We start from the raw sequence: 72,089 nt of genomic DNA on the forward strand, positions 1-72,089 counted from the left end.
TGCATAGGCGGTTGGTGGCCGAACTGTTTACGGAGGCTAAAGGGGGCTGGATTAGGGGTGGGTCCATGGGTAGAGCTTAAATCCATAATTGTCTGATAACACGCAGAAAAAATAAATAAATAAAAATAAAAGTCACAATTAATACCCTTTATTAAATTTAGATATTAGATATGTATCATATGTCAAAGAATAAAGTGGTTGCTCAAAGCATATTCTAAGCACAATTGCTCAACTGCAAAACACTATGCACAACTTTGTGCAAAAACACACTCAGAACCTTACTGTACCATAAATATTACACTGGGCAGAACCTAATACACCAATATACCACCCATACGGAAAATGCAGACCGTCAACAATATGAAACAAGGGATCATATCATCACAATTCTCAAGTAGAGCCACAAAACACTCTAATTAATGTGGGATAAAATGCCATAAATAAGTAAATAAATATAAACATTTAATGTTGAGCACCTGATTCTTAAAGTGGACATATTCCATACACTGTAATGAAAATAAAATGATCTTTTCTACTGCTATCTGTCCTCAGTGCAGGTCAGGAAGTCATCCTCGTTAAATATCTTCCTAGCAACCCAGGACACCTCCAGCCAACCCCCCTCCCTCTCCCAGCGGTAACAAACCATAAACCAATTTCTACAACTGATTCACAAGGCTAGAGGGCTTTCACTGCAGCTCCTGCAGTGAGGATGGAGGTAAATCAACAATTTAAACCCCTCAGAGCACAGCAGGGGAGGCTTAGCCTCTCCAAGCCTCTTATACCGGGCGCCTATGCTTATTTGGTTATGTCAGAATTAATGTTATTTTGAAATATGGAAAACTTCCACTGTTTAAAAGGTTACTGAAAAATGGAGCTGTTTGTAAAAGAAAGTGTGAGATGTGACTGAATATGCATGAGGAAGAGGAAGTGAGCAAAGACGTAAATGAAAACAAAATTAATCTGCATATTTCCCTCTCTTGGTGAACCCTTTAAAGTGATCGAATGGTGCAATGGTATGATGACCTTTTTGGGAAGTTGTTTTCCTCAACTTTCATGGTCACGGTGTTATTCTTCACTCAAGCATAGTTATGGGAATACGGGATCAATAACATGTTTAGAAGTTCATGTTTCCCTCTATTGAATTTACTAAAATGGAAAATCATATTAGTCTATCTTAAACCAGTCCACAGGAGACCTTGACCAAGGTATTATCATAGCTCTCTATATTATTTACATGTGACCTACAATTAGAGTGCAGCAGGGATCAAGGACAGAGGCACTAATAGCAGTTTCCAGAAATAGGTGTCCATTTGGATCAAGCAACAAATCCCTGGAGTAAAGGGAGACAGCAGAAGAGCACATTATTTTAAGGTGAAGCTCTGTATTCCTTCTACTCTCACTACAAGATGACTGTGCCTGTATCAAGGCAATGCTATGACAAAACTGTAATAGAGGTAAAACCAAAGCTGGTCCAGAAGACACTTTATTGAGAAAATGATTTTATATCCTTTATTTCTTGGATTGATCGAGGTCTTGATGACAGTTTATGCATTTGTTAGTCGATGCCAGAAAAACGTCTGGGATGCAGGTGATGAAATATACCAGAACTACTTTAAGGAAAGTGACTTGATCTTGGGTGCAATAATTACAATCAGTTTCCCTACATGGAACAAATCCTTAAGCTTTACAAACCTTAATAAAACTGGATCCTGCAAACTGTAAGTACTATACTTTTTTTTTTTTTAATAGACTTCTAAATCAATGATAGAATCATCTGAAGCAAAGTATAATCTTTCACATTTATATATCAGAACACTCACAAACCTACCTAGATAATGCACACTTAACAAAGTAGATTCCGAGCAAGATGGCCACTGCTGCAGACGCATGATTACCTGTTAGCTCTCTGATTTCCTCTAATTTTCGAGGTGCCAAAGAGAAGTGGCCGTTCTGCCTCCACTGCTCCTCAGTGGCAATCTGCAACCGCAGTAGGAATTCAGTCATATTTTCAAAGAGGAATGGTTTCAATATCACCGGAGGGAAGCCCGTGAATGGAGCCTCCGGAGCGTCCCCAGGGTTAGATCTGGCACTCAGCCCTGACACAAGAGCTCTTCCTCCACAACCCTCATGTAGCAGTTCTCCACTGTCGACGTCCCTTACCCGGTTTCCTTAATGGGTACGGGAGAAGAAGGACTGGAGGCGATATTACCAGCAGAGATTACTCAGACAGTTGGAGTTCAAAGAGCACAGGAGGGGCCTTTGACCATTTTAACAACATCAAAAGGAAATGAGCCTAGAGATATTGTACAGGCTAAAAACTATGGGAGAGACTGAGGTACTATTACACAATTTCCTATTTCAATAAATAAACCTAAAGAAGTCACCCTGGATAACCTATGGACTCTCATTGTGAACTTAGGGCAAGCAATGTGTCCTCAAATTCAAAACTTAACCCAAGATCTGTCAGGGTTAGAGCAGAAATCAAAAGAAGTGGATTTGAAACTAGACTTTTTACAGCAACAAAATATTGAATACGGAAAAGAAATTCAAAAACTACAATCTTATCAAGAAAACATGATTAAACATTTAACATCTCTACAGAGGAAGACGGAATTCCTAGAAAACTCAGTAAGGAGTAATACTCTCCATTTCTTAAATTTTCCAAAACAATTTGCCGTTCCTCCGAGAGATATGTTAAGGAGATATGTGAAGGAAATACTTGGAGTGGCTGAAGAGGCCTTTCCTCCATTTTCACAGATTTATTACCCTCCAATTAAGCAACAACAAGATCGAGAAAACCAAGAATTGAATGTTTCAGCTATTTTAGAATCATGAAACAGTGATATGGTAACATCATCAGCCTTAATTGCAACGGTATCTTTAGCACTGGAGAAAAACTGGTTATTGACTTTATTCTTTAAAAATAAAGAAAAACTATTCTTGGGACAGAGAATCCAAATATTTCCTGATGTTTCCAAAATACACAGAGGAGACGCCAACAGTTTCTTCTTCTAAAACCGGGAGTCTTACGATTAGGGGCTACTTTCTTTTTAAGATTCCCATGTAAATTTGTAGTTAAATATCAGTCAACAAAATATGTTTTTTTGAACCAGCCCAGTTAACAACTTTCTTAACAGCTAGAATTAATGGGGGGGGGGGGGGGGGTTAACATCACTGCTCTTGACATATAATATAAGAACCAATAGGGTAATCATGTATGCAGAATTCTTAAGTAAATTTGTATTTGAGGGTTTATCTCCATTAGGTAACATCTAGCTTTTTCGCATAGTGGACTTGAGTAAAATATTTGACTCTGTGGGTGAAATTATGTTATGCCAGTTTTCTTTTCTGAACAAGTGTTATACTTGATTGTATTTGAAATTTTTTAAAATGAAAAAAAAAACAAGACAAAGTAGATTCCTTGACTCATCAGATGACTGATATTCAACACACCTATGTTAACTGTTCCAGTCATTAAATGCTGCCTTAAAGAATAGCATTTTAATATTTTATAAATAAGCATATAATCTAACATTTTCTGTAACTTCTTATTGTACACAATTCAACAGAGTGGGGTCTGACTCCTTCCTATGAAGTTGCCAACTTTGTAGCCTTGACCTTTGGTAGCAATCTCGAAAATGCAACTGGTTGAAACGCACATGTTGCTCCGGTTATGAAGACATTGCGAGTGAGGAAGACTATTTAGTATCACCCACTTTGTAAAATTTGGATTTGACTTAACTTCATAACCGGAGCAACATGTGACTGGAAGAAATGAATCAGTCATTGGAAATTCTCTCACTGTTGATATTTGGGAATCAGGATACTCTGACTTCAGAAGAGGCAAAAACCAGCGTTTCAAGCTAAGTGATTGATTTTTGAGCGTTGGGGCTGATTCTAGTTGAACAGTAAATATTGTAATTGTGCTTTACTTTTGAATTTCTCCAGTTCACACTATCAAGAGGTTTATGAAGGGAATCTATAAGTTCTTTATATCCATTAAATACTCTCTGTAGTGGTGTGCATTGACTTTGACAGTTTTATAATAATTAAAATACTCCGCTTTCCATTTTTTGTTCACAGTATCTTTTTCTCCCTGAGATAGGGAGTTTTTTGTTGTCTGTGAGTTTTTTCGGAAGGTAGGAGGAGCCCATGATGTTGGCCAATTCAGTGGAGTCCTAATTACAGGTTCCCTGGGCTATTGAGGCTACTTTATTTATATAAATTTTCTATCATAGTCCAGTGTCCTGCGCTCACCTACAAAATAATTAAAGCAAAAAAAAAAAAAAAGAAAATATATAAAAACTGGATGAAAAGTAAATAGCCATTGTACAGATTGTTATAGGAAACCATTGACATCGACTATCCTTGCTCCAAGGTATTGAAGACCTCATATGGTATAACCAGGAGATGACATAACTACTAATGATTCTGGCTTTCCATTTACACTATATTTCTCTCTTACTACATCCACTTGCAAGGGTAGTGTTCAAGACCCGTATATGTATCACTTTCTTTGTATCACATTTTTTTCTTTCTCTTCCTTTTCTTTCTCTTTCTAGGAAGGAGAAAAGACCTCAGACACTCAATCTATAGCTTTTTCAAGCTTGACGTAATCATAACTGCTTTGTCTTAATTGAGTTCACCATAATTTTTTATTTTCCTAATTAGTTTAGAACATAAGAATAGCCATACTGGGTTAGACGAATGGTCCATCTAGCCCAGTATCCTATTTTCCAAACATTGGCCAAGCCAGGCCACACGTACCTGACAGATACCCAAATCATGGCAACACTCCATTCTTGTTATATTCTTGTCAATCAACTTCATTTTGTATCAGTTGTTTAGACTGAAAATATAAAATGTATCTGAATAAAGTTGTTTGAAGGGAAATCTATCTCAGAAGCAGTTACCGGTTTATCAAGCTCACATGTGGCAGAAATTTCACCTGTGTTGGAGATATTAATACTTACAGCTGCTTGAACACTGGAGTAAATGTCTGTCCCTAGAGTATTTAAGTACCCACATAGTATATTTTAAAATACACATGTGTACTTGCAAACTCTGACCACACTCTTCCAAAACTCCACTTGTGCATTCATCTACCACAAAGAGACAAGCCCTAAATATCTCTATCTCATGTTTCATACCTGATCTCTCAAGTATTTGTAAACTATTGTCCTCTATATATTTTCCAATCAGAGCGCTCTGCTTTGCATAGCTTGATCCTCTTTCAAACATATTGGAACAATAGTGCTGACTTTATGCCCAATATTTAGTGCTATTAAGCCTGTCAGAACAAATGCTGACCAGTTGACTAGCATTTAACTGGCTATCCACCTGCATTCAGTGCTTAACTGTCTATCTGGCGGATAACTGGCTATGCGCTCTCTATATGCGCTGATTTTTAAACCGGATATGGCAGCCAAATTTGGTCACGCCAATCCCTGGCATATCTTTGGCTGGTTTAAAGATAAAAGGCCATGTCTAAATATCAACATTGCCTGTTATCTAGAAACCAGAAAAAAAACATATGCAATGTTGGTCACTGGAAACAGTCAGGTATGAATATCTGGGTTCAGAGTGGACCGAACGAGACATTCCAGCTTTCTCCTGAGAATTGAATATCAGGACCTTTGACTTTTAGATTTCACGAGATCCAGCCCTACTTCTAAACCACCATGACCATAAACAACGATGCCTGAAGTCATACTGAAGACAATGGAGCAGTCAGTGGTAAAACAAAGACTGGGCTTATTGTCTTTCATGGAAAAAACAAGCTTTAGTGCATGTTAGGATTGAGTGTATGGGTTAAGCAGTTGAGGATTAATATGTTTCAACAGATCTTTAGTGGATCTCAGTAGCACACAAACATATGATATTGCAAGGTTTAGCTAAGATTCAGTGGCAGAATTGCTGGATATATTTGGTACTAGAGAATGAGGGGTTCCTGCAAATCAGGATTACAGTGAAATAGTATAAAATTATATGAGTAACATAATAGATGATAGCAGATAAAAACCTAGATGGTCCATTCAGTCTTCTCAACAAGATAAACTCATAGCATAAGGTATTGCATTACAGTTGTATAGTTTTATATGTAGTTTATGCTTCTAAAGATGTGTTTGCTTGCTCACAGAAACAGCGCCTTCAGTTTCTTGCAGGATTTCTTCACTTTTCATTTTGCCATTGATGAGATCAACCAAAATACAGAAATCTTACCCAATATCACCTTGGGCTTCCATATCATTGATTCCTGCTCTGAAGCTTGGTTTTCACTGTGTGGTGTTATGAGCTTATTATCAGGACAAGAAATCCCAGTTCCTGGTTATACATGTCATCTGAAGAGCCACGTTGTAGGTTTCATTGGAAGACTCCCTTCATTGGCATCACATGCAATTGCCAGACTAATCGGGATCTATAGATACCCACAGGTATAGAAACAACCAATCTCAGTTTATAATGTCAAAACCTTTCTTCTCCAAGTTTCTCTTGTCTTCTGTCTATCTTTTGATGGCCTGGAGTATTGATGGTGGTTTCTTGATTTGATATCTTACTGGGATATAACAACTGTTGTTATATCCCAGTAATAATTCACCATTTGTTTCTCAAATTCTCATGAATATCTGAACAGGATTTTACAGGAAATTCCTTACAGAAAAGTATGCCTTGGATAAGTCACAATTCTTCAGAGGAAACTGGCATGAATAGCCTAAATTTGTTTGCAGGGAGTAGAGCAGACATTTCCAATATATAGTTGTATTATAGCTATAGTGATTTTTTTCTTTTTAATTTTAATTCAAACATATCTGAATAACAATGAGAAATATACATATTGATATCTTTGTTTATCATCTGTTGTTGTATCACTTGTAGATTCCAAAGGGAATAAAGACAGCCAAAGACAGGGTTAATAACTGTGTCAAGCTCTTGTGATATATCTTAGACTTGCCTTGCCCACTGTCTACATTATGGGCTCAATTCTGTATATGGCACCAAAACATCAGTACTGAAAAACATTAGCGCTAAACCTTATTCTATAACAGGTGCCAAATATGGGCTCCATTTATAGCATAATGCATGTCATCAGAATCCACACCCAAAAATGGGCATGATGATGTACATCAACCGAAACCAGGTGTAATTCCCAGTTTGAAAATTGGACGTGGTTCCCCCTAATTCAATGAAATTGTGTACATTTTAATAGAACACCCCTGACCTGCTCATGTCCCTCTTATCGTTACACCTCCCTTTTCATATCTGCACGGAAAAACTTAATTGCTATTATATATCTGGACATGTAAGTGTAGTTCTAAAAAGATCTGTCATATTTGGCAATTTACTTCTGTTCTACAGCTTTTCCATGCCACAAATTGCACAGAAATAGCGCATAACGTTAGGCACCAGATATAGAATTCCCTAGTATATGGACTGATACTCAAAGGCACTTATCAGATTTGCAGGTGCTGATAACCAGATCAGTGCCAGTAAGAGGGTATTCACAGGCAGTGATCAGATGGTTCTTCTAAAAGCTTCCTCTGACCAATTTGGTAGTATCTAGACAGTGCTGGGCAGTACATAGCAGAGTAGGAACATCACCTTAGTTTATCTAGTTATCTATCATACCCCTGTCATTAATCAGGTATGAGTGGCCTAGTGGTTAGGGTGGTGGACTTTGGTCCTGAGGAACTGAGTTCAATTCCCACCTCAGGCACAGGCAGCTCCCTGTGACTCTGGGCAAGTCAATTAACCCTCGTTGCCCCATGTAAGCCACATTGAGCCTGCCATGAGTGGGGAAAGTGCAGGGTACAAACATAATAAAATAAAAATTTCAAAACTGATAGGAAAGTCCAAATTTGACTTCATTTCTAACCACCCCAGTTCAATATCAGCCAAATAACATTATATTGGAAGAAAGCATTGTTTTTCTACAGCACTGAATTTATACACACTTATTGAAGGAAATTAATTTAATTAGCCACTCATTTTCAAAAGAGGAAAATGTCTCTAAAGCTGCACAATGCCACCGATGGACGTTTTTCACAGAAAATGTCCAAGTTGTGATTTTCAAGACTCAGATTTGAGAATGATTTCTCTGCAGTTTGTCTAAATCACAAGGAGGTGTGTTGGGATTGTGTTGGGAACGTTTTAGGTTGGATTTGGGTTTTCACAGCATTTTGACATTTTCCCTGTATAATAGAACAAGATCACAATGTCTAGGACAAAAATTGGAATATTTTTATTTTGACCTGGTTCAATCACAACTAAGTTGCAAAAAGATGTCTTAACTGTCCAGCTCAGCACTGGAGGGAATAAGACATATAGGGAGAAATGGGGATGGTATTTCAATATTGTCTTTCTCTGGATACAGTCAAAGCAGTCTACATGTTATATACAGGTACTTATTTTGTCCCTGTGGTAATGGAGAATTAGGATGCAAGGATGGAGTCACAATGAGCTGCAAAGGGAAATTAACGTAGTTCCCCAGGTTCTCAGACCACTGCACTATTAGTCTGCTTCTCCAGGCCCCTTAATCCCCCATTGGTCACTGAACCCAACCCCCAAAATATGACATTGAGGTAGGATTTGTACCTGAGTCACTGTATGTGAAGTCCACTACACTGACTACTAGGCTGCCCCTCTACTCTGCTTGGATTTCTGTGTGACCAGTTTACTAGAAATGATGCCGCATAGCCATCCCAACAACTTCTTTCATGCATTTTTCTTCTAGGACATTTTCTTTCTGAAAATAGTACCTAAAGAAATATGAACTGAATGCAAAAATATCTGAAAATGAGTGACTTTTGAGAGCAAACAATAGATGTTTTTCCAATTCAAAAATTGCTATGCACAAGATGTTACTGATCATTTGTAAGCCGCATTGAGCCTGTATTATGTGGGAAAGCGCGGGGTACAAATGTAGTAATAATAACAATAATGATAATCATACAACTAGCAGTTCTTACACACATAAATTCAGTATTCTATAACTTGTGCAAAGTTTAATTCAGGGGCATAGCTGAAGAATGAGAGTGTTATTTATTCTATGTGATATTTCATTAGATAACCTAATTGATTCACCACACAAATAAGTGACCTTTTCCTTCCTAGATAAGTTATGGATTGACAGAAACATCACTGAATGAACACGTTGAGTTCCCATACTTTTATCACAGTTTTCCAAATGATTATTCTCATTACTATGGTTTGACTCCTCTTCTGAGACTTTTTGGATGGAGTTGGGTTGGGATTCTCACCTCAAGTGATGAGAATGATAAAATGTACTGTGAGGAGCTGAAGAGGATGATTATCAGGAGCGGAGGATGTGTCGATTTCTTGGAATCATTTCCAAATCCTTCCATTTCCTCTTCTGAAGAAATCGGGAAAAGAAATCATCAGATTTTTAACAAGATCTACAAATCAAAGGCCAATGTTTTTATTATCCACACTACCGATATACTCACAATAGAAATGTTCTGTGCTATTTCCTATAATATTATTAATAGCAAACTGTTTATCTTCTCTGCGGAGACCTCTTCTCTTAAGACCATTACTATTTATACTGAACCTGCAAGATGTACTGCTTTAAATGGCTCCCTAAGGTTTATAATTCCAAAAGGAGATATTCCACGTTTTAAACATTTCCTCCAACGTCTCAACACCTCTGCATCTTCCTTCTTTATGGGAACAGCTTTATTTGGATGTAATATATCCAGTGACAATAATGACTGCATAAAATCAGAGCCACTGTCTAACACTGATGGTTCATCATTTGATTTAGATCAGTTCCAGTTCTCTCACAGTCTTTATAACATGATCTATGCCCTCGCTCATGCTTTACACAACTTATATACAGCAAAGTCCCAATTTGGAAATAGTCTTAAAATGGAATTTAAGCCATGGCAGGTAAAATATGCAGATTCATATTTTATGGCAAGTGTAATGTTTTTTTATCTAATCTCCAGGTCAGTGGCATAGGAAGGGGGGGCAGGAGGGGCGGGCCACCCTGGGTGCACGTGCTCGGGGGGTGCTGGCCCCGCTGGTTCCCTGCTCCCTCTGCCCCAGAACAGGTTACTTCCTGTTCCGGGACAGAGAGAGCAGGGAAAAAGCGGGGTCGACGCAGCTCTGAGCGACGTGCACTGGGGCAGATCGGTCCTACCGCAGGTAAAAATGCGCTCCGGGGGGGGGGTTCGCTCCAGAGGGGAGGTGCGCGCCGTGCTGCACCCGGGGGAGTGCGCAGCGGTGACCCGCCCTGGGTGTCATTAGCCCTCGCTACGGCACTGCTCAGGTTGCATTCGAGCCACCCCCCATGGTTTCTGGCATTTCTCCCACTGGTGGTCATAGCAGCCATTTTGGGATTGGAGTCAGCACAGACAGGGCATTCCTTCCTATGCCAATCTCAAAATGAATGCCAACATCTTCAGCAGCAATTTTGTGAGTCGGCTGCTGGAAGTCATGATAGCCATTTTGACAGAGGATGACGGTAAGCGCAGGAGTCAGTCAGATCACCCTTGCCACGACTGTCCACTAGACTTCTAGGACAATATGGTAGGCCTTGGGGTAGGTCTAAGGGTGGGCCTAGGAGGTGAGCTTCCTCAGTTCAGGGATGTGAAATAAGTTCAGGGGTACAAGATAAGGGTGCAGTGAAGTAGAAACTCTTTTGAGACTGTCTTTCTTCTATGTTTGTACAGCGCTGCGTATGCCTTGTAGCGCTATAGAAATGCTAAATAGTAGTAGTAGTAGTAGTTGGTGGGGACCGCAGAAGCTGGACAACAGGAGTGAGGGAGGGATGGGAAAAAAAGAAGGTGAGGAATACTAGTCACCATAAGTACATAAGTATTGCCATACTGGGAAAGACCAAAGGTCCATCGAGCCCAGCATCCTGTTTCCAACAGTGGCCAATCCAGGTCACAAATACCTGGCAAGATCCCAAAAATGTACAAAACATTTTATACTGCTTATCCCAGAAATAGTGGATTTTCCCCAGTCCATTTAATAACGGTCTAAGGACTGTTCCTTTAGGAAGTTGTCCAAACCTTTTTTAAACTCCACTAAGCTAACCGCCTTTACCACATTCTCTGGCAACGAATTCCAGAGTTTAATTACACGTTGAGTAAACAAACTTTTTCTCCGATTCGTTTTAAATTTACTAAGTTGTAGCTTCATGGCATGCTCCTTATGTAGTAGGGAGAGAAGAGAGGAATGCTTGAATATAAATGCTCAGTTTTTATTTGTGTTAACGTTCCCCTCTTGTTTTTTAGGGGACAAATATTATCTCTGTTTATCTTCAGATAGGTAAATATTATACAGTATAATAGTTCTGAAATCAGATCTGAAATATTAACATTCCTGTTGTCTTTTTTATGTTTTTAATCATCAATAATGTGCATTATTTCTTATTAGTATTATACACTATTTTAAATTAGTGTTCACTATTTTGAAATAGCTCTCATTTTTGCAAAAGAGTGTTCACTATTGATGACAATGCCCAGTGATAGGAAAATGTGATGCATAGCAGAGCATTCAGCCTGTGAGGAAGAAACGGGCTACCTTTTCATAGATGTATTATGGGAACGAAGAGGACAGCTGAGAGATCAAGTGGAGAATCCCTTGGAAGGCAAAACAGAGGGGAGGGGTGAGGGGAACTCATCAAATGATCCTTCAGAATATTGATACAAGTGAATGAAAAAAAACCCCACCCTTTCAGTAGGAAGTTTTGGTTAAATAAAAATAAACTCTATGGACTGTGTGTTTGTGCTGGGATAGACTGAAAAGTTAATGTATGACAGTTCTGGTTTCTCAATAGGCTATGTAGGAGTCAATACTACCCTACTTTGTTTCTAGTTGCTGTTGTGTTTTTTAAAAATTTGTATTAATGTTGTCTTCTTACAAAATAATAAGTTAAGAAAGTGCATTCAATAGAATTAAGTTTTGAATCTTCACTGCCAGAGACTTAATTCAATCAGTTTGGTTACATTGAATCTGGTGACTCATAGACTGTCCTGCTTATGTTCGAAGGAGAAGGCCGGCCAACTTCCGACACAAATTGGGAGATGGCCGGCCATCTCCTAAACCCGACCAAATCGGTATAATCGAAAGCCGATTTTGGCCAGCGTCAACTGCTTTCTGTCGCGGAGCCAGCCAAACTTCAGGGGGGCGTGTTGGCAATATACCGAAGGCGGGACGGGGGCGTGGTTACGAGATGTCCGGCTTCGCCCGATAATGGAAAAAAGAAAGCCAGCCCTGACGAGCATTTGGCTGACTTTACTTGGTCCCTTTTTATTCATGACCAAGCCTCAAAAAGGTGCCCCAACTGACCAGATGACCACCAGAGGGAATGGAGGATGACCTCCCCTTACTCCCCCAGTGGTCACCAAACCCCTCCTACCCAGCCTGAAATGTCATACCCAGCTCCATCACAGCAGTATGTAGGTCCCTGGAACAGTTTTTAGTGGGTGCAGTGCACTTAGGGCAGGTGAACCCAGGCCCATGCCCCCCTACCTGTTACACTTGTGGTGGTAAATGGGAGCCCTCCAACCCCCCCCCCCCAAACCCACTGTACCCATATGTAGGTGCCCTCATTCCTCCATAAGGGCTATGGTAGTGGTGTACAGTTGTGGGCAGTGGGTTTTGGGGGGATTTGAGGGACTCAGCACACAAGGTAAGGGAGCTATGCACCTGGGAGCAATTTGTGAAGTCCACAGCAGTGCCCCCTAGGGTGCCTGGTTGGAGTCCTGGCATGTGAGGGGGACCAGTGCACTACAAATGTTGGCTCCTCCTACGATCAAATGCCTTGGATTTGGCCGGGTTTGAGATACCCGCCATGAGTTTCCATTATTGATAAAAACCAATGCCGGCCATCTCTAAGGCCGGCCCAAATGTTGAGGTTTGGCCGGCTCTAACCGTATTATCGAAACAAAAGATGGCTGGCCATCTTTCGTTTCGATAATATGGTCGGGACACCACAAACAGGACTTGGTTTTACCTTGAGAGTTATCTGAGCTAAGTTGGACATTTTCAGACTTGGTTTGATAAACTAAGGTTACCTGTGTCCTAGTACCACCTATGATGGAAGGGTCAATGCTGGATCTAGTGCTCATGAATTCAGGAAGTGTTTCCAATATCTGGGTGGGTGCTCACCTATGTAATAGTGATGATCACACCATATGGTTTGATATAATGGCAAAGGCTGAGTGTGGATATTTCAGATGTACTGATTTTGTTCAAATGGGGGAATACCTGAAGAAGGAGCTGTTAGCGTGGAAGACAAAGAAGATGTGGAAAAATAGTGATCAGCTGCTAAAAATATGGCAACTGATCTTTATGGAAGGGAAGAAAAGAAAAACAAGAGAAGCAGGAAGTCTATATGGTTCTCCAAACAAGTAGCTGAAAAAAATAAGATCAAAAGAGGCTTTGTTCAAGAAATAAAAAAGAACGCAAGGAGAGGATCATGGAATAGATTATCAGATTAAACTCAAAGAAGCAAAGAGTGAAACACGGCTAGCGAAAGTGCAATTGGAAGAAAAAATGTCTAAAGAGGTAAAGAGAGGTGACAAGACCTCTTTCAAATATATTGGAGAAAGGAGAAAAGATAGGAATGGAATTGCAAGACTGAAAGATAATGAGATTGGTTATGTGGAGAGTGAGGATGATAAAGCGAGTGTGCTAAACAATTCTGGTCGCCGCATCTCAAAAAAGATATAGTGGAATTAGAAAAGGTGCAGAGAAGGGCAACGAAAACGATAAAGGGGATGGGACGACTTCCCTATGAGGAAAGGCTAAAGCAGCGAGGGCTCTTCAGCTTTGAGAAAAGGCAGCTGAGGGGAGATATGATGGAGGTTGATAAAATAATGAGTGGAGTTGAACGGGTAGATGTGAAGCGTCTGTTCACGCTTTCCAAAAATACTAGGACTAGGGGGCATGCAATGAAGCTACAATGTAGTAAATTTAGAACGATTTGGAGAAAATGTTTCTTCACTCAACGTGTAATTAATCTCTGGAATTCGTTGCCAGAGAATGTGGTAAAGGCAGTTGGCTTAGCGGAGTTTAAAAAAGGTTTGGATGGCTTCCTAAAGGAAAAGTCCATAGACCGTCATTAAATGGACTTGGGGAAAATCCACTATTTCTGAGATGCCAGGTGGGAGTGGTGCGTAAGCTTTGCCAAATAGAAAGGTCTTGAGGCGCTGTTTGAAGGTAGGGTGATCAGGAGTAAGTTTCACCAGTTTAGGCAGATCATTCCACAGATGAGCGCTAGTGTAGGAGAAAGTTGATGCGTAGGTGCTTTTGTATTTAAGTCCATTAATTACGGGGTAATGGAGGTTTATGTACGATCGTGCGGATCTGTGAGAGTTCCTTGGTGGCAAGTTGATTAGGGTGTCCATGTATGCTGGGGCTTCACCGTAGATGATTTTATGCACCAGAGCGCAAATTTTAAAAGTGATACGGTCCTTGACAGGAAGCTAGTGCATTTTCTCTCGCAGAGGTCTTGTACTTTCAAATCTAGATGCACCATAAATTAGCCTGGCAGCTGTATTCTGAGCTGTCTGTAGGTTTTTCAGGAGCACATCTCTGCACCCTGAGTAGATGCCATTGCAATAATCAAGACGGCTAATGACCAGTGATTGTACTAAAGTGCGAAAGACATCTCTAGGAAAATATGGTTTTATACGTTTAAGTTTCCAAAGAGTGAAGAACATGCTTCTGACGGTAGAAGTCGTATGTTGCTCTAGCATTAAGCTTCGATCGACTATCACTCCTAGGATTTTCAGGGATTCAGAGATTGGGAGGGCAAACTCAGGAGTAATTAATGCTTGAGGTGTGTATTTGTTATAGGGGAAGGAGAGAATGAGGCAATGGGTTTTCTCAGTATTGAGCTTGAACTGAAAGAAGTTGGCCCAATCGAGCATGGTGTGTAATCCAAGTCTTATTTCCTCATGGATCTCGCTAAGGTCTGTTTTAAAAGGAATAGAGATAGTGATGTCATCAGCATAAATAAATGGGTTAAGACCAAGCTTGGATAGGGCAGTGGCCAGAGGAACCAGCATGATGTTGAAGAGAGTCAGCAAAAGAGGGGAGCTGATGTTGGCCTTTGCTACCAATTGTAGAAACTATGACTTTTGCCCAAATATTCTCTCCCATGATAAATTGGTCATAATAAATGAATTATTAAATAAAATGTAAATCTAGAGCATTCAACATCATTTTACACTCCTAGAGAACTCACCAGTTCCATCTATAATTCGGTATATGGTACAAAAATTTCCCCTGGATTGAAAAAACAATTCCAAAACAGTAAGGATCTGAATGTGTGTGTGTGTTCCTCTGTTGTGGGGAGGGGTGAGAATAAGTTCAGTGTGTTTGCTTCTGTGGATTATAAAACTACCTAAGAAATAAGGTAGTAAACATGCACAGGGTGCAATTAATACAAGTCTAAATCTCAAATGTTTTAGAACAAAATATTAAGGATTTATAGCTAAGCAACAAATTAAAAATTATATTCTAACTATGCATTATCTTTCTAGCTCATCCAGTACCTTAAGGAGGTTCACTTTATAGCACCAGATGGACGTGAGATCTTATTTGATGACAAAGGACATGCTATAGTACAATATGACATCATACAGGTTTTTCAGTTGCCTAATTGGACAACAATCTGGAACCATGTGGGAAACTTCAAGCCCTCGGCTCCCAAGGACAAGCAACTCTTTGTGAACCAAACTGCCATCAGATGGAAAACTCCCTCTAACCAGGCCTGACATTATCTATTCTGTTTATAGAAGGGTTCATAATTTAGAAACAGAACAGAGGAAGAAAGGGACTTGAACAAGTTTGCAATCATATGTTTTTATAATTATAAAATAAAATAAATATTTCTGCCCCTTGATGAAAACATTCCCAATATAAAATCTGTCTTTAAATTAGTTCGTATGTAGCTGTTGTGTGATAATTCGGAAATGCTCTATTTACTGGGGGTAACATAGTAACATAGTAGATGACGGCAGAAAAAGACCTGCACGGTCCATCCAGTCTGCCCAAGAAGATAAATTCATATGTGCTACTTTTTTTTATTTGTACTGTCCTCTTCAGTGCACAGACCGTATAAGTCTGGCCAGCCCTATCACCGCCTCCCAACCACCAACCCCGCCTCCCAACCACCAGCTCTGGCACAGACCGTATAAGTCTGCCCAGCACTATCCCTGCCACCCACCACCGGCTCTGGCACAGACCGTATAAGTCTGCTCAGCAGTATCCCTGCCTCCCATCACCGGCTCTGGCACAGACCGTATATGTCTGCCCACACTAGCCCCGCCTCCCAACCACCAGCTCTGCCACCCATTCTAGGCTAAGCTCCTGAGTATCCCTTTCTTCTGCACAGGATTCCTTTATGTTTATCCCACGCATATTGTTATTAGTACATTGACGTATTTATTTTATTCGTTACATTTGTATCCCACATTTTCCCACCTATTTGCAGGCACATTGTGGCTTACATAGTACCATTACGGCATTTGCCAGTTCCGGTATGAACAAATACAAGGTGATATTGTGGTAGAATAGGGTTCATGTATGGAAAATACGTTGGGGCAACTTAGAGAGGAAGAGGAAAAGTTAGGAAATGTCCAATTACGGTCTTAGATTTCGTTATGTCGTAGGTACTCAGGCTTTTATGTTGGGTCGGTGGGGTATGCCTTTCTGAACAGGTTTGTTTTTAGTGCTTTTCGGAAATTTAGGTGGTTGAGCAAAGTTTTTACTGCTTTTGGCAGTGCGTTCCATAGTTGTGCGCTTAAATAGGAAAAGCTGGATGCGTAAGTTAATTTGTATTTGAGTCCTTTGCTGCTTGGGTAGTGGAGATTTAGGTATGATCGTGCTGATCTTGTAGTGCTTCTGGTTGGCAGGTCTATGAGGTCTGTCATGTATCCTGGGGCTTCGCCGTAAATAATTTTATGAACTATTGTGCAGATTTTGAAAGCAATATGTTCTTTGATTGGGAGCCAGTGCAGTTTTTCTTGGAGGGGTTTGGCGCTTTCAAAATGCGTTTTTCCATATATAAGCCTGGCTCTGTATTTGGGCAGTCTGAAGTTTCTTTATGATTGGAAGCAGATATAGCAGACAAGCTCTCTTATAGAGAGAGGCAACAGCTGATTGGGAAATATGACTCTATCTATTTCTCTCTTTCTTCCTCTCCTCAGGTGCTCCGCTCTGTGTGCTCTGAGAGCTGTACACCTGGATACAGGATTGTTATTAATCGTGAAAAGCCGGTCTGCTGCTTTGACTGTGTCCCCTGCTCTGAAGGGGAGTATTCTAATATCACAGGTAGAAAAAACACACCACAGTGTTTTAGTCATATGAAATACCTATAGCAAAATGCTGAATACTTCCTGCATTCTTCATCCTCTCTGCACTAAAGTCTGCCTCTCTGCCGTGACTTCCTGCTTCCTCAGTATAGAGAAGAAGCCAGTGACGGGGGCAGGGCAGCATATGGGAATCTCTACTGACAAGGACCCTTGGAAGGGGGTGATGCCAGACCACGGTGAAGGAATAGTGAATTGGATTCACGGGTACAATCTTATCCCGCACCTCAGGCAGATTGACTTGGGCTGCCCCTGTACTCAGTTACTCAATGGCAAGACTAAAAGGCTTAAAATTAACAGGATATGTGGAGAAAAGGATGCAGACTATTTACATATGCTACATTATATGTGTAATGTACTTATTTATACAGAGACAGATTTTTTTCAGGCTAGGCCTGTGCTCACAAATGTATCAATTCAATAAATTGCACTCAAAATTGAGTTTGATTGAGTAATGAGCTATTTGGAGGCAATATCTGGATGCTAACAATTAATTACCGGTGTTAATTAGCAACAAATTATATTTACATACACATCTTGCTAGGCGCTATTCTATAAAATAGTGCTCTGAAAAATTACCACTGCAAGTAATACACGAGTATGCCCATGGGAGTGGTGTGGGTGGCAGTAGTCCAAAGAGACGTAGAGGGTGGCACAAATGACTATCAGCCATTGAAAAGTAAGTCAAAGAGTCTTTATTTAAGGCTTTCAATAAAGATCCTTTGACTTCATTTCTAACGGCTGATTGTCAATTGTGTCACCCTCTACTTCTCTTTGGACTACTGGCTTACGGACGTAGTGGTCTTTTTTATTCTGAAACTAGTGGTATGGACGGGTGTGGGGCATAAACTAAATATGTGCACAGTATTGTGGAATTTAGGGATCACCTCACCTGTCTATGTGAAGCATTTTTTCCTTCTTCTTAAAAACACTGATTTGTTGGGAATGAAATGTTTACAAATTAATGCTTAAGAAGTTTTATGTTCCACAGATGCAGAGAACTGTATGAAGTGCCCTGAAGATCAGTGGCCCAATGAGAAGAAGGATGAGTGTCTACCGCGAGTCATTGAATTCCTGTCCTATGATGATCCCTTGGGTGCAGTTTTGTCTTCAATTTCTATTCTCTCATTCATTATCACTGCCCTAGTGCTGGGAATATTTATTAAATATCGGGACACACCTGTGGTGAAAGCCAATAACAGAAATCTCAGTTACATGCTCCTCATCTCCCTCATGTTATCTTTCCTTTGCTCATTGGTATTCATCGGTCAGCCTGGGACATTGACCTGTCTTCTCAGGCAATCTGCTTTTGGGATAATATTTACCATTGCTGTTTCTTCTGTATTGGCAAAAACTGTTACAGTTGTCATTGCCTTCAGTGCCAACAAGCCCGGCAGTAAGTTAAGAAAGTGGGTTGGGACAAGAGTGTCCAGCTATCTAGTCTTTCTCTGTACTTTTGGTGAAATTGTGATATGCATTGTATGGTTGCTCATCACTCCTCCATTCCCTGAATATGACACACAGTCTGTAACTGGGAAGATGATTCTACAGTGTAATGAGGGGTCCACTATTGCATTTTATAGTTTGATTGGTTACATTGGCTTTTTGGCACTTCTAAGTTTTATTGTGGCTTTCCTAGTAAGGAAGGTCCCAGATAGTTTTAATGAGGCTTGGTTTATAACGTTCAGCATGCTGGTGTTCTGTAGTGTCTGGGTGCCATTCATCCCATCCTACCTGAGCACCAAAGGGAAATACATGGTGGCTGTGGAGATATTTGCCATCCTGGCTTCCAGTGCTGGACTGTTGGGCTGTATATTCACCCCCAAGTGCTACATTATTCTGCTCAGACCTGATCTGAACACGAGGGGGCATCTAATTGGAAAATAACATACTAAAAATATCAAATGAAATAGGATTTCTTTAGCATGATCTTGCTTTCCTGTCCCATAAGGAAATTTGAAAACTGAATATTTAAGTTTGAAATCAAAATGCCTTCATTATAGCTTGAAAACATTGAGGCAAATTTCCAAAGGTAAATATTTACAGGCTGCTGTTAAACTTTTTACGTCTTTATTCATGAATTTTCAACCCATATACAGATAGTACCAGACTCCAAAACAGTCTAACTGGCCCAATATTTATTTATTTCATTTCACAGCTGATATACCGCACTATCATAGATATTGCACAGTTCACATCATTCCACACATAAAAATCAAAAATAGCTACAAGAAAGAGAAGTCCTACACTAAAATTAAAAACTGCTTAAAAACTGTAAAATCATTTTGGCACCACTAAATCACCATTACTATCACCATCTTCAATTTTAAAAAATTCAACTGTTTTTGATACTGAAAGTAATTATTCATTGTACTCAAAGCATATTCCATAATTGGGCTCCTTCACATTTCAAATCTCAAGGCATTAGACAGAAGGCTAGACATATAAGTACATAAGTGTTGAAATACTGGGAGACACTGAATGTCCATCAAGCCCAGTGTTCTGTTTCCAACGGTGGCCAATCCAGGTCAAATGTGACTGGCAAGATCTGTCACTTACCTGGAACATTTGACTGGAGACAGAGGCTAACATACACTTCTCCCTTCAGTTCCGGTTTGGGCATGCTTGTACTTTGGGTGCACCTACACTTTGGACACTCGTACACTTAGGGGGCGCTTACACTTTGGACTCGCCTACAGTTTGGATGCGCCTACACTTTGGACTCGCCTACACTTTGGACACACCTACACTTTGGGCCTGCCTACTCTGATGTCAGATGTCTTCTCTTTAAAACTAAGAGTTTCCCTCCTCTCTTTGCCTCAGCTACTTCTTCCTGGCATCTGGTGCATTGCTGCTGTGATTATTCCTGTTTTACCTGGTTTTGACATTGTGCCTGGACCTGACTTCGCTGGGTTGCTGCCTGCCTTGACTCTGTGTCTGGACCTGACTTCACTGTATTGCTGCCTGCCCTGTCGCTGAGAATGGACCTGACCTCTGCTGATTACTTGTCTGTCTCTGTCATCTCCTGAGTCCTGCTTTCATTCCACTTTCCAAGTCCTGCTGGCCATCTGAACCCAGGGGCTCAACCGCTGGGGAATGGTGGCTGCTGCAGGTGAAGCATGGGGATTTCTGACTGCTGGCCTTCGGATTGGCACAAGGGATCACTCCATTCCTGCACATTGTGACAAGATCCCAAAACAGTACAATACATTATATGCTGCTAAGCTAACTGCTTTTACTACATTCTCTGGCAACGAATTCCAGAGTTTAATTACATAAAGAGTGAATCAAAAATAAAACAAAATAAAACATGGAAAAGAAAATAAGATGACATACAGTATATATTTTTGGACATAACTTAATACATTTCTTGATTAGCTTTCGAAGGTTGCCCTTCTTTGTCAGACCGGAAATAAGCAAATGTTGGTAAATAACAGTATATATAAGTGAAACATCAAAGCATTCCAGTGACAGTCTAACAGGATGGGGGTGGATAGGTGAGAGATAGGAAGAGTCGGGTAGATGAGGGACAGGGAGATATGCATGGAGACAGGAGGGTAACAAAGCAGTACAATTTTATGATTTATAATGGGCTAGAAAACCCAGATCTTTGTTAAGTCCTGTCTGTTGAGTGTCAAAATATTTAATCATTCTGACTTCAAAGGTCTCTACGCTCCTGTATTGTTTTAAAGTTCCTTTTTAGGATTCTTACCATGAAGTCACTGGTACAGTGTTCTGGTTTTGTAAAGTGCTGCCTCACAGGCGTGACATCTTTATTGGAGTTGTGGAGGTAGCTGCATTTGTTTTGTTTAGTATAATATATTTAGACATCATTTTCACCCTATCAAATTGCAAAACTTTCTCATAATTATTCAGCAATCTCTTATAGTTTATTATCAAAAACGTATCTAAAGTTTTCTGTGCACTTAATAGAGTGTATATATGCATATATCAAAATATAATTTTTGAATGGTACTTCCACATATTTGATATAGATGTTTTTGTATTTGTAGGACCTCTCCCTGATGCAGTAATTGAAACATGGTCTGTGTCAATGTTTGGTCTGAAAGACTAGATAGGTGCCAGATTTTGCAAAGTTGTTTATGTAAGTGTTGGGTTTTAGAGATAATGGGGCCGATATTCAGACCATCGGAGTTAGACAAGCTAACTCCCGTGGTAAGCATTAAAACTGGACATTCAATGCTGGGCTATTTCTGGTGACTGGCATTGAATATCCAGTTTATTTTTGGCCAGTTTAAAGATAACCAGCTTAGTTGATATTCAGACTTAGCTGTGTATATTTAAACTGCCCAAAGATATATCAGGTTTTTACGGTGGCCAAATATTGCCATTAAACCAGTTTTAAAAATTGGCAGATAGCCAGTTATGAGCCCCCTTCACCAAATTGTGGCAAAAGCGGGCCTGTGCTGGTGTCAAACTGTGTTTTTTATGCACGCCGTGGTTTTACCACAGTGGTTAAAAGGGAAGTCTCTCCTGTAGGAAATGCACTATTCCTCCTAAAATTTGCAAAATGTGGTGCTCTAAAGGTTTATGAGCTCCTTCTAAATTATTGTAAAATGTTAACATAATTTCTTTTAAGGTATTATGTAAAAAGTTTGATATCCCTTCTCATCATGTGATTTACTGGAACCTTGTTTCTAAAACTGTCGTTTCCCTCTTCCTATCTCCATAACAAAGACTGTGCACCTTGTCTAAATTCTCATCCCTTTGTCACATCTTGCTCATGGCTCCCACATCCGCCTTCAAGGTATACAAATTGCTCCAAATCACATCTCATCATCAAAGTGATAGCCTCATTTCAGCCTGGGGAAAAGAACTAAATACTTCTTTATCACCAACTGAATGGAATCTCTTTTGGACTAAAACCATGAAACCATTTCTCTGTGCTGCAGTTCTAGTCTTCATTCTTCATCATGCATAATGCCTACAGAACTCCAGCTAAACTAGCTAAGATGTCTGAGAACTTGTCATTGGTTCACGTTCCCACATGCTTTTCTACTGATCAAATTTGGTCTCATACTGGTCACAAGTATGGGATAAGATTAAATCTGTTTGTTTGTTTTTCTGTAGAAGATAATCTCACTTATAGAAGTATTATCTTACATCCCTCCTCTCCTGGCATTTCTATCACCTCTGAAAATGCTGAATTGTTTAATTTGTTGATCATAGTTGCCATTCATATTATTGTTCTCCATTGAAAAAATTATGCTAATATATCTTTCCATGAATGGTGGGGATATATATGCCAGTTTAGAAAGTATGAAGAAATACTAGCACAGAAAAAAAGGTTCTCTATCTGCTTTCCATAAAAATTGGTCAATTCTAGATTCTTACTGCTCTCCTTCCTCTTATCCATAAATTCCATCCATATCTCCTCTTCCCTTGCTAATGTATACCCATCTTCTTCCTTTCTATATTCAAATTCAATGATTTCTTTTATATGAGCCTAATGTGAAAATTGTATACATACAGTGGTTTCTCCCCTTGTTTCATAACCTATAAATAAAAAAAATAAGAAAAAAGAATGTAAAAAGGTGCCGTTGAATTCAATGATATTGCTATTGCTATCATCCCTTATCCAATTGTTCTCACACATTACTCAGAAGCAAGGTCAACAGTGTTTCAGTTCCATAACCTTCCCAGAAACCTGACTGAAATGGACTCAAAACCTCTACCTGATCAAAATAATCTACCAAATGTCGAAATACTACCCGCTTCACTAGCTTGGCCATAAGGTACAAGTTAGATATAGGCCTATAGTTGTCCACATCCTTTGAGTCCTTGGATCCACACTTCAAAACCAAATGCACCACTGGACTCTTCCACAGGAAAGGCATTAACCCATTTTCCAGACTTATACATACAAAACCATGTACCAAAGGTAACAAGTCAAGAGATTGATGTTTAAACCAAGATAAAGGAACAGGATCTAACTGGTCACCCACTCACAAATCTTGCAAACTCCATATAAACTCCTCCCAAGTTGGAATCTGACATACAGTCCAATCTCCCGGTGCTACAGCCTCCACTGTCATACAACATACTGAGACCTATGGCCCTGGCCCAGTACACAGTGAATCATTCTTCTGGACAAAAAAACTCTGCCAATAAATTCACTCTGGGGGAAGGCTGCAAATCCCTAATCTTAGAACCCTCAATTGTCTTCAAAATTGGATACATTTCATATGCGGGGTTATTGTTCCCTTAATCAACGAAATATAACACCTGCTTTATCTGCCCTTCATAACTGACATCTCAACAGAATCAATGCATCATAGTACAATGGGTTTTTATCCTTCTTCCCCTTCCTCACAGTCCTATAAGGATATATCCTATGAACCTAATCGTACAACGTTACATTCCAAGACTCACCTGTTCCTCCAAAGAAAGACCCAAGGAAAAGTCCTCAAATTCATCAAGGGGGTGTGTGTGTGGGGGGGGGGGGTCCCAAAAAATCCAGATCTACTGCACTAAAATCTTGAACTAATAGTACGCTCATCAGCGTCATTTAAACTTAACCCCTTCCCTCAAATGCAAGGGAGCAAAGACCCCTTAATGGACTGACCACAACAATGGCAACACACCCAAATGGGTCAACTAATGTTCAAAATCCAGCCCAATAAGAATCAGGCACAACATATAGTCTAAGACATGAGTAGGTCCCTGCTTCGAATATCTGAAGCCCAAATCATCCATACATACCAAAAATGGCTGTGTCTTACTATTCTGGTGATCATTCAAATGCACATTAAAATCACCTAAACACAATCAGATTCACAATGCACACTGACAGCCATACTCTGAAATATCCACTCCCAGCCCTTGATACCTAAAGAAGATGGGCAATAAAACAATGGCATAAAAATGGTTTAGCCCACTATATCTGGACCACTAGAACCTCGGCAAACGGTAGAAACTCACTGCCGATCTGGGCCCAAAACAACCAATCCGCAAAAATTCCTACTAAACCATCCCCTTGTAGCATGATATGAGTTCTATACTCTAGATTCTATACTCTAGATTGTTCCAGAACTTAGAACTTAATGTGTAGCATGATATAAGGAATTTTCAGAGTTAATGATTTTGCTGGAATCAGATACAAATGTGTGTGTGTATATATATATATATATATATATATATATATATATATATATATATATATATATATATATATATATATATACTGTATATACACACACACACAGCTGCAAAGACTTATTGGGGCAGTATCAGATAAACAGTTCTGACTTTCACCTTCCCCCTGGAGACTACTGATAACAAAAGCTAGCCAGGTGGATACTTACAGTCAATCACCACATCTCCAAAGAACACAAATCTGCAAATTGACAGCAATCACAGAAACTGGAGTTAACAAAAGACAGCAAAACTCCACCTAATCTGACAAAAGAAGCACACCTACACTAGACAATGACTCTTTTACTTCTGTTAGATATCTGTGTATCTACCAGCAGATGTCCAGACAGAAACTCTTATGATGTCATTAAAACATGTAACCGGTTGCCATGCTCCATCTCAAAACAGTTTTTTGGCTATCCCTGAGTTTTCATTGGATCGAGTGCACCCCACCTGGCTTCAGCCTATGGTCCAACAAGAAAATATAAAACCCTGGAACATTTTCAGATCTCTCTCTGTTTTTTCCTCTCTGCTGCTTCCTGATCTGCACCTCTGTGGACCTTCACTGAATCCCTGGGCCTTACTGGACTTTACACACATCCAAGATAAGACTCTCTCCAGGCTCCAGAAACAACTCTGCAACAAAAAGATTTCTTTTCCAGCAAGGACATCCTTCATCACTCCAACCAGCAGCCTCCATCAAAGTGAGTTACTATTAATCCAGCCTCATTTAGAATTCAGAGTTTCTAATCTTGTAGCACATTTCCCTTGTGTAAAATCACTAAAACTGCCTCTTTTTAATATTATTGCATTTCCTGTATTGTAAATAAACCTTTTAAAGTTAAATATTTGGTCTTTATGTTCTGAGCACATGTCCTTAAACCTTACCTTGCAGGATAATGAAATTCCCCCAAAGCATATCCTCTCTTTCCCCTTTTCCTTTTTATTACATCTTATTATTTTTACAACCTCTTTTATTCTGCCGTATTTCACTCAGGCTGAAAACCCCAGGGGAACCCCTTGCCACAAATAAGAATCTTCCCCTGCCCTAAGCCATGTTTCTGTAAGAAACAACATTTGAAATTTCTGCTCCAAAATCAAATCTGAGATCATAGCTGATTTGCCTCGCAATGACCTGCAATTTAACAAACACAGAAGAAAGTGAATCTTCGCACCGGTAAAACCAAAGAACAATGTCACAGCGAAGGATGATGCCAAGAGACTTCTACTGGACTCAGAAAAGTTCACAGTAAAAGTTTATTAATAAAACCTGGACTCGACACAAGTCGTATTTCGGCCGCTCTGGCCTGCCTCAGGAGTCCCTGTATTTTATCACTGTAATATTCCCTGGAACAAAAGACGATCTTCTGAAAATGTGCAGCTCAAAAAAGCTATCAATAATCAATTTCCTTGTCTTAGAGATGCGTCGTCTCGCAAGGACGGGCATCATCTGAAAAACGTTGAAACTGTTTTCCAGGGAATATTACAGTGATAAAATACGGGGACTCCTGAGGCAGGCCAGAGTGGCCGAAACACGACTCGTGTTGAATCCAGGTTTTATTAATAAACTTTTACTGTGAACTTTTCTGTGTCCAGTAGAAGTTTTTTGACATCATCCACTTTGTCTCCTTCGCTGTGACTTTGTTCTCTGCAATTTAACAATCCATTTTACAGTTTGTCCAATCATCCCGACCTAAACTACCCCTCCAGTGTTCACAAACCACCAACTACCTAGCCCATAAACCTTATGCTCACCAAATCTCTCCACCCTCCTTCCCCAACAAAACATAATAGAATTTCCTAAACACATGTTAAAAAACCTAATTATCAATAATAAATTTAAACCATCTGACATGCTCACAAACTGTGGGAACAACCTTCTATCCTGATCCCTTCTCTTGCCCCCCCAGAGCTTGCCACAAGGAGCAAGACCTGCTCTTTTGGAGCACTCCTTCAACTCATACCCACAGCTCATGTTGCTAACAGTTTTAAACTTATAGTGTTCCCCCCTGAAGTATGCTTACCAGATCATGTGGACAACATCAGCAATCTTCAATAGTGTTGAAGAGAGGGTATTCTCTTTAAAACTGATTTCCAGCACAGCTAACTTTAGTAGTCTAATGACTGCCTTTCCAGATCATATAGACACCACCAGCAATCACTAAAACTGTCTTCTTGCAGAGGTAACCTGCAGAAATAGCACAAGCAAATAATAAAGATTAAAAAAAGATAGAGTTATTGTTGTGATCACTTTCATTGCTACAAAACCCAACAGCAGGTTAAGAAAATGGGTTGGGCCAAGTGTGTCCAGCTTTCTAGTTACTCTCTGCTCATTACGTGAAATTGTGATATGGACTAAATTCTATATATTGCACCTAAAACCTTACTGCCAAGTACTCACACTTCCTTCAAGGATATCTTTTACCTTTTTCATAGAAAGTTAGGATTTTAGGGGTAATATTTGATCAAAAACTGGCATTTAAACCACAATTAGATTAAATACTACACTCCTCTTTCTATGCATTCCAGTGTGTTAGATTAGCACAACATTCTTTCACCTCATCTTTTTTTTTGTTACATTTGTACCCCACGCTTTCCCACTCATAGCAGGTTCAATGTGGCTTATATGTTATATACAGGTACTTATTTGTACCTGGGGCAATGGAGGGTTAAGTGACTTGCCCAGAGTCACAAGGAGCTGCCTGTGCCTGAAGTGGGAATCGAACTCAGTTCCTCAGGACCAAAGTCCACCACCCTAACCACTTGGCCACTCTTCCACTGTTGCTACTATTTGAGATTCTACATGGAATGTTGCTATTTCACTAGCAACATTCCATGTATAAGTCGGCCCTTGCAGATCAGCAATGTGGCCGCGCAGGCTTCTGCTTCTGTGAGTCTGACGTCCTGCACGTACATGCAGGACATCAGACTCACAGAAACAGAAGCCTGCGCAGCCTTCTACATGGAATGTTGCTAGTGGAATAGCAACATTCCATGTAGAATGTCCAATAGTATCTTTTTTATTTTTGTTACATTTGTACCCTGCGCTTTCCCACTCATGGCAGGCTCAATGCGGCTTGCATGGGGCAATGGAAGGTTAAGTGACTTGCCCAGAGTCACAAGGAGCTGCCTGTGCCTGAAGTGGGCATCAAACCCAGTTCCGCAGGACCAAAGTCCACCACGCTAACCTCTAGGCCACTCCATACTTTAATTCTTTCTTTAGTTATTACACATATTGAATAATTTAACTCATTATATTCTACATTACCATTATCCACACTTAAACATTTACAACTGGCCCAATCTACTGCAATCAAATTATTATATAGAGCACACTAATTTGATCATGTTATACCTCTGCTTAGATCATTGGCTCCCTTTATCTGCATCTATACAATACAAACTCCTCACTTTGGTTCCCCAGGGGTTTTATCTGCACCTGCCTATTTACCTACTATTCTTATACCATACATTCCATCTCATACTCTCCGCTAACCCCCAAATTCTTCACTTACCTTCTCCAACACAGCTTTGTTTAAACATCACCTTTGAGACAGCCTTCTCCTAAACAGTACCAAAGCTTTGGAATAACCTTTCACTGGCATTCGGATTAAATTCCCCACTTACACAATTCAAAACTCTTCTTAAAACTTAGCTATTTTAATGTAATTTCAGATTAGTTGATTTTTTTTCTTCTTCCTTGGATTTTATAATTGTAAACCATTTCAAAATACTATTAAGAGTTGCGATGTATCAAGCATCAACAAAATAAAATACATTTTAAAAAATAATAAATTGGCACTGAAAGCAATAATACTCAGTGTTGTTCCATAACCTTGCTTAAAGTTAGGCATGGTTTATAGAATAATGTTTTTACCCGGAAATCAGACCTAACTTTAGGGGCAGCCATTGCTACCAACTGAAACATTGTGCATGGTGCATGCTAACTGAAATTAGGTGCATATTCCTCTTATTCTATAACTATGAGCCTAAATTATAGGAATACCACCAATCTGCCCATAACCCTCCCATTTGTGTTTCCCCTTTTTGGTGCTAATAATTGTTTCCTAGGATGCCTATTATCAATACTAATTGGCTTATTGTTTAATTAAGTTGTACGCACAAATTGGGTGCATAACCAAATTTGCACACACAAACCAAACCACCATATTTAGAATATAGGATATATGGCTGCTCATTTCGCCTCCATTCCATGAATGTGATACACAGTCTGTAACTGGGAAGATGATTCTACAGTGTAATCAGGGGTCTACGTTTGTATGTAATAGTTTGATTGGGTACCTGGCCTTTTTGGCTCTTGTCAGTTTCACAGTGGATTTCCTAGTAAGGAAGTTGCCAGATAGTTTCCATGTTGCCCAGTTTATCACTTTTAACCTGCTAGTGTTCTGCGTTGTCTGGGTGTCCTTCATCCCTACCTACCTGAACACCAAAGACAAATACACGGTGGCTGTGGAGATATTTTCCGTCCTGGCTTCCGGTGCTGGACTGCTAGGCTGTATATTTATTCTCAAATGTTACATTATTATGCTCAGGCTTGATCTGAACATTAAGGGACATTTAATTGGAAAGCAGCATCCCAAAAATGCCAACGGAGAGATTATTTCTTCCATGCGTCCTTGATGTAAATGTTCTCTAAGGAAAAATGAAAACAACTCTTGATATTATTGAAAGTGATTGAATATTAAAATCTGGATGCCTACATCAATTCTAAGCCTGAAAACACTTGTGGCATGATGGAAAATATTAAGAATTGCTTTTCAGTCTTACTTTGATCGATAATACATTTTAAACTCTTCTGTATTTTAATTGTCTGGTATATCTCAAAGAACAGGCTGGAAGGAATGAGATAAGGTACCTCTCAAGAACAATGTATGTCCCTGAAGCCAGCTTCTGCAGAAAGGGGGCAGGTACTCTTGAGGTTCGAGAGATAAGTCACCTGGCCAGTGGTTTGCTTTCTTGAACCAAGAGAGTGTGATGGCATCTCCATGCACATTTCTGGATAACTTTTAGCTTAAAAAGGGGGCTTGTTGCGGCGGAACTCTGGGGCTCATTCTGTGGATGTCCATATGGCACACCCACCACGAGTCAATGTACATGAGTGGGTGTGCCATATGGACAGAGTTTGAGCTAATATTTTCCCGTTTTGCATGCGCAGCATTTTCCCTTGATAAAGCACTGAAGCGAAATAGGCACCTGTCGGGATATTGATTACTCCTGGGATTGCACACGATTACACACACAGATAAGTGTTATATATATAAGTCATCTCCGCTACAATTAATGATAATATTTTTGTTGATACAATATTGGTCACATGATTCTTACACTAAAGCAGAATAAGTGGAAACTGAGAGGTTCACGATAATCACAGAATAAGCAACAAAAAAAGTAGCTAAAATTTTTTTTAGTAGTTATGGATGGTTGGGGGCCGTCTATGATTATAATTGTCACAGCGATCAGGCATACCAGATTGGAAACAAATGAGGTGCCTAGTGACTGTATGAGATTTCCCCAAAACAAATTAATCTTGTGACCATCTGGCACTATTTGAACTTTACCATTGATTGGTTGTATATTGGATATATTTTTGGTAGATTATCGCCACCATAATTTTGACAGTATTTCTAGGATAAGCAGCATAACATGTATTGCACTGTTTTGGGATCTTGCCAGGTATTTGTGACCTAGATTGGCAACTGTTCAAACAGGATGCTGGGCTTGATGGACCTTCGGTCCGTCCTAGTATGGCAACATTTATGTGCATATGTAAATAATAGAATGACATTTTCAACGTCCGGGTCTACAGAGTCAGCAGTTTAATGCACTTCTGGGGATGCTGAGGTGATGAGGATCAGAATGTAGTGGTAAAGTAGGATCATAAATGGGGGAGTGATCAGAACCAAGGGGGGTACCACATCAGAAGGGGGTTCAAGTGGGGATGTGCTCAGGTGCAGGGGATTAGAATGGGGGGATTTGGGGGATTGAAACCAAAGGGGGTGGGTTAGGGGACTCCCCTGATCCCTTTCAGTATATTCAAATCAATATTGCGGCAAAAGTATTTGGGTAATTTCTGAATATCTGCCAGGACCCAAATAAGTGCCAGTGGGCACCAGAAGCCTGGTCATGTCAAAACTCTTCAATGCTAGTACTCAGACAGGAGTCAACATCAGATATCTGAGTATAAATCAGCCAGAAGTAGAAAATGCTAACTGTCACAGGTTGAATATTGACTAGTATATTTCTCAATGATATTAGTCCCAGAATACCCCAACTGCACCTCACCCCTCCCCTCCCATTTTAAATCAAAAACTACAGGTGTATAATACCTTAAATTCAAAATTGTAAGTTCAGCCACAAAGAATGAGCAAACAGGTGTGTTTCAAAATTGATCAATAAGTACAGTAGAAACAGGGATGGAGTCATTCATTGGTATGGTTATAAACTTTGGTACATAAGGCTATTCAAGGTGAAGGCTGTTCTGACTTGAGGCAGACTAAGATGCATAATTCCTGATAACTATCCCAAATAATCTATGCACATAACTCTATCTGGTTAACTTTTGTTTTTGATGAATATATTCAGAAACCATAATTCAAAACAATATACTTAAAATATATATAAATTTGTGCAAACTCAAAAAAATGTAAAAAATAATAAAAATAAAAAATAACCACTATTTAAATAGATAATTTTGTGCTCAGTTGTTTTGGTGTGTTACTGTGACCCAAAGAATTGAGAAGCACATACACACATTGCTTACATCATCACACACCCTTCTTCCAGCCAGATATTGTCGTCTAGTAGCAAACTATTCAAACAATATATAAACAAGTATTAAAACTACTTAGCTTAGATAGGGTGTGGACGGATCTACTGGTCTTCACTCAATTCCCAAGTTGTAAATACAGCGCCAAAATTGATATTGGTTCACGGACGCTGCACTAAATTAGCGGTTACTGTAACACTTTTTAATCTGAATCTATGCAAAGGTGAATTTTCAAAATTCCCTGTTCCCTGTTCACCTTTGCACAGATTCAGATTAAAAAGTGTTACAGTAACCGCTAATTTAGTGCAGCATCTGTGAACCAATATCAATTTTGGCGCTGTATTTACAACTTGGGAATTGAGTGACGACCAGTAGATTCATCCACACCCTATCTAAGCTAAGTAGTTTTAATACTTGTTTATATATTGTTTGAATAGTTTGCTACTAGATGACAATATCTGGCTGGAAGAAGGGTGTGCGATGATGTGAGCAATGTGTGTATATGCTTCTCAATTCTTTGGGTCACAGTAACACACCAAAAAAACTGAGCACAAAATTATTTATTTAAATAGTGGTTATTTTTTGTTTTTATTATTTTTTACATTTTTTGAATTTGCACAAATTTATATATTTTTAAGTATATTGTTTTGAATTATGGTTTCTGAATATATTCATCAATTACGATAATAGAAACCGATCTACTTAGGATACGTGGTATTTGGACTGTATAACTTTTGTTTTTACCAGGTTTTTGATTATTGGTGCCAAACTATTTGTGTATAAACATCAGACATTTATGTTGATAAAAACAATGCAAATATCTTTCTGCATTTTCAACAGAATGGTGTAGGTTATGCAAGTTAGAAGCCTTCTTTCAGTGTCATGAGTTTTGGGCAGCAAAAACTCAACTTATTTTGTTATGTCTGTAAGTGTGAGATGTGACAGAATGTATATGAGGAAGAGGAGGTGAGCAAAGACGTAAATGAAAATTAATCTGCATATTTCGCTTTCTTGGAAAATCATTTAAAGTGTCCTAATTGTGCAATGGTATGATGACCTTTTCTGGAAATTGTTTTCTTCAACTTTCATGGTCAAAGTGTTATTCTTCACTCAAACATAGTTATGGGAACACAGGATCAATAACATGTTTAGAAGTTCATGTTTCCCTCTACTGAATTTACTAAAATGGAAAATTATACTACTCTATCTTAAACCAGTCAACAAGAGACCTGGACCAATGTATCATCACTGTACTCTATATTATTAAGGTATGGCCTGCAATTAGAGTGCAGCAGGGATCAAGGACAGAGGCGCTAATAGCAGTTTCCAGAAATAGGTGTCCATTCAGATCAAGCAACAAATCCCTGGAGTAAAGAGAGACAGCAGAGGAGCACATTATTTTAAGGTGACGCTCTGTATTCCTTCTTCTCTCACTACAAGATGACTGTGTATGTGTCAAGGCAACACTATGATAAAACTGTAATGGAGGTAAAACTAGAGGTGGTACATAAGACTCTTTATTGAGAAAATGATTTTATGTCCCTTATTTCTTGGATTGATCGAGGTCTTGATGACAGTTTATGCATTTGTTAGCCGATGCCAGAAAAACGTCTGGGATGCAGGTGATGAAATACACAAGAACTTCTTTAAGGAAGGTGACTTGATCTTGGGAGGACTAATTACAATCAGTTTCCCTACATGGAACAAATCCTTAAGCTTTACAAACATTAATAAAACTGGATCCTGCATACTGTAAGTATTAATATACTTTTTTTGAAATAGACTTTTATATCACCAATCAAATCATCTGAAACAAAATACAGTCTTTCACAATTATATATGACAACACTCACAAACTTACCTACCCACAATTCCAGGAATAACATATATAGAATGTTTGTACATTTGGGAAGCTCGCCAGGTGCCCTTGGCCTGGATTGGCCGCTGATGTGGACAGGATGCTGGGCTCGAAGGACCCTTGGTCTTTTCCCAGTGTGGCATTACTTGTGTAGATAATGCACTCTTCACAAAGTAGATTCCAACAGAGTCTTCACTCATCAGATGACTGATATTCAGCACACCTGTGCTGAATCTTTATTAAATCTGCCTTAAAGAACAGCATTTTAATATTTTATAAATAAGCATATCATCTAACATTTTCTGTAACTTCCTGCTCTTTCCTATGACATTGCCAACTTTGTAGCCTTGACCATTGGTAGCAGTTTAGAAAATGCAACTGGTGGTAGTGACCATGGTATCCTAACAGACTCTTAAAATCAGTAGTATATTTTAGGTTATAGCCCACTCCCCCACTTTTAGAATTCATATAAAGACAAATAAACCCTACATACTTCTCCAAATGGTATTTCAAAATTGCAATAAAACTAACCAGATCATAGCCCATTTATGAAAGTCCAGATAATTCTAATACAAAACAGCATCTGCTGAATGTTAATCCTGCAAAGTGAGAGCTGCTTCAATAATAAATATTCCATGAACCTGGCTATACCATTCAAGTTCTCTATTTGTGAGTCACTGATTAGTAATCTAATACCAGCAGTATATCAGTGGCTAAAAAAAGAATAAAAGCAAAAAAAAAAAAAAGATATCATAAAAACTGGGTGCAAAGTAAATAGCCATTGTATATAGATTGTTATAGGAAACCATTGACATTGGCTATCCTTACTTCAAGGTATTGAAGACCTCCTATGTTATAACCAGGAGACGACATCACTACTAATGATTCTGGATTTCTGTTTGCACTATATTCCTCTCTTTTTACATCCACTTACAATAGTAATGTTCAAGATCCTCATATTTATCACTTTTTTGTATCACATTTTTTCTTTCTCTTCATTTTCTTTCTCTTCTTTCTAAGAAGGAGGAAAGACCTCAGACACTCAATCTATAGCCTTACCAACCTTGCAGTAATTATAACTGCTTTATCTTAATGAAGTTCACCTGTCATAGGTCTAAAAACCGCCACCATAATTTTTTTATTTTCCTAATAACTTTTACTTAGTTTCTTATTATATTCTTGTCACTCAACTTCATTTTGTATCAGTCATTTAGACTGAAAATCGAAAACTTATCTGGATAAAGTTGCTTGAAGGAAATCTATCTCAGAAGCAGTTACAGGTTTATCAGACTCTTACGAGGCAGAGATCTCACCTACATTGTAGATGTAGATACTTACAGCTGCTTGAACACTGGAGTAAATGTCTGTCCCAAGATTATTTAGCTACGCAGCTAGCATATTTTAAATGTGCATATATACTTGCAAACTCTGACCACACTCTTCCAAACCTCCACTTGTGTATTCATCTACCAGAAAAGGACAATCCATCATGTCAATGCACATTCCTCTACTCCTGTCAGGACATTACAACATGCCATTTATGCACATATGTTGCCAAATAACAGAAACTGAATTTATAAAATTGATCCCTAAATATCTGTATCTCATGTTTCATAACTGATTTCTCAAGTATTTGTAAACTGTTGTCCTCTGTATAGTTCCCAATCAGAGCACTCTGCTTTGCATAGCTCCATCCTCTTTCAAACATATTGGAACAACAGTGTTGACTTTCTGCCCAATATTTAGTGCGATTTAACCTGTCAGAACGGATGCTGACCAATTTAATAGCATCTAACTGGCTATCCACTGACATTCAGCGCTTAACCATCTAGCTGATTTTTAAACCGAATTTTGGCAGCCAAATTTGGCAGTGCCAAACCCTGGTATATCTTTGGCTGGTTTAAAGATAAACAATCATGTCTGGATATTGACATGGCTGGTTATCTACAAACTGGCCAAAACTCCCCAGGTATTCAATGCTGGTCACTGGAAACAGCCATGCATTGAACATCAAGGTTCAGAGGGGACCGAAGGAGAAAACCCACCTATCTCCTGTGATTTTAATATCATGGCTTTTGACTTTTAAGTTTCATGAGATCTAGCCCTGCTTCTAAACTCCAGGACCCTAAACAGCATGATGTCTGAAGTCATACTAAAGGCAATGGAGCAGTGAGTGGTAAAACAAAAACCAGCTTATGGTCCTTCATGGAAAGAAAAAGCTTTACTTCATAATAGGATTGAGTGTATGCTTGCACATAAGTTATAATAACCAAATATCCATGGGTTAAGCAGTTCAGGATTAACGTGTTTCCAAAGATCTTCGGTGAATCTCAGTATCACACAAATATAAGGTACTGCAGGGTATAGCTAAGATTCAATGGCAAAATTGCTGGATGTATTTTGGTACTAGAGAACGAGGGGTTCTTGCAAGTCAGCATTATAGTGAATTAATATAAAGTTACAGGTGTAACATAGTAGATAATAGCAGATAAAGACCTGGATGGCCCATCCAGTCTTCTCAACAAGATAAACTTATAAAATAAGGTATAATGCATCAGCACAGTAGTACAGTTTATTATAAAGTTTATGCTTCTAAAGATGTGTTTCCTTGCTCACAGAATCCACTCCTTCAGTTACATGCAGCATCTCTTGACCTTTTATTTTGCCATTGAGGAGATCAACCAAAATGCAGAAATCTTACCCAACATCACCTTGGGCTTCCATATCATTGATTCCTGCTCTGATGCTTGGTTTTCACTGTGTGCTGTAATGAACATTTTATCTGGAAAAGAAGTCCCAGTTCCTGGTTATACATGTCATTTGAAGAGCCATGTTGTAGGTTTCATTGGAAGCCTCCCTTCATTAGCATCACATGCAGTTGCCAGACTAACCGGGATCTATAGCTACCCACAGGTATAGAAACAACAAATCGCAGTTTATAATCTCAAAAATTTTACTCTTTTAGTTTTCTCTTTTCCTCTGTCTATCTTTTGTTTGGCCTGGAGTATTGATAGTGGTTTCCTGGTTTGATATTTTATTGGGATATAACAACTGTTGTAATAATTCACCACCTATTTGTCAAATTCGCATGAATTTCTGAACTGGATTTTAATTTTACTTCAGAGATCTCTTAATAACAATGAGAAATATACATATTTATATCTTTGCTTATCATCTGTTGTTGTATCACTTGTAGATTCCACAGGGAATAAAGATAGCCAAACAAAGGATTATTAATTGAGTTAAGTTCTTGTTGTACATGTTCATACAGATTTCTCTTGCCCACTATCTACATTATGAATTCAATTCTGTATATGGCAACAGAACATCAGTGCTAAAACCATTAGCGCTAAACCTTATTTTATAAAGGGCGCCTAATATGGACTCCCCTTACAGCATAGTGCATATCGCCAGAATCCACACCCACATTTGGGAATGACGATGTACACCAACTGAAACCAGGTGTAATTCTCAGTGTGAAAATTGAACACGGTTCCCCCTAATCCTATAAAACTATTTGCATTTTATAGGAATGCCCCTGACCTGCCCATGACATTCTTATTATGACTCCCCCTTTTCAGATCTGCACGGAAAAACTTAAGTGCTATTATATATCTGGACGTGTAAGTATAGTTCCAAACAGGTCTGTCCTGTTTGGCTTGATTTGGCAACTGATTCTGTTCTAATGCTTTTCCATGCCAAACATTGCACAGAAATAAAGCATAATGTTAGACACCATATATAGAATTCAATGGTATATGGAATATTAGTTCTAGGGGCTGATATTCAAAGGCACTTATCAGATTTGCAGGTGCTGATAACCAGATGAGTAAGAGGGTATTCTCAGGCACTGAACAGATGGTGCTGCTGAAAGCTTGTTCTGACCACCTTGGTGGTATCTAGAGAGTGCTAGGGCAGTGCTTAGCAGTGCAGGGACATCAAACAAGTTTCTTTAGGTAGCTGCCAAATCCAAATCGTTAAACAGATATCGAAACTGATAGGAAAGTCCACATTCGGCTTCAACTCTAACCACTCCACTTCATTATCAGCCAGATAACATTATATTTATTTATTTATTTACAGCATTTATATCCCACAATTTCCCACCCATGGGTAGGCCCAATGTGGCTTACAACAATCTACATAAACACACACATGGAAGAAAACATTCTTTTTATAAATCACTGAATTCATACACACTTACTTAAGGAAATTAATTTAATTAGACACTCATTTTCAAAAAAAGGATACTGTCTCTAAAGCTGCACAAAGCCCCAGATCAATGTTTTTCCACAGGAAATGTCCAAGTTGTGATTTCAAACCCAGATTTGATAGTGATTTCTCTACAGGTCGTCTACATCACAAGGGGGCATGTTGGGATTGTGTTGGGCACATGTTTTAGGTTGGATTTGGGTTTGCCCAGAATATAGACATTTTACCTGGATAATAGAACAATTAAGTTACATAAAGAAGTTTAAATGTCCAGCTGAGCACTGGAGGGACTAAGACACATAAGGGGAAAGGGGGGTAGTATTTCACTATTGCCTTTCTGTGGTTACAATCAAAGACGTTTATATGTTATATACAGGTGCTTATTTTGTATCTATGGTAATGGAGAATTTGGTTTCACGCCCAGAGTCACAAAGAGCTGTACTGGGAAATGAACCCAGTTCCCCAGGTTCTCAGACCAATGCACTATTAGTCTGTTCCTCCAGTCCCCTTAATCCCCCATTGGTCACTTAACCCCAACCACCCAAAGTGTGACAGGAGATGCTAGGCTCTCTGACTAGTCAGATACTATAGCAATTCCAATTACAGTAGCATGCTGGTCCCAGGTGTAGGCCAGTGGTCAGTGTAGTAGACTTTTCAGAAAGGGACCCAGGTCCATATCCCACTCTAAGTATCACGCTTCTGGTAGAAATTGTGACCCTTTTCAAACCCACGATATAAAGAAAGAGTGTTGAGGTGGGATTTGTATCGGAGTCCTTTATATGAAGTCCAGTGCACTGACCCCCTGCACTAGACTGCCCCTCTGCTCTGCTGGGATTTATGTGTGGCCAGTTTACTAGAAATTGTGCCACACAGCCATCCCTTTAGCTTCTTTCTTCCAGTTTTCTCTAGGACTTTATTTTTGAAAACAGTACCTAAAGAAATACAAACTGAGCACAAAAATACCTGAAAATGAGTGACTTTTGAAACCAAAAGATAGATGTTTTCCCAATTCAAAAATTGCTATGTACAGGATGTTACTTATCATGCAACTAGCAGTTCTTACACACGTAAACCTAGTATTCTATAACTTTTGCAAAGTTTAAGAATGAGAGTGTTATTTATTCTATGTGACATTTCATTAGATTACCTGATTGATTCACTGCACAAATAAGTGACCTTTTCTATCCTAGATAAGTTATGGATTGACAGAAACATCACTGAATGAACACATTGAGTTCCCAAACTTTTATCACGGTTTTCCAAATGATTATTCTCATTACCATGGTTTGACTCCTCTTCTGAGACTCTTTGGATGGAGTTGGGTTGGGATTCTCACCTCAGTTGATGAGAATGATATAATGTACTGTGAAGAACTGAAGAGGATGATTATCAAGAGTGGAGGTTGTGTCGATTTTTTGGAATCTTTTCCAAATCCATTAATTTCCTCTTCTGAAGAAATCAGGAATAGAAAACATCAGATTTTTAACAAGATCTACAAATCAAAGGCCAATGTTTTTATTATACACACTACCGATATACTCACAATAGAAATTTTCTGTTCCATTTCCTATAACATTATTGATAGCAAACTGTTTATCTTCTCTGCGGAGACCTCTTCTCTTAAGACTGTTACTATTTATACCGAACCTGCAAGATGTACTGCTTTAAATGGCTCCCTAAGGTTTATAATTCGAAAAGGAGATATTCCACGTTTAAAACATTACCTCCAAAATCTTGGCACCTCTACATCTTCCTTCTTTATGAGGACAGCTTTATATGGATGTGATATAATCAATGACAATAAAAACTGCACAGGATTAGAGCCACTGTCTATCATTGATGGTTCCTCATTTAATTTGGATCATTTTCAGTTCTCATACAGTCTTTATAATATGATCTACGCCCTGGCTCATGCTTTACACAACTTATATACAGCAAAGTCCCAACTTGGAAATAGTCTTAAAATGGAATTTAAACCATGGCAGGTAAAATATACAGATTCACCTTTTATGGAATGTGTAATGGTTTTTTTTCCTTATTTTAAAAATTATTGTATCTGACCCCCCAGATTATATTTGAGCCATCCCCCATGGTGTCTTGAATTTCTCCCACTGGTGGTCATAGCAGCCATTTTGGGATTGGAGTCAGCACAGACAGGGCATTTCTTCCTTTGCCAACTCCAATCTCAAAATGGCTGCCAACATCTTCTGTAGCAATTTTGCAAGTCTGCTGCTGGAAGTCATGACAGCCATTTTGATATAGGAAGACAGCAAATTGCAGGAGTCAGTTAGATCACCCTTGCCCTGTGAACTATACTACCGGGACAATATGGTAGACCTTGAGGTAGGTCTATGGGTGGTCCTAGGAGTGGAGCTTCCTCAGTTCTAGGGTATGAGATAAGGGAAGAATAAAGTGGGAACTCTTTTGATTTGGTGGGCCCAGCAGAAGCTGGACAACATGAATGAGAGAGGGTTGGTAAAATAAAGGGAGGTGAGGAATACTAGACACCATATAGGAAGGCGGGAAGAGAGGAAGGCTTTTTATTTGTGTTAACATTCCCCTTCTGTTTTTTAGGGGACAAACGTTATCTCTGTTTATCTTTGGATGTGTATATATTCAAGTACATATAGCATATTATTTCTGAAATCAGATGTTAAATGTTAACATGTTTTCATAGCCCTGGAGCATCATTCAAACACATTAAGGCCATTTTTAGGAAGGGGTAAAATTGCTGACATTCCAATTTTAATATTTATTGGCATGTGCTAATGTTCCCATTAGCATGTGGCCATTAGTGCATGAGCCCCTACCTCCACCCATTATGTAGGCAGAAATGGTTCATGTGCTTAAAACATGTTAATTTGTTACCACACTGCAATGTAGCTTCGCTGATTAGTGCAGAACACACCCACTCCCTGCCCCAAGTCCCACCTCAGCACTATAAAAATGCATTTTATTATTTTAGTAATCGGCTGTTATATTTGACAGTTATCTTAAATGTATCTCACTAGGAATCCTATATATACAAGACTGAGTCAGAGCAAGGTATTACTTATTTTTTGCGATTGTCGGTCCGCTAACTAGGTATACTACCAAAAAAAAGCTAGAACAGCAAAAACGTAGGTGCCTTCCACAAACGATAGAGACTTATAATGCCCCTCACCAGAGAGAAATCCCACTCAATTGGAATACTGGTTGATGGACATGAAAGGAAATTCTGGCAAACTTGTTAAAGTCTGGCCTTATCATGGCCTTCTGTGCATATCATGACAGGACGTCGTTAGCCATATTCTCTATAGGCTCTGACATTCCACAGCTGTCCCTTCTGTTAGGTGCTGATGTTGGCTTTTGCTACCAATTGTAGAAACTATGATTTTTGCCAAAATATTCTGTCCGGTCATAAATTGATCATAATAAATGAATTTATAAATAAAATTAAAATATAGAGTTTTCAACATTATTTTACACTTCAAAAGGACTCATCAGTTCTATCTATATTAAGGTATTTGGTACCAAAGATTTCCCCTGAACTGGAAAAGCAATCCCACAACAGTAAGGATTTGTACATGTGTGTGTATCTGTGTTGTGGGGGAGGGGTGAGAGCAAATTCAGAGTGATTTCTTCTGTGGCTTATACAACTACCTCAGAAATAAGACCGTTCTTTCCAAGATCTGTCTTCTGCAGTCTAGTGCAATCACTCGTACTCAGTCATCTGGACTACTGCAACTCGCTATACGCAGGCTGCAAAGAGCAAATACTGAGGAAACTTCAAACAGCCCAGAATACAGCAGCCAAACTCATCTTCGGAAAACCAAAATATGAAAGTGCAAACCCATTACGTGAGAAACTACACTGGCTCCCACTCAAGGAACGTATAACTTTTAAAGTATGCACCTTAGTTCATAAAATCATTCACGGTGAAGCCCCTGCATACATGTCTGATTTAATAGATCTACCACCCAGAAACGCTAAAAGATCATCCCGAACTCCCCTCAATCTCCACTTCCCTAAGTGCAAAGGCATAAAATACAAAGTAATGCACGCATCAACCTTCTCTTATATGAGCACTCAATTCTGGAATACACTACCACGCAACCTGAAAAGGACCTACGAATTAACTGACTTCCGCAAATTATTGAAGACTCATCTCTTTGATAAAACTTATCGCAAGGATCAAAACACATGAAGTCCATACACACTAATAGAAATGCAGTAATACACTCTCTTCTGAATTCTCTTCCCCCATATTTTCACCACACTTAAAACTCTACCTATAGTTAAAATTGTTATACCCAAATGTTTCTTACTATTGTTCTATCGCCTTATCATTTTCCCATTGTTACACTCCATTGTTCTATTTCCCTAATGATATTTTGACTTTGTCTTCCTATAACCCTCACAATGTAACCCATAATTGAATTGTAACAAAATGTATTTCCATCATTCACTATGTATTGTAAGCCACACTGAGCCTGCAAATAGGTGGGAAAATGTGGGATACAAATGCAATAAATAAGTAAATAAATAATAAATAAATAAGGTAGCAAACATGCACAGGGGTGCAATCAGTGCAAGTCTAAATCTCACATGCTTTAGGACAAAATATCAAGGATTTATACCTAAGCAACCAATACAAAAAATAGTCTAACTATGCATTATCTTTCTAGCTCAAACAGTACCTTAAAGAGGTTCACTTTAAAGCACCAGATGGACGTGAGATCTTCTTTGATGACAAAGGACATGCTACAATTCACTATGACATCAAACAGGTTTTTCAGTTCCCTAATTTGACAACAACCTGGATCCATGTTGGAAGCTTCAAGCCCTCTGCTCCCAAGGACAAGCAACTCTTTGTGAACCAAACTGCCATTCGATGGAAAACTCCCTCTAACCAGGCCTGACACTATCTATTCTGTTTATAGTAGGGTTTATAATGTGGAAACAGAACAGAGGAAGAAAAGGTCTTGAACAAGTTTGCAATTACATGTTTTTATAACTATAGAATAAATATCCCTGCCCTTTGGTGAAAACATTCCCAGTAGCTGTTGTGTGATAACTTGGAAATGCTCTATTTACTGGGGGGAAATTTAGCATGTTGTTATTACTATATTGAAGTAATTTAAGCAGATATAGAAGACAAGCTCTCTTATAGAGAGAGGCATCAGCTGAATGGGGAATATGACTCTATTTATACCTTTTTCCTTTCCTCAGGTCCTCCGCTCTGTGTGCTCTGAGAGCTGTATACCTGGATACAGGATAGTTTTTAATCGTGAGAAGCCGGTCTGCTGCTTTGACTGTGTCCCCTGCTCTGAAGGAGAGTATTCTAATACCACAGGTAGACAAAACACACAAGTGTTTTATAAATACAAAACACCTATAGCCAAATGCTGAATACTTCCTGCATTCTTCATCATCTCTGCACTGCAGTGTGCCTCTCTGCTGTAACTTCCTGCTTCCTCAGAGGCACTCCACAGTACAGAGAAGAAGCTAGTGACGGGGGCAGGGCAGCATATGGGAATCACTAATGATGAAGAAATGTGGAAAACCTAAGTAGAAGGAGGGGAAGGGTGTGATGCCAGACCATGGTCGGGGAAGAGAGAATTGGGAGAGATGTTGGATTTGGGTTTAACTGAGTAATGAGCCAATTAGTGCCAATAATTGGATGCTAACAATTAATTACTGTTGTTAATTAGCAACACATTATAATTACATGCACATCTTGCTAGACACTTTTCTATAAAGACGTGCGCTCAAAATTTACACCTGCAAATAAAACATGAGTATGGCCATGGGAGTGGTATGGGTGGCAGTAGTCCAAAGAGAAGTAGAGGGTGACACAAATTGCAATCAGCCATTGAAAATTAAGTTAAAGGGTCTTTTTTTTAAAGCTGTCAATAAAGACCCTTTGACTTCATTTCTAATGGCTGATTGTCATTTGTGTCACCCTCTACTTCTCTTTGGACTGCTGGCATATGGACGTAGAGGTCTTTCCTCCTGTTTTTTTCTGACACGAGTAATATGGGCTGGTCCGGGGCATTCAGTAAAGATGTGTACAGTATTGTAGAATTCAAGGGATCACCTGTCTATCTATGTGAAGCATTGATTCCTTCTTCTTAAAAACTCTGAATTGTTGGTAATGAAATGTTAATTAGTAAATCATTAAGAAATGTTATGCTCCACAGATGCAGAGAACTGTATGAAGTGCCCTGAAGATCAGTGGTCCAATGAGAAGAAGGATGAGTGTCTACCACGAGTCATTGATTTCCTGTCCTATGATGATCCCTTGGGTGCAGTTTTGTCTTCAATTTCTATTCTCTCATTCATTATCACTGCCCTAGTGCTGGGAATATTTATTAAATATCGGAACACACCTGTGGTGAAAGCCAATAACAGAAATCTCAGTTACATGCTCCTCATCTCTCTCATGTTATCTTTCCTCTGCACATTGGTATTCATTGGTCAGCCTGGGACACTGAACTGTCTTCTCAGGCAATCTGCTTTTGGGATAATATTTACCATTGCTATTTCTTCTGTATTGGCAAAAACTGTTACAGTTGTCATTGCCTTCAGTGCCAACAAGCCCGGCAGCAAGTTAAGAAAGTGGGTTGGGACAAGAGTGTCCAGATATCTAGTCCTTCTCTGCATCTCTGGTGAAATTGTGATATGCACTGTATGGCTGCTTATCTCTTCTCCATTCCCTGAATATGACGCATACTCTGTAACTGGGAAGATGATTTTACAGTGCAATGAGGGGTCCACTATTGCATTTTATAGTGTGATTGGGTACATTGGCTTTTTGGCTCTTCTAAGTTTTATTGTGGCTTTCTTAGTAAGGAATGTACCAGATAGTTTTAATGAGGCTCGGTATATCACTTTCAGCATGCTGGTGTTCTGTAGTGTCTGGCTGTCTTTTATCCCATCATACCTGAGCACCAAAGGCAAATACATGGTGGCTGTGGAGGTATTTGCCATCCTGGCTTCCAGTGCTGGACTGCTGGGCTGTATATTCACCCCCAAGTGCTACATTATTTTGCTCAGACCTGACCTGAACACGAGAGGGCATTTATTAGGAAAAAAAATATCCTAAAATGCCATATGAACTTCTCAATATTGTTGAAGTGATTGAATTTTAAAATCTGAATGCTTTCATTGTAGCCTGAAAACATAAAGGCAAATTTCAAAGGAAGGTAAATATTTACTGGTTGCTGTTGAACTTATGAGTTTCTTATTCATTAATTTTCATCCCTTATGCAGATAGTACCATGCTCCAAAGCAATATTTATTTGTGTTATTTCATGCTTTCTATTCTGCACTTTCCTAGACTGTTTACAAAATTACACACATAAAAATCAAAAAGAGCTAAAAGGATGAGACATCCTAAACTAAAATTAAAAACTGCTTAAAAATAGTAAAATTATCCTTGCATTACCAAATTACCATTATTATCACCATCTTCAATTAAAAGCCCGAGGAAACAAGAAAGCTTTCAAGTGTTTTTGAAACTGTAAATAATTATTCTATGAAATTGTTCTGGAAGTATATTCCATAAAGGGTCACCCTTTATACTACTACTTATCAGGAAGTCTATCCCAGGCATTTGGTGCAGCAACATAAAAGGAACGGAGTCTGAAGTATGTAAAACATTCTCTGCCTGTAATCATCTAGTCTGATATATCTGGAAGATGGAACATCTGGTAAAAGATTCTCTTTAGAGCACATTGCTCAGGAAGTACAGTACCTCCCCTCAACATTATTGCCAAAGGCAGGGGGTTCTTCATCATTCATTGCTTTGAGTGGAGGAGTGGCCTAGTGGTTAGGGTGGTGGACTTTGGTCCTGGGGAACTGAGGAACTGAGTTTGATTCCCACATCAGGCACAGGCAGCTCCTTGTGACTCTGGGCAAGTCACCTAACCCTCCATTGCCCCATTTAAGCCGCATTGAGCCTGCCATGAGTGGGAAAGCACAGGGTACAAATGTAACAAAAACAAACTGTGGAGGAGTGGCCTAGTGGGTGTGGAGGAGTGGCCTAGTGGTTAGGGTGGTGGACTTTGGTCCTGGGGAACTGAGGAACTGAGTTTGATTCCCACTTCAGGCACAGGCAGCTCCTTGTGACTCTGGGCAAGTCACTTAACCCTCCATTGCCCCATGTAAGCCGCATTGAGCCTGCCATGAGTGGGAAAGTGCGGGGTACAAATGTAACAAAAAAAAAATGAGCCAACAGGTAAGCAATGAAATCTTTCTTTCACTGGGGAAATGTAATCAAATTTTGAGATATTAGACAGAAGTTTAGCTATAGTCAAATAATGACATAATTAATGCTTGCACTACTTCTCTGGAACAAAAAGAAGCAACACTGGGCCTTCAGGATTGTAAGATTGACCCGACACGGGCCTTGCTTCGGTGTACAAACGCCTGCCTCAGGGGTCAGAAAATCCTGATTGTGACTCTTCTAGAGATGTATGTATGACCAAAACAGTCTCTATTCGCTCAAAGAATGCTGTCGACACAAAAAAACGCCAATTTTTGTACCAACAGTGTTCTTTGAAAGTCATAATCAGGATTTTCTGGATAATGCATGATCAAATCCATCCCATTGACCTGCACAACTACCCAATGTTAAAATGAGGAAAAGGATTCAAAATAAGTGCAAGAAATTGAACATCCCATGGGTATACACTTATAAAAATAATAACTACCCTCAAATTCAAATCCAAGCAAATGAAATGCCGTGGGATGTACCGGCAACAAACAAAATGCTGTCTCAATATCCGCCTTACCCATCAAAGCACCAACTCCCAAACATTTTAGCAACTGAATGGCCTGTTTAAAACTAGCATACTGCACATTTCAGAAATCAGGATCAATGAATGAATTAACACTATAATCTTTCAGATATGATAAATTATGAATCAGCTGAAAAGTACCTGGATCATTTTTAGGTATCACACCTAATGGAGACACTACAAAATCATCTAATGGAGGTTCTGCAAATGGTTCTGCTAGACATCACAGACGCAATTCCTTCAACAATTTCTCTCTCACCACCTCATAGTGCCACAACACTGATCTTGAATTCCTACATTGATGAGATAATGATGGACCTTCAAAAGGGATGGGAAACCCTTCCAAAACCTCAACCCAAAGTAAATAAGCGTCCCCACATATTTGGATAGTTAGTTAACCACCTACTCAAACCTGAAAACTTAATGGGGGAAAAGGTCTTGCGGTCCCAAACCCTGTCTACCAGCACCTCCTCCTCACAACTGCCCCCCTCCCATGGGGTTCACCACTTTGGCACTTAAATGCAGGGTGGGCTCCTTGACAGTAGCTACAGCAGTGCCGGAAGCAAGAGGAGGGGCAACTACACCGGCCTGTATTACATTGGAAACATGCATTGTTTCAGCTCTGTAGACTGGTGGGTCTGGAGCTCCTTGATGCTTTTTCCTTCTTTTAAATATAACGTACTTCATTTTCACTTATACTTGTTTGCCTCTGTAGTGGGTCACTTCCACCTTGTTGGTTTTGTAGTTTATTTCCAAATGATACATCATTCTGCACAGGCCTTATGTGAACACAAGGGGTCATTTAATTGGAAAAAAAAATTATATATATATATATATATATATATATATATATATATATATATATATATATATATATATATATATTTTAAGTATATTCAATTCAACATTTCTTGCTATTATGTAATCTGTTTTTCCGTTTCAAGTATTAAGCTTGTAGAATTTGAAATTCAAATAAACAAAATATTAAAACAAACAAACAAACAAACAAACAAAAAAAAAAAATATATATATATATATACACTAAAAGTGAGAGTGACCTTGAAGTTCCAGCCCCCTTAGGAAAACTGAAAAATAAAAATAGGTTGAAAACCCTGGGGCTTGTTTTCAAAGGAAGGTATATATTTACTTGCTACTTTCACGGAACCCGGGATGATGAGCCCTTGGACTGCAGCCAGGGCTGCAGCAGACAAATCCTCTGGGGAGGCACAGAGCAGAGGTGAACCACACATTGAATCCAGACAAGATACAAGACATGGCAAATAGACGGAGCACACTCAAGACAAGGTGAAACCAAAGCTTGGCTAAAACGAAAACCAGGAACAGAGCTTGACAAAAGCAGGACCCAGGAACAAAGGGAGGACACTCATATGGGCCGCAAGGCCGAACTGCAACCCACTCGTGACAGATTCCAAGTATACGGGCCACAAGGCCAAACTGGAACCCACACGTACAGTACCTAAAAGAAGGGGAAAGAAACAGAACGGAATCTCTTGAGCAAATACTACTCAAGCAGTACACACACACTGCACTTAACAGATCCACAGGCAAGGGGTCAAAAGACCCTACACACAGGCACAAAGAAAATGAAGGGGAAAGAACAACCCCACTCAGACTCACATGGTAGAATCAACAGGAAAGGTAACAGGGAAAACCACACAGGGAGGCAGCACAGGGAGGGCTGTGCTTAGAACAACAGTTATAATCAAATACTCCTAAACAAGTCAAACAGAAATCATACAGAGAGGTAGCTCAGGGCTGAGCTAGTAGTCCCAGTTAAATGGAAGAGCTATCCACTCAAGCCACACAGAGAGCCTGCTCAGGGCTGCGCTAGTAGTCACAGTGAAACAGAAGAATAACCCACTCAAACACAAACAGAACCAAACAGAGAAGATGCTAAGGGCTGTGCTAGTAGTCACAGCTAAACGGAAGTACAGCCCATTCGTGCCACACAGAGAGGCTGCTCAAGGCTGAGCTAGTAGTCACAGCTAAACAGAAGAGTAACCCACTCAAAAACAAACAGAAACCTCACAGAGAGGACTCAAACAGAAAACGCACAGGGAAAACTTAAGATGGGGCCACACGACTTTAGTAAAGGAACACTCACGGCTGTGCCACATAGCACTCAAGAATAAGGGGAAGCCATTCATAGGAACACTCTAGGCTGTATCATACAGCACTCAGGGAAGAGGGAAGCCACTTATAGGAACACACAAGGCTGTGCCAAATGGCACTCAAGGATAAAGGGAAGCCACTCATAGGAATACACAAGGCTGTGCCACATGGCACTCAAGAATAAAGGGAAGCCACTTATAGGAATACACAAGGCTGTGCCTCATGGCACTCAAGGATAAAGGGAAGCCACTCATAGGAATACACAAGGCTGTGTCACATGGCACTCAAGGATAAAGGGAAGCCACTCATAGGAATACACAAGGCTGTGCCACAGAGTAAAATAACAGACACTAGAGAAAAAGTAGGCAAAAAGGAAAGGCTGCCTTCACACACACATCAGATAAGGAGCTGTGCTCACAAGCAGGGGCGTAGCAGGCCTCAGCGTGAGGGGGGGCCAGACCCCGAGGTGTGGGGGGGGTACTGTTTAGCTGCTGCCCCCTGCCGCCGACCCCAGCGCCACTTTGGACCCCCCTCCCGCCGCTGCAACCACCCCTGCCGCCGCCCACCTGCCCCCTGCCCCGCCACCGCATCAGGTACCTTGTTTGCTGGCGTGGGTCCCCAATCCCCGCCAGCTGACTCCGGTGCCTTCGTTTTGTGATCATCTGTTTCTGACACCTTACGTCCTGCATGGGGCTTCATGCACGGTGCAGGACGTAAGGTGTCAGAAACAGATGATCACAAAACGAAGGCGCCGGAGTCGACCGACGTTGAAGAAGACTCTTCAGCTGGCGGGTTTGGGGACCCCCGCCAGGAAACAAGGTACCTGATGTGGCGTCAGGGGTGGTTGCAGCGGTGGGGGGGGGGGCAAAGTGGCGGGGGGGGTCGGCGGCGGGGGGAGGCAGCTAAACAGTACCCCCCACCTCAGGTATGATGCGGCGGCGGGGCGGGGTGGGGGGCAGACGGCAGGGGGGTCAAATGTAGAGGGGGCCAGGGCATAATCTGCGGGAGGACCATGCCCCCGTGGCCCCACGTAGCTACGCCCCTGCTCACAAGAGCCAGGAAACAAACACAGCAGACTAAGAGTTAAAGCAGGCTAAAGGGAAAGGCTGCTTCTAATACACAATTCAGCTAAGGAGTAGTGCTCAAACAAGCCAGGTAACAAACACAGCACACAAAGGGATAAAGCAGACAAAAAGAAAAAACAAAGAAAGAATGTTCTTACCAGAGCTCCACCAGCAGGGCTGCCGAGAGACTGGGCCGGGCCCTGGGCAAGGCTGCCCCCGGGGCCATGCCCTCGCCACCACTGCCCCCCCCCCCCCCCGAGGTCATCATCATCGTCATCATCGCCCCCCCCCCCCCGTCCACCCACTGGGCCGGCCCCCCTGAATTCAAATCATAGCGCCTCACCTCGCCCTTACGCAAGTTATGTCAGACGAGGGCGGGACACAGGGAGGGAAGGCCCGAAGGGAGGCAATCTGCAGACTGCTGCTGTTGTGCTTCTTTCACATGGAGCGAGGTCGAGGTGAGGCGCTATGATTTGAATTCAGGGGGGCCAGGCCCAATGTAAGATGGAGGGGAGCGGGTGGAGGGGACTGCGGCACTGGACCCCCCTTGGAGGCCCGGGCCCGGGGAATTTTGTCCCCCCTGCCCCCCCCCCTCTCAGCGGCCCTGTCCACCAGCACACACAGCCTGGGCAGGGAAAGGGAAGCCAAGCAGAGGGAGAGCAGACACAGCTTCACGGAAGCAAAGCAATCAAGGAAAGAATCTTGCAACAACTGTCTCTCTGAACAAATCCAGACAAGAACTACACACACACACAGAAATAGTACAGGCTGAGCTTGAAAGCAAAGCTAACAGGAAAGTATTCCATTCAGGTTCAAACCAGAGCCACGCACAGGGAAATAAAACAAGTTTTTGCTGGAGAGCACAGCTAACAGGAAGGTAATCCATTCAGGTTCAAACCAGAACCATACACAAGGAAACAGAACAGGGCTTTGCTTGAGAGCAAAACTAACAGGAAAGTAATCCACACAGGTTCAAACCAGAACCACACACACAGGGCTGTGCCCAGAGGCACAGCTAACAAGAAGACCAGTTCTCTGAGAATCAAACAACAGCAGTACAACAAGAAAAATAGACCTGTTGCAAAGGCAACCAAGGAAAGTTCCCCAGGTCCTTATAAAGGAGTAGGCTGATGATGTCAGAAGTAGGAAAGGAATAATATTTAATTACCTGAAATGGCCAGATGTAACCAGGCTATGGTTATTTGCATTATTGAAAGAAAAAGCCTCTGTATTCCCAATTCAGAATATTTTTTGAGTCTGATAAAGCGGGATGGAATCTTCATTGGCTAAAAAACCTCCATTAATGTTATATACAGATGTAACTTTAATGACTATGTCAAAAACAAACACTTATCTTAGTGCTGTCGTTGCAGTGTGGTTTCACTTTTGTGTGCCCGACGGGGTCCTGTTTCGCTGTCACAGGCTTTGCCAAGGAAACAACCTCATACTGCAATGCGAAATCTGTAAATAAAAGCAGCCAAAAAGCCCTCACAAAATGCCACTCTCACATATGCTGATTCTGATTTGTACTCATTGATTCTGCTTACTTGTCGTTCTATACGGTTTCACTTTGTAAACCGGTAATGACTGCAAAATGGCGTCTTAAATACTAGCGCCTTGTGATGTTATTGCGTCCTATTGGTTAACGCATTTAAAGGGAAAACATTAATGTGTTTTTAAAGGGGCACACCTTACACAGAGATTTTAATCTGAAAATCCACCGTTGTTCAGCTTGGAGGAGGTGTTTTGCTCTATCACCTCCTCTCATGTTTGATTTAACCTGATCAATTATGAAACAACGGAATTGAACAAAATTGTGTTTAGCAATGAGCAACCAAGGGTGATCCCAATTGTTTCCTTTTTAAACATGATTTGTGTTCTAGCAAACGTGTGTGGAGCTGTCGTGTTACAATTCCAGGAATAACATGTATAGAATGTTTGTACGTTTGGGAAGCTTGCCAGGTGCCCTTGGCCTGGATTGACCACTGTCGTGGACAGGATGCTGGGCTCGATGGACCCTTGGTCTTTTCCCAGTGTGGCATTACTTATGTACTTATTTTAATTACTTCCTTTCAACTAATTATTTACTTATCTTTTAGATCATCTAAAGATGAAAAACTGCCAGTTAGGGGCAATCTGGTGGAGTTTTGTTAGTCCACCACACGCCTGGATGTGATGTAAGATAAAACTGGATTCCGGCAAGCCTGATGGTAGTAGTCGTGGCATCTTTCCAGAAACCAGCACCCAGGAATGAGGAGTGGACAACAGTAACTAACCTCGTCTCCCACTCCAGAAGCGGGAGAGGAAAATAAACTAATTTCAGGATTTTACTATTTCTGAGAATAAAAAAACACAATTTCATAATTTACGGTTTGTTATAACCAAATAATTTAATTTAAGTACTCTGAATATTTTAACCCAACAATGTAAATAACTTTTTAGTTGGCAAAATGCAGTAGGTTTAACATGTAATCAACCTCTTTTAACCCCATAAATTTTCTTGTCGCAGGATTCAACCCACCTTGGATCACTATCAGATAAGTATTGATTTTGAATATTACACCTCTTTTTCTTCACTTGTTAAAGTTATAGAACTCCTATTAAGAATTCTATAAGAATTTGATTCTTTGTTTACAAATTCTTGTTTTTCAGAATTTGCTTCAACCATTTTTCCCAGAAGTAACAGCACTCAGCCTTTCAGGTAAGTATATTTTCTCTTCCCCTTTTTGTCCTTTTAGGTTTTCTCTGTTTTCCCAAAGTCACTTAGCTGTTACAGGTTTCCTTTTGTTGGTGTGCAGCGTAGACTTTCTTGCGTGGGGGCCCAGATCGATTTTCCTCTTCTCTCCCGTTCTTCTTCCTACACCTCACTCTTCTGTACTACAGTTCCCTATTCTAAGCGCTGCAGTGCTTTGCTGTCACTCACTCTGCTCAAGATTCTTTCTCTCCTCTCAGACAGTGAACATTTTATCCACATCTCTTTTAATGCCTAGGATAAGAGAAACTACAATAGACTCCCTTTTCTCCCTTTTGAATCCTAAAAGAAATGTTTTTTTTCCCTTTTTCACCTCTAACCTATAGTATTTCTCCCCTTTTTCTCATTCAATCTCCTTCACCTTTAGGCTTTAACCTTTATCAATCATCAAACAGACTCCCTTTTCACTCTTCCCCTATTACCCTACTTTCTTTCATACTCATTCCCACATTTCAATCCTGACAATCCTATTTCTCTTACAATTTTACTACAATTCTCAATTCCCACTCAGAGCTCACTCACGCATCATCTTTCTCCTACAAAGCAGCAGGCTCAACACAACTGCCACAAACCCCCGTTTCCTAGGAAACCCCTCCTTAGCTTCCCATTCCAAACCCTTCTCAAAATTCTAAGCTACATTGCTGACCGGCGGAATGTTCGCCAGCACAAGTAAATCCCCATTTTACAACTTTGTTTTTTCTTCTTTCCCTAACCCCATGTTACAGTTTCATAGGATGTTTGGTGATTATCCACTAGATTAATTTATTTGGACCTGAGCTTTTAGTATTCTATCATCTGCACGTGCTAATACAGGGCAAACCACTGACCCTCCCACATCAATACCCTCTTGCAGATGTGTGCACTAGATTATGCGTGCTCAGTTTACAGAATAGTGGTTAAGTGCAGTTACACACATAACTGCAAATTTGTACCTATTAGCACCAATTAACAACAAAAATAGCCTATTTGCCATGAATACCAACTGTCAGCTAATTATTACTTTATGTGCACAAATGCCCTTATTCTGTAACTATTCGAGCAAATTTGCATTTTAAGCATTTATTTGTGTGGACTATTTTATAGAATTAGGGGAATTTTCATATAGCCTGTCAGTTTAGACCTGTCTATGGGCCCTGTTTACCAAGGTGTGCTAGTGTTTTTTAATGCATGCTAAAAATTAGTGTGTGCTAACCGTGTAGACGCCCATAGGAATATTATAGGCATCTACATGGTTGGCATGTGCTAATGCTTAGCATGCACTAAATGTGGTTTAGTAAAAAATGTCCTATATGAGCTATTGTATCCTTCTTCTTAGAACTCTAATCTGTTGGTAGTAAAATATTTACAAATTAATCCTTAAGAAATGTTATGTTCCATAGGTGCAGAAAATTGCATGAAGTGCCCTGAAGAGCAGTGGCAAGTGAGAACAAGGATGTGTGTCTCTTAAGAGTCATAGATTTCCTGTCCTATGATGATCCCTTGGGTGCAGTTTTGTCTTCAATTTCTGTTTTCTTATTTTTATCACTGCCCAAGTGATGGGAATCTTTATTATATATCGGGACACACCTGTGGTGAAAGCCAATAACAGAAATCTCAGTTACATCCTCCTCATCTCCCTCATGTTGTCTTTTCTCTGTATCTTGGTATTCATTGGTCAGTGTGGAGCAGTAACCTGTCTTTTCAGGCAATCTGCTTCTGCACCTCTGGTGAAATTGTGATTTGCACTGTATGGATGCTCATCCTCCATTCCCTGAATATGACACACAGTCTGTAACTGGGAAGATGATTCTACAGTGCAATGGGGGGTCCACTATTGCATTTTATAGTGTGATTGGGTACATGGTTTTTTTTTGGCTCTTATACGTTTTATTGTGGCTTTCCTAGTAAGGAAGGTTCCAGATAGTTTTAATGAGGCTCGGTTTATAACTTTCAGCATGCTGGTGTTCTGCAGTGTTTGGATGTCCTTCATCCCATCATATCTGAGCAGCAAAGGCAAATACATGGTGGCTGTGGAGGTATTTGCCATTCTGGCTTCCAGTGCTGGGCTGCATATTCATCCCCAAGTGCTACATTATTCTGCTCAGAGCTGACCTGGACACTAGGGGGCATTTAATTGGAAACAAAATACTAAAAATTCTACATGAAAGAGAATTTCTTCAGCATGAACTTGTGTTCCTGCCCCATGTGGATAGGTGAAAACTGTTCAAAATTGTTGAAATTGATTGTCTTCATTTTAGCCTGAAAATATTGAGGCAACTTTTCAAAGGAAGGTAAACTTTTACTGGCTGCTGTTAAACATATAACTTCCTTATTCATGAATTTTCATCTCCTATGCAGATAGTATCAAGCTCCAAAACAGTCTAAGTGGTCCAATATCTATTCATTTTATTTCACAGTTTCTATACCACACTATCCTAGATACTATGTGGTTTACATCATTACACATATAAGGGGAGATTCTATATATGGGCCTTAAGAATCAGCACAGGAATCAGTTCCAACTAAGCGTATTCTATTAGTGGTGTTTAGAGTTAGGCACGGTATATAGAATACGCTTAGTTGGCATCCTAGTGTCTAAAACTACATGCATCCATTTATACCAATGATAAACAGGATTGCAAAACAAATAAATGGGGCCCTATTACAAAGGCACACTGAAAAATGGCCTGCGGTAGTGTAGATGTGTAGAAAAGGTGGAGGAAGGAAAAAAGAGGAAAAAGGGCTTGTTAAAGTTTGCAATCGCATTTTCAATAATTATGGGTGGATAATATAATATAGATAAATATTCCTGCCCAATGGTGATAAAATTAGCAGCATGAAATCTGTATTTAAACTATTTTTCATGTAGCTACCCTGTGACAGCTCAAAATGTTCTATTTACTGGGGGAAATGTAGTATGTTGTGATTAGTACATCAGAAGTATTGGAAGCAGATATAGAAGATAATTTCTCTTACATAGAGTGGCAACTGCTGATTGGAGAATATGACTCTATTTCTTTTTTTCTTGCTCTTATCCTGTCCTGTGTTCTGTGTGCTCTGAGAGTTGTGCTCCTGGATAACAAAAGTTATTGATTGTGAGAAACCGGTCTGCTACTTTGAATGTGTTCCTTGCTTTGAAAGGGAGTATTCATATATTACAGGTAGACAAAACACATCATGGTGTGTTATAAATATGGAATGCTTATAGGTGTCTGTCACGAAATGCCTAGCCACCCACCTGGGGTTACCCAGCGGTCACTTAGAGAGTCTATCCCCAGAACAGCACAGGTCCATCTGCAACTGCCATTCATGCTCTACACTAGCACCCTCCTCACATTGACTGGGTCAACACCATGTCTGGGTGAGTCTCCTGCTCTCAAATTATTCCCAGTGATTTCTAAGTTACTAGAGCCACACTCCTAGTGGTCCCACAGTTCCCAGAAAGCACTCATAGACCCCACACACAAACCACCAAGATTCTTATCAGTCCAAAGAGGAAATAAACTGAAACATATTTATTGTCTTAAAATATTGAACAGTGAAACAAAAAATGTGCAATCAGCAAACAATAACAGGTAACTGATATATAGATCAATTATAAAACTACCTAAACATTTGTTTACTTTCTAGAAAGTACCTGGGGAGATCAGGACATATAGCTGTTCACCAGTTGTCAAATATAACTGTTTTACAGGGCTTCAGTAAAGATCTTTCTGTCTTTCTCTTCTCCCAGGCTGAAACTGGGGCAAAAGTCAGTACAATCTAAATGAAAAAAGCTCCTCGGCCAATCAGAGCCCAGACCAACATAATTTGAAAATAGATGGTTACATCACTGCAGGCAATTCCTCTATCTGTGTTAACTAAGGGGTACTTTTGCTAAGTCTTATAAGGGCCTATGTGCACCAATTCCGAGTTACTGCCCGGCTACCACATGTGCCGGGCAATAATTTCATTTTTGTCACACGTCCACTACTCGTGCCAGAAAATAATGCTACCGGGTGGTAAAAGGCATTTGACGTGCGTTGATCATTATTTCCTGGTTAACGTGTGAGATCTTACCGCTGTCAATGGCTGGCGGTAAGGTCTCAGACCCAAAATGGATGCGTGCCAATTTTCATTTTGCAGCATATCCATTTTCAGTCAAAATTTTAAAAAGGCATTTTTACAGGTGTGCAGGTCATTTTTCAGTGCACCTTAGTAAAAGGACTCCTAAAAGAATGAAAGGTCAGTTCTTTGTAACAACTTAAAACATAACATGCACCACCTGCTGGCCAAACCAGAGAAATGCACTTGAAGAATTAATAGTTTTATAGGCTTAAAACACACTGTTTTGTGATACTTCCCTCCTCAAGAGAGAGAGAGAGACCCTAGACTGCGGCTTCTACAGACCGCTGATCAGGTTTTAATAGTCCTGTGTCATGGTGGTTCTGTCCCTTCCTGTAGAGGCCATCAGCTTTGCCATGGTCATTGCCCTTCTGGTGCTTATAACAGAAGTTTTTACCACACTCAGTACATGCTAACAGTTTTAATCCTGTATGCTTTACTTTGTGAATAGTGAGGAGTATCTTCTGACAGAAGCTTTTACCACACTCAACATGTGTGGATGGTTTTACTCCTGTGTGTATTCTCTGGTGCTTTGTTAGCTGTGATTTGTAAATAAAGTGTTTTCTACATTCAGTGCATGTCAACAATTTCCTTCCCTGAATGTATTATATGCTGTTTTGACAATAATTTCCGGCAATTGATACTTTTCTTACATTCAGTACTTGAAAATGGTCTCTCTTCTGAGTGAAAGAATGCACTTCTTGTGGAGATTTCTTCCTGGTTGAAGCTACTGTCATAACAGCAAAAAACAGCACCAGGAGCCTTCAAAATAGGGACACAGTTCCTTTAATCATACGCCTTTGATCAAATTCTATCGCCGAATATTGCTCCTGCAACCTTTGTGACCCCTGACGCAGGGAATGTGTGCTGAAACACGGCCCATGTCGGGTCATTTTTGAAGACTGTTCTACAAAGGTGAATGATTAAAGGAACTGTGTCCCTATTTTGAAGGCTCCTGTTGCTTTTTTTGCTGTTTGGACTTGTGTCTGTACTTTGCTCCCTCTCTTTGCTGTACTACTGAAGCTACTGTCATAACCAGGACATGAAGATATTCTCTTATCAGTGTTTTTTTTTATATTCTGTAATGTTTGCTTTATTGATACAGCTTTTCCATATTCTATACTTGTACATAATCCAGTTCCTTTACTATTTTTCAGGTGTTGCATTAGCTCCTTTGTCATACTGAAATTTTTCTCATACTTAGAGCATGTAAAATGTGTGTCTTTTATGAATTTTTCCTGTTGTTCTAGTTTCCCCTTTTGGTAGAAAGTTTTTTTTCACAGTCTGTACATTTAAATAGTCTTTCTTCTGTGTCAGATCCCTCTGATAATGTCTTTGCTAGGAGGCCAGGAGGTCAGGTATGGCCTCACTATTCTGACATTCTTCTGGTATAGCTAGCACTATAGCTGTGTGATTTGCATAGGCCTTTAACATATTTACATGAAAAGAATGCTGCTTTCTGTCTTGAGACTCCATAGATATAACATAGTTTGTATTATTCAGGCACCTTATGACCTTGAAAGGTCACGCCCAATTAGCTTGAAGCTTATTCTGATGAACTGGGACTAACACAAGTACCTGCTGGCACTCATAAAACTCTCTATTTCAAGTCTTATGATCATACCAGGTCTTTTACTTAGTCTGGTCTGCCTGCAAGTCATCTCTGAAAAAGCCCACAAATTCTTCTAATCTCTGCTTCATATTAACTACATATTCAATTACAGGGGTTTCGGAGGTGTCAACTTTCTACTTCCAATGTTCTCTTATTAGGTCAAGGGGCCCTTTCACCCTCCGGCCATAAAGCAGCTCAAATGGGAAGAATCTGTAGACTCCTGAGGTACTTCTCTGTATGCAACAGTAGGTAGGGTAACTACTTTTCCCAGTCATGATCTGTTTGTATGAACGTCTTTAACGTGCTTTAATGTCCCATTAAATCTCTCCATCAACCCATCAGTTTCAGAGTGATATAGTTTGGAGTTACACATTTACTCCACAGTGTGCCCACAGATTCTGGATCAACTCAGACATAAATTATGTCCCTTGCTCTGAGAGTATTTTTCATGGATATCTTACCTGGGAAAATATTTCTAGCAGGGCAGTGGCACTTTTCTCTGATTCTATGGAGGATAAGGCTACCACTTCAGGATATCTAGTAGCAAAGTCCACCACTGTCAATATATATCTTTTCCTAGTCTGGCTAGGGACAGCTAGAGGCCCCACTATATACACAACAATTCTCTCAACAGTGGCGTAGCCACAGGTGGGCTTGGGTGGGCCAGGGCCTACCCATTTATGGCTGAGGCCCACCCAACAGTAGCACATGTTTAGTGGTAACCGGTGGGAATCCCAAGCTCCCCCAGCTGATGGTAATGAAAATGCTACTCTCCACAACACCGGCACCTGCGCATACTCAGTTTTCAGTGCATGCCTGCTGCCAAGGTAGAAAGAAGCGTTTTTCCACCAGCCGAGATAATATTTTTTTTTTGGGGGGGGGGGGGGGGGGAACACTTGGTGCCCACCCAATTCTTGCCTAGGCCCACCCAAAATCTGTTGTCTGGCTACGCCCCTGTCTCTCAAAGGAATGGGTATTGTCTTCAGGGGAGCTCGGGGGTAATCTTGGGTCTTACCCATTCTTTGGCATGCATCACAAGTTTGATAATAGATACAGCTCGAGATACTCCCGGCCAATAGAAGTTCTGTGTCAATCTAGCGCATGTGCGTGTCACCCCCTAATGTCCTGCTAGTGGAATATCATGTGCAATCTGTAGAAGTTGCTCTCTGTATACCCTGGGCACTATAAGTTGCTTGCTTGCTGTCCAGGATCAACAGGATCAGCCTGTCTATACAGCAAGCCCCCCCCCCCTTTCCATAGGATACGATCTTTACAAGTTTCACTGATTGGTTGACCAGCCTTCTGCCTCAGGACTGCCAAGTCAGGGTCAGAGCACTGTGCTTCCTGAAAAGCATGCCTCTGTCCTTTATAAGTATCCATATCTGGAAGGGTCTCTGTTGGTAACTGACAAATCAGGGTCATCAGTCTGATCAGTATGTATGTCAGTTAAGTCAGGCTGTTCCATACTCACGACCCCGGTCACTTCTGGAACTGGTGCTACTGGAAGCACTAAAGTGGCTCAGGATCTGGAACTGGATAGGTGATCTCTGCTGCTTCTGCTTGTTGTTTATTTGTTACATTTGTATCCCACATTTTCCCACCTATTTGCAGGCTCAATGTGGCTTACATAGTACCGTAGTGGCGTTCGCCAACTCCGGTAGAGAACAAATACAAAGTGGTGTTGTGGTAGAATAAGGTTCATGTATTACAGACATATTAGGGAATCGTAGAGAGGAAGAGTTATGTTATGTTCATTATGAGCTTTGGTTTCGTTGTGTTGCAGGGATCAGGCATTTAAGTTGGGTGGTAGGATATGCCTTTTTGAACAGGTTGGTTTTTAGTGATTTCCGAAAACTTAGGTGGTCGTACGTTGTTTTCACGGCTTTTGGTAGTGCATTCCACAGTTGTGTGCTTATGTAGGAAAAGCTGGATGCATAAGTTGATTTGTATTTGAGTCCTTTGCAGCTTGGGTAGTGGAGATTTAAGTATGTTCGTGTTGATCCAGTTGTGTTTCTGGTTGGTAGGTCTATGAGAATTGTCATGTATCCAGGGGCTTCGCCGTAGATAATTTTATGAACCAGGGTGCAGATTTTGAAAGCAATACGTTCTTTGATTGGGAGCCAGTGCAGTTTTTCTCGGAGGGGTTTGGCGCTTTTGAATCACGTTTTTCCAAATATAAGCCTGGCTGCCATGTTTTGAGCGGTCTGAAGTTTCTTTATGATTTGTTCTTTGCATCCCGCATAGATTCCATTGGAGTAGTCTACATAGCTTAGTACTGTTGATTGTATCAAGTTGCGAAATGTTTCCCTCGGGAAGAATGGTTTTACGCATTTGAGTTTCCACATTGAGTGGAACATTTTCTTAGTTGTAGATTTCACTTGGCTCTCTAGTGTAAGGTTACGGTCAATTGTAACGCCAAGGATTTTCAGGCTATCTGAGATAGGTAGGGTGTAATCTGGGGTGTTTCTATTTGTGGGTTTGTTCGCATTATATTGGGATGAGAGGATGAGACAGTGTGTTTTTTCTGTATTGAGGTTTAGTTGAAATGCATTTGCCCATGAGTCCATGATGTTCAAACTGAGCTTGATTTCATTGGAGATTTCTGTCAGATCATGTTTATAAGGAATGTATATTGTGACATCGTCTGCATAGATGAAAGGGCCTTGATTGGATATGGACTTGGCTAGTGGGGTCATCATTAGGTTGAAAAGGATTGGTGATAGTGGTGATCCCTGAGGTACTTCGCAGTCTGCTTTCCACGGTGATGATATGTTAGAATTTGATTTCACTTGGTATGTTCTAGTGGTTAGGAAACCCTTGATCCAACTAAGTATATTTTCACCAATCCTGAAGTAATCTAGGAGTCTTAGTAGTATATTATGGTTTACCATGTTGAATGTACTAGACATGTTGAATTGGAGGAGAAGTATACTTACAGCGCCGGCCCCGAAGATGGCAGGCCAGCTATTTGGCCGGCGCCGTTCGATTATGCCCCTCCATGTGGCTCTTGCAGTAATTTCATTTTTGGCACATGTCGAATACGCGCATCTGAAAACTATTTTTTATTCTCAGACGCACCCCAAGTGGCATTTGGTGCGCATAGGTCATTACTGCCCAGTTGCCACGTGAGACTTTACCGCTAGGCCAATGGCTGGCAGTAAGGTCGCAGACCCAAAATGGACGCGCGGCAATTTTGATTTTGCCGCATGTCCATTTTCAGCAAAAAATTTAAAAAATGGGGCTTTTTAACAGGCGCGCTGAAAAGTGGATCGACGCATGCCCAAAACCCACAGCTACACTACCGCAAGCCATTTTTCAGCACACCTTAGTAAAAGGACCCCACAGTGATTTAGATCATATTTTGACAGCGATGTGCAGTTTTCTGAAAGAAAATGTAAAAGTTTACAAGTTTAAATACATTTGGAATAATTTAAAAGTTTTTGTAAATAAGTTATGCCGCATCCTTTTTGAGTATATCAGAACTACACACCGTAATCACGCTGTAGAGTTAACACAGACCAACGGTATCTGGAAGGTTAATAGAAATTTCTGTTTTGTTTGCCAGCCCTTTTAGAATAATCTCTATTGTTCATTTTCATTAACAAGAATGACAAAATAATTCAGAGGTGGCATAACAAAAATTCAAACATTTTCTTCATTAGTTTGAATCTATTTCTATGATTCCTGCGATTCCTTCTCTGCTAAACTCATGTCCCAGGAGTCTTGGCAATCTTTAAAGCCTGGCTGATTCAAAATCTGTACGTTTTAGAGGAAGAAGCAGCTTTCAACACCACAACTCTACATTGTAAGTAAATTCAAACTGATATATATATATATATATTATTTTTTTGTTTGTTTTTATGTTTTTATACACAATTAGATTTTATTTACACCCAGAGCTCAAGGGCTGAGAATGCATTTTGGCAAAAGAAGCATAGGAGTAACATGCATGGGGATGGGATGACTTCCCAACGAGGAAACGCTAAAGTGGTTAGGACTGTTCAGCTTGGAGAAGAGATGGCTGATGGGGAGATATGATAGAGGTTTATAAAATACTGAGTGGTATGGATTTAGTAGATGTGAATTGCTTGCTTGCTCTTTCCAAAAATACTAGGTCTGCAGGGCACAAAATGAAGTTGCTAAGTATTCAATTTAAAATGAATTGGAGAAAGTATTTCTTCACTCAGTGAAAAAATAAACTCTGGAATTCATTGACAGACAATGTAGTAAAAGAAGTTAGCTTAGCAGGGTTCAACAAAGGTTTGGCTCATTTCAAAAAAGAAAAACCCATATGCCATTATTAAGATGGACTTGGGAAAATCCACTGCAGATTCTAGTATAAGCAGCATAAAATCTGGTTTGCTGTTTTGGGATCTTGCCAGGTACTTGTGACCTGGATTGGTCACTGTTGGAAGCAGGATACTGGGCTTGATGGACCTTTGGTCTGTCCCATTATGGCAACACTTATGTTCTTATGGTCTTACCGCTTAGGCATGCAACGTATAGAAAACTGTTAGTTACTTATGCCTTTGCTGTATCTATGGCTGGTGTAACTGTAGGCATGGATGGAAGAAGCAGAATCCTGGCACCCAGGTGCTATTATAGAATAAGCTTTCACCAGACATTATTGGGGTGCCTAAACAGAGGTGCCTACTTATGGAATTGCCCCCAACGCACCAGAAAAAGGCATTTGTTTTTTGTTAGGTCAGTATGAGGCTCAGCGAGATCAGACTCATCTCCTTTTTGAAACTAGGCAACTTGGCATCTCTGAAGAGCGGAAAAGAGCACTACAATGCTGGTGCCAAAGTATGTATTTATTTATTTGTTTGTTGCATTTGTATCCCACATTTCCCCACCTATTTGCAGGCTCAATGTGGCTTACAATTTTCCGTCATGACTTATGTAATTTCAGAATACATATACAATTGGTAATATATATAGAAAATGAATTCTAAATGAGAAGTCAGGTAAAAAATGGAAAATATACAATTGGTATCACATATTGAACATGGATTGCATATTAAAATTAAACAAAAAATTAAATTAAAATTACCCTTCTTCTAGGGTTTTTTTTAATTAAGGCGCGCTCACGTTTTTGGTGCGCACTAAAATTGAGCGCACACTAAACGTTAGAGATGCTCCTAAGAATGCATCGGCATCTCTAACGTTTAACGCGTGCCCAATTTTAGCACACGCCAAAAACATGAGCGTGCCTTAGTAAAAGACCCCCCCCCCCCCCCCCGTGCTTTAGGTCTTCTTGCTCATGTTTTTGCTGCTTTGCCCTTCCCCGGAACCTCAGGGCCACTGTGAAAAGGTCAAACTAGCACATCCAGTAGAATAAGAACATAAGCGTTGCCATATTGGGATATATATAAGCATTTTCTATGCATATTAATGTGATCCTTTTATCTGAAATATTTACTTCTCTTTCTTTATTTACCAACAGATCATGAGCATGGAAACCATAAAGAGAGAGAATAAGACATCAGCCAAAGGATTCATCATTCTGGGCTTCTCTAACCAAGCTCATGTCTTCATTTACATAATAGTTTTACCAGCCTACCTTATCTCTATTCTGGGAAATATTGGGTTCTTAATATTAATGTGCTCTGATCATCATCTCCACAAACCCATGTATTTCTTCCTCAGCAACTTGTCCTTCTTAGATATCTGGAGCTCCACAGTCACTGTCTCGACAATGCTGCAGAGCCTTTTAAGAGGGAAAACTTTTATTTCATTTTCTCTCTGTATGACACAGTTTTACTTATTCGCAATTGCTGTAAGTACCGAATTTTGGCTTCTCACAGCCATGGCTTATGATCGTTATGTAGCAATATGTAAACCTCTACATTACCCACTCATTATGAACAAAAAGATCTGTATTTTACTTGCAGCTGCTTCCTGGATAACTGGCTCTCTGGATTTGTCTTCTTTAATCATTTATATATCTCAGTATTCCTTTTGTGACTCCAATGAGATTAACCATTTCTACTGTGACCCCAACGCACTAGTAAAACTCTCCTGCAGTGATACTCACAACTTTGAAATACTGGTACTTTCTGAAGGACCATTTGTGGCTGTCACCCCCTTTCTATTAACCCTGTCATCCTATATCTTCATCATCGTAGCCATCTTGAAAATCCGTTCTTCTGAAGGGAGACGTAAGACCTTCTCCACCTGTTCCTCCCACCTCATCATCGTTCTCCTGTTCTACGGGACTATTATATGTGTCTACATGAGCCCAAGCTCAATGTTTTCACCAGAAGAAGAAAAAATGTTTGCCCTTCTGTACACGGTGTTCATTCCCATGCTAAACCCTTTAATTTATAGCATGAGAAATAAGGAAGTAAAAAATGCACTGAGAAATCTCATCTTTAGAAAATAGAAAACAAGACAGTATTATTGCTGTTTGAAACCTCACTAAGCATCAGTACATTTTTTTCTTTTCTTGATTATTCCTGTTACTCAGTAAATACTGCTATACATTTACTAAAATTCTAGAGTTTCTTTGTATCATTGATTGTTTTTATTTTAATCATTGATCAAAATGAGGACCGTTAGATATTAGGGTTGGGCAGCCTGAAAAATGTTGTATCTTTTTTCCAGGTTTTTTTTTTTTATAATTCAAGAATGGATGTTATTATGAATTTGCACACTCCCCCAGATTCTACAAAATGCTTTTTATTATAAAAACACTTTTTGTATGTACATTCATTGTTTGTCGTTTTAGTATTTATGGTTGTTAATTATTATTAAAGAGGACATTTTACAAAGGTGTGCTGAAAAATGGCCTGCGGTAGTGTAAACATGTGTTTTGGGTGCACACAAAATCATTTTTCAGCAGACCTGTCAAAAACGCCTTTTTTTTATTTTTGCTGAAAATGGACGTGTGTCAAAAGGAAAATTGCTGCGTGTCCATTTTGGGGCTGAGACCTTACCGCCACCCATTGACCTAGTGGTAAAGTCTAATGTGGTAACCGGGTGGTAATGACCTATACGCATCAAATGCCACTTGATGCAAATCTGATACATGCTCCTGAAAATAAAAATTATTTTTCGGACACGGGTATCAGACACACCAAAAATGAAATTACCACAAGAGCCATGCGGTAGCTGGGCGGTAAGTCCGTTTTGGCATGCGTTGGGTGATCATAGACACTTAAAGGGGCATAATCGAATGGCACCGGCCAAATAGCTAGCCAGCCATCTTCGGGGCCGGCGTTGTAAGTGGGTGGAGCCAACCATATTTTTGAAAAAGATGGCCGGCCATCTTTTTCTTCGCTAATACGGTTGGGCCCAGCCAAATGTCAGAGTTCGCCGGGTTTGAGATGGCTGGCATCGGTTTTCAGCCACAATGGACACCAACCTGGCACTCTAGGGGGCACTTCTAAAAATTAAAAAATAAAAATAGCTCCCAGATGCATAGCTCCCTTCCCTTGGTTGTTTAGCCACCCCAAATCCCCCCCCCAAAAAAACTCACTCCCCATACTCTACACCATTACCATAGCCCTAAGGGGTGAAGGGGGGCACATACATGTGGGTACAGTGGGTTTTGGGTGGGTTTTTGGAGGGCTCCCTTTTACCATCACAAGTGTAACAGGTGGGGGGATGGGCCTTGGTCCACCTGTCTGCAGTACACTGCACCCACTAAAAACTGCTCCACGGACCTGCATACTGCTGTCAGGGAGCTGGGTATGACATTTGAGGCTGGCAAAAAAGGTTTTTTTGGGGGGGGGGTTGGGTGGGAGGGGGTTGGTGACCACTGGGGGAGTAAGGGGAGTTCATCCCCGATTCCCTCCAGTGGTCATCTGGTCAGTTGGGGCACCTTTTTGAAGCTTGGTCGTGAAAAAAAAGGGACTAAGTAAAGCCGGCGAATTACTTGTCAAGCCTGGCTTTTTTTTCCATTATCAGGTGAAGCCGGCCATCTCGTGAGCACGCCCCCGTCCCGCCTTCACTACCCCACCGACACGCCCCCTTGCTATTTCGCCGGAAAGCAGTTGAAACTAGCCAAAATCGGCTTTCGGTTATACCGATTTGGCTGGGTTCAGGAGATTGCCGGCCATCTCCTGATTTGTGTTGGAAGATGGCCGGCGATCACTTTCGAAAATGAGCTGGTTAAGTGACTTATTAAAAGGGCCCCACAGTCTTCTTTTTTTTTTAAATTCTTTATTTATCAATTTTAACATTCATAATATTTACTTATGAGTGATAATACACAAGTATGAAAATTACAAAGAAACAAATAGAGTCTGCAAATTAACATTGCGAAAATAATATTCATACTAACGCCCACAATTTAGGTAATCGATCCAAGACATTAGGAAATACAATATAATACCAAAACATGTTAAATCCAAAAGAACAGCTTATTTCCCAATCGGGTGACTCAGCTCTACCATACAGTGTTGCATATGTGACTAAACTTGTACATTTACCTCTTCTCTGCTTATCAAAAAATCTTCCAACTGTTTTGGGTCAAAAAATTGATATTGCTTAGACTGAAGTTTTATCCTACATACACATGGGAATCGTAAAAGAAAATCTGCGCCTATAGCATTAACTCTAGGACGTAAAGATAAAAAAATCTTACGTCTCTGTTGAGTATCTCTAGCTAAATCAGGGAAAACTCTAATCTTTGAACCCAAAAACATGGAGTCTAAATGCCTCAAAGAAAGCTTAAGGACTGCGTCCCTATCCATTTCCATCGCAAAAGTTACCAATAATGTGGTTCGTTGAGTAATAACCTCTAAAGAGGACTCTAGGAATGCCGTAAGATTCATTGCATCTTGTTGTAAATTTTCTGGTGGTTTCCCACCAGTTTGAATATAATAGGCACGTGTTATAGGTGGCAACGAAGTCTCCGGCATTCCCAGAGTCTCCATAAAGTATTTTCTAACCATTTGAATTGGTACCACCAAAGGAGACCGAGGAAAATTTATAAAACGCAAAGTCAATCTTTTGGATTGATTCTCCAAATACTCCAGGCGTCGTGAGGTAAAGTTCTTGTCTTTAATCAAGGATTGGCCCAAAAGTTCAAATTTTTCAGTTTTCTCTGTCAATTTTTTAACCTCCACAGTCTTCTTTTTTAAAGGATATTTATGTTTTTTTATATATGACTTGAACTATTCGATTGATTATTTGATTGGTATTTATCTAGTGGAGGAGTAGCCTAATGGTAAGTGCAGTGGAATGAGAATTGTGGAAATTGAGTTCAATTCCCACTGCAGCTCTTTGTGACTCTGGGCAAGTCACTTAATCTTCCGATGTCCCAGATTCAAAATAATACCTGCATATAATATGTAAACTGCTTTGATTATAACCTCAGAAAAGCGGTATATCAAATTCCATCCCCTTTCCCTATATATGATTTGAATTTTTTCTAACTGGATTTCTATTCTACTTGGGCTGTACATAATGCAGCGGGACATGTTTATCCACTTCTACCCTAGCTGAGATAATATTTAACCATCTCTCTGACCTCACAAGCAACTTGCTTCAAATCAATCACCTTACTCTCTAATTCTTCCTACTTTCTTACTCATCTATATGTTACAACTTTGCCTTACCCTTCACTACCAATTATAATGTTCTAGTATATATTGTGTTGTCATTGCAAGTAGTATACCATGCTATACTTTGTATTGTTATTCAAATATTTTTACTGCTCTAATTGCCTACTGCTCATGTTTGATCTATTCTTACTGTACACCGCTTTGAGTGAATTCCTTGGTTTAATTCATCTGTTGTCAATAGATTATCCACTACTCTCAACACTCGGTATATTTGGTCTGCTTTCTATCTGCATTGTCCCACCAAAACTTAGGCATGTCCAATTTTGGCAGGTCAATGGCTACTGTAAACTGACACATCCAAGTGTACCATGCAACACCCATAACTGACAGTATTCTATAAGTTTGCCGGAGGAGGTGGTAACAATGGTAACAGTGGTTAGCTATCAAATATATATATCTCAAATATATATATTTGAAAATATTTGAAAGGTATTGATCTGCAAACGAACCTTTTCCGGAGATGCGAAGGCGGTAGAATGAGAGGACATGAAATGAGATTGAAGGGGGGCAGACTCAAGAAAAATGTCAGGAAGTATTTTTTCACGGAGAGAGTAGTGGATGCTTGGAATGCCCTCCTGCGGGAGGTGGTGGAAATGAAAACGGTAACGGAATTCAAACATGCGTGGGATAAACATAAAGGAATCCTGTTCAGAAGGAATGGATCCTCGGGAGCTTAGCCGAGATTAGGTGGCAGAGCCGATGGTGGGAGGTGGGGCTGGTGGTTGGGAGGCGGGGATAGTGCTGGGCAGACTTATACAGTCTGTGCCCTGAAGAGGACAGGTATAAATCAAAGTAGGGTATACACAAAAAGTAGCACATATGAATTTATCTTGTTGGGCAGACTGGATGGACTGTGCAGATCTTTTTCTACCGTCATCTACTATGTTACTATCTGGGTTTAAAAATGGTTTGAACAAATTCCTGGAAGAAAAGTCCACAGTCTGCTATTGAGTCTGCTATTGCTTGCCCTGGGATTTGTAGTGTAGAATGTTGCTACTCTTTGAGATTCTGCCTGGAATCTTGTCACTCTTTAGGATTCTAGAATCTTGCTATTTTTTGGGGTTCTACATGGAATGTTGCCCTATTTGGGTTTCTGCCAGGTATTTTGTGACGTGGCTTGGCCACTGTTTGGAAAACAGGATACTGGGCTAGATGAACCATTGGTCTGACCCAGTATGGCTACTCTTTTGTTCTTATGCATTGATTGTGACGTGTCCATGGACTTCCCATGCTTCACCCATTTAAATGCCCCCTTGTGTACATTACAGAGTAGTGCCTTTCACTCACATGCATAAATGCCCATTTTTGAGCCATTGATTCACGTAAGTTTTAGAATTCCATACTTTCCCCTAGATCCTGTGTATTGTGCTGAAAATGTGCATGCAAATTTGGGTGCAAGCACAATTTAATTGAATAATGAGTCAATTAGCACCAACAGTTGGACGTAAACACTCAATTATTGGTGTTAATTGACAATAATATGGATTTAAGCGTGCATCTTTCTAAGCGCTATTCTGTAAAGATGTGCACAACTGAAAAGGGGTATTGCCATGGGAGGGGCATGGGAGGGTCAGGGATGTTCACTAAAGATGAATAAGCAGGGTCTATGGAACATTTTAGTTGGTGTAAATCCTCACGTCTAAATTTGGGTACAGATCCCAGCATTACATGCTATTCTATAAACCACATCCAACTCAGAGCGTCATTTATAGAATAGCACTCAGTGCTCAATTTTTTGGTGCCCAAAGTTGTGAGCCAGTTAGAGAATTGTGGGTCTGTTTTACTAAAGATTGCTGTGCAACAATCCAGAACTACCAGTGGCCCAACGCAGGCACCTTTGGTAGTTTCACACCCCAGCGTGTGGCCTTTCGAGGACCACCGGAACTATTTGAAAAATATTTCCACACGGGGTTACCTGGCTGTGCACTGCCCAATTACCACCAGGTTAGTGCAGGAACTCTTTCCGCCACCTCAATGTATGTGCTCCCCCTGAAATAGCCACCCGGCAAATGTGAACTTACCCCACAGCCGTTTCATTTTTGGCCATTTTTACCTGCTGTGGTAAAGGGGACCTAGCATGCGGCGAAAATGATCACCGCTGCTAGCGCAGGACCCTTTTTACCACAGCTTAGTGAAAGGGCTCCCTAGTCCTTTGTATGCATATTTGGTACCTAACTTTAGGTAGTAGGTGATAAAATTGCCATTTTCCTGCATGAACCCTTGCATATGTGCACTCTATTTGGAAAGTGCACATAGTTCACCCATTATAAAATTTCTTACAATAGACATACTGTTAGAACATCAAGCACATAGGGCCAGATTCTATATGTGGTACCTAAGATATCTGTGTGGAAAACAATTTTCGACTAGGTGCATTGTACAGTTAGGCACGGTATATAGAGAGGGGCATAATCGAATGGAAACGCCTATCTCCATGGGCGTTTATCTCTGAGAACGGGTCCGTGAAGGGGCGGGCCGAACCGTATTTTCGAAGAAATGGACGTTTTTGAGCTGGGCATTTGGTTTTTTTAGCGATAATGGAAACTAAAAATGCCCAGCTCAAAAACGTCCTAATCCGAGCCATTTGGTCGTGGGAGGGGCCACGATTCGTAGTACACTCACCCCCCTGATATGCCAGAACACCAACTGGGCACCCTAGGTCAGTGCGGTGGACTTCAGAAATAGCTCCCACATGCATAGCTCCCTTACCACGGGTGCTGAGCTCCCAACCCCCTCCCCCAAAACCCACTACCCACAAATGTACAACACTACCATAGCTCTTAGGGATGAAGGGGGCACCTACATGTGGGTACAGTGGGTTTTGGAGGCCTCCCATTTACCAGCAGAAGTGTTACAGGTGGGGGGATGGGCCTGGGTCCACCTGGCTGAAGTGCACTGCGGTACCCACTAAAAGTGCTCCAGGGACCTGCAACACGCAGGCCTCTAGGACTTGTTACTGCTGTATAACATTGGTACACCAGTTGACACCTGAAGACTAATCTCTCCGAAAACGTCCTTTATTGGAATAAGCGCGCTTACTCACAGTTAACTGCAGATCAGAGGTTGTGCCCCACCACTGGCAACGAGTCTCCCTGGTAGTGAGATTAGCAGGTCAGAGCTGGCAGAATGTTGTACAATGCCCTCTTTCAGTCACATTCAAGGTAAGAACTAAGTTCTCTAACGTGGCTAACACATGGAAGGGATCTAAAACTGGCTTACAAAAATGGCCACTACCTCATGGACTACCGGAAACACAACAGGGCACACTCTGACCCAGTAGGCAGGGGGAAAAGCACCATGGGAGAAGAGCCTACCAACTACCAACATCGTGAGACTGTAACACAAGCTAATGAAATCACAGAGCCCAATACCCTACACCCACCACAATGCAATGCTGATGTGACCCTGTACTGCACCCGAGAGCCACATCTGACCCAGGGAAAGGCTGTGACAGGATCGAACATATTCTGCTGTCATGGAGGTGGGTACAGCAGTTGAGGCTGGCATAGAGGCTAGAAAAAAAGTTTTTAAAGTGGGTTTTAATTTGGTGGGAGGGGGTTAGTGACCACTGGGGGAGTCCGGGGAGGTCATCCTCGATTCCCTCCAGTGGTTATCTGGGCAGTTGGGGCACTTTTTTGGGACTTGTTCGTGAAAAAAAAGGGTCCAAAAAAGTGACCCAAAATTGCGGTAAAAACGCCTTTTTTTTCGATTATCAGCTAAAGACTCCCATCTCTCCTCGGTTGATAACCACGCCCCAGTCTCGCCTCCACCACGCCTCTGACACGCCCCTGTCAACTTTACCCGTTTCCGCGACAGAGTGCAGTTGGAAACGCCCAAAATCGGCTTTCCATTATACCGATTTGGGCGCCTTTGCGAGAAAAACGCCCATCTCCCGATTTGGGTCGAAATATAGGCGTTTTTCTCTTTCGATTATAAGTTGGAGAACATACTAAGTTGATTTCCTAGTGCCTAAATCTATGCACCTCTATTTACACCAATGAAAACATGGCATAAATCTGGGTGCATAAATTTTGGAACACCTATTCAATGCCCATTTCTCTGCCCATGGCCATGCCCCTTTTGAACTATGCATTAGAAATTAGGTGCAGTGCATTAATGAATACACTTAGGAGGAGATTCTATATATGTCACCTAAAAACGTGGTGCTGAATTCAGTGTCAACTAAGCATATTCTATAATCGGAACCTAGTTTTAGGCGCTGATTATAGAATAAGCTTAGTTGATATTTCAGCGCCTAAATCTGCGCACATCCATTTACACCAACTGAAACATGGCATAAATCCTGGTGCATAGATTTAGGCGTGCTGGGTCATATTTTATAACTAGGCACCTAAATTTCAGATCACCCACGAAATGCCCATTTCCCCGCCCATAACCACACCCCTTTTTGACTGCTTGCACACATATTTACAGAATATGCTTAGCGAGCTCTGCACCTAAATTCTAATCAGTGCCAATTAGTGCTCATTATTGCTTGTTAAGTGCTGGTATCAGTGCTCATTCGCTAGTTAAGCCAATTATGTTACACACTGTGTTATAGAATCCGTGCCGATTTCAGCGCTTAAATCTAAGTGTGCTATATAGAATCTAGGCTTAAAGAGTTATATGTGTGAATTCTAATTATTGCTTAAAATTGCTTGTTAAGTTCCATGCGTTATTATGGATTATGCTTAGATTTCAGCACAGAATGCTAGCGTGCTATATAG

The 72,089-nt window shown here is 40.3% G+C and overlaps 3 protein-coding genes across 3 annotated transcripts; all 3 read left to right on the forward strand.

The window, feature by feature from the left end:
• The first annotated feature begins 1,494 nt into the window (after positions 1–1,494).
• Positions 1,495–19,238, forward strand: LOC115458219 (vomeronasal type-2 receptor 26-like). Its single transcript, XM_030188080.1, has 6 exons — positions 1,495–1,718; positions 6,140–6,434; positions 9,112–9,906; positions 11,262–11,295; positions 17,101–17,313; positions 18,343–19,238. Exons 1-6 carry the CDS (start codon positions 1,495–1,497, stop codon positions 19,236–19,238), a joined length of 2,457 nt encoding a protein of 818 aa, XP_030043940.1.
• A 20,453-nt stretch (positions 19,239–39,691) lies between these two features.
• Positions 39,692–44,450, forward strand: LOC115458220 (vomeronasal type-2 receptor 26-like). The gene is made up of 4 exons (XM_030188081.1): positions 39,692–39,706; positions 42,031–42,132; positions 42,575–42,698; positions 43,546–44,450. Exons 1-4 carry the CDS (start codon positions 39,692–39,694, stop codon positions 44,448–44,450), a joined length of 1,146 nt encoding a protein of 381 aa, XP_030043941.1.
• A 19,149-nt stretch (positions 44,451–63,599) lies between these two features.
• LOC115457566 (olfactory receptor 1F1-like) lies at positions 63,600–64,175 on the forward strand. Its single transcript, XM_030187024.1, has one exon. It carries the CDS (start codon positions 63,600–63,602, stop codon positions 64,173–64,175), a length of 576 nt encoding a protein of 191 aa, XP_030042884.1.
• The last annotated feature ends 7,914 nt before the right edge of the window (positions 64,176–72,089 follow it).

This window comes from Microcaecilia unicolor, chromosome 14 (genome assembly GCF_901765095.1).
Source record: "Microcaecilia unicolor chromosome 14, aMicUni1.1, whole genome shotgun sequence".
Classification (NCBI taxonomy): Eukaryota; Metazoa; Chordata; class Amphibia; order Gymnophiona; family Siphonopidae; genus Microcaecilia; species Microcaecilia unicolor.

What these genes read in the sequence shown, in the direction of transcription:
- LOC115458220 (XM_030188081.1), top strand. An exon ending in TTCACTATGACATCAAACAG is followed by an intron (nt 42,133 to 42,574) that starts GTTTTTCAGTTC and finishes TCCTTTCCTCAG; the next exon opens with GTCCTCCGCTCTGTGTGCTC. An exon ending in AGAGTATTCTAATACCACAG is followed by an intron (nt 42,699 to 43,545) that starts GTAGACAAAACA and finishes TATGCTCCACAG; the next exon opens with ATGCAGAGAACTGTATGAAG.
- LOC115458219 (XM_030188080.1), top strand. Translation starts at nt 1,495, where the DNA reads ATGATTTTATATCCTTTATTTCTTGGATTGATCGAGGTCTTGATGACA. An exon ending in GGATCTATAGATACCCACAG is followed by an intron (nt 6,435 to 9,111) that starts GTATAGAAACAA and finishes TTTCCTTCCTAG; the next exon opens with ATAAGTTATGGATTGACAGA. An exon ending in CTCTGTTTATCTTCAGATAG is followed by an intron (nt 11,296 to 17,100) that starts GTAAATATTATA and finishes GATTGGAAGCAG; the next exon opens with ATATAGCAGACAAGCTCTCT.
- LOC115457566 (XM_030187024.1), top strand. Translation starts at nt 63,600, where the DNA reads ATGGCTTATGATCGTTATGTAGCAATATGTAAACCTCTACATTACCCA.